Source organism: Dreissena polymorpha, unplaced genomic scaffold (assembly GCF_020536995.1).
Source record: "Dreissena polymorpha isolate Duluth1 unplaced genomic scaffold, UMN_Dpol_1.0 chrUn003, whole genome shotgun sequence".
NCBI lineage: Eukaryota > Metazoa > Mollusca > Bivalvia > Myida > Dreissenidae > Dreissena > Dreissena polymorpha.
This window is the reverse complement of record NW_026273317.1, coordinates 137,500-209,588: the sequence shown is the minus strand read 5'-3', so window position 1 is coordinate 209,588 and position 72,089 is coordinate 137,500. Positions and strand designations below refer to the sequence as shown.

General features: G+C 34.5%; 3 protein-coding genes and 1 non-coding gene across 5 annotated transcripts; all 4 read left to right on the top strand.

Annotated features, from left to right (window-relative positions):
- Positions 1 to 61: 61 nt before the first annotated feature.
- LOC127863258 (uncharacterized) lies at positions 62 to 3,334 on the top strand. The gene is made up of 3 exons (XM_052402657.1): positions 62 to 68; positions 2,416 to 2,595; positions 3,090 to 3,334. The coding sequence occupies exons 1-3, from the start codon at positions 62 to 64 to the stop codon at positions 3,332 to 3,334; spliced, it is 432 nt and encodes a 143-aa protein (XP_052258617.1).
- Positions 3,335 to 15,609: 12,275 nt separating this feature from the next.
- On the top strand, positions 15,610 to 24,254 carry LOC127863227 (uncharacterized). The gene is made up of 7 exons (XM_052402609.1): positions 15,610 to 15,741; positions 17,489 to 17,585; positions 19,162 to 19,277; positions 20,180 to 20,215; positions 20,633 to 20,812; positions 21,043 to 21,210; positions 23,086 to 24,254. Exons 1-7 carry the CDS (start codon positions 15,726 to 15,728, stop codon positions 23,388 to 23,390), a joined length of 918 nt encoding a protein of 305 aa, XP_052258569.1. The 5' UTR covers positions 15,610 to 15,725; the 3' UTR covers positions 23,391 to 24,254.
- A 15,643-nt stretch (positions 24,255 to 39,897) lies between these two features.
- Positions 39,898 to 47,204, top strand: LOC127863239 (uncharacterized). 2 transcript variants are annotated; one of them, XM_052402625.1, is made up of 8 exons: positions 39,898 to 39,939; positions 41,177 to 41,267; positions 41,850 to 41,965; positions 42,924 to 42,959; positions 45,378 to 45,557; positions 45,814 to 45,972; positions 46,195 to 46,518; positions 46,729 to 47,204. In XM_052402625.1, the coding sequence occupies exons 1-8, from the start codon at positions 39,918 to 39,920 to the stop codon at positions 46,764 to 46,766; spliced, it is 966 nt and encodes a 321-aa protein (XP_052258585.1). In that variant the 5' UTR covers positions 39,898 to 39,917; the 3' UTR covers positions 46,767 to 47,204. The 2 variants fall into 2 exon arrangements, with proteins under 2 accessions (XP_052258585.1, XP_052258584.1); XM_052402624.1 differs by having other exon boundaries at positions 45,808 to 45,972.
- On the top strand, positions 43,756 to 43,845 carry Trnaf-gaa (transfer RNA phenylalanine (anticodon GAA)). Its single transcript is given in 2 exon segments — positions 43,756 to 43,792; positions 43,810 to 43,845. It is a non-coding gene; the product is annotated as a tRNA-Phe (tRNA).
- Positions 47,205 to 72,089: the final 24,885 nt, after the last annotated feature.

Here is a 72,089-nt window from a genome sequence, read left to right as displayed (position 1 = left end):
ATATATCTCGATCATGAGTTTGGAAGTGTCTATTTAGAAACCGAGTCTGTTAAAAAAAAACATGGCAGGTAAGTTGATGTTGTTGTGTTTGGTTTGTTGATCTTATGCGTCGATTTAATGTCCCACATATTGTCATATGTCGTAAAACATCATTCATTTATTATAACATAAATGTACTTTAGGTTTGCGTACCACTTCTAAATTTTAATTTTATAAACAACGATGCATAGTTACATATTGTGTTATTTATCGATTTGCAATAGTGACGTTTCTATTTTAATAATTGCTTGCTCATGTTTTTTTAATCTAGATCATACGAAATTATTTCTGGCTGCCGTCTTCGAGGCCGTCTACCTCACTTCCTCTGAGCAATATACTTGTTACGGCGATATATGTAATGTGTAGGTTAAAAATGTATACTGTTTACAAGAAGTATATTCTTGATTTGAAAAAAAATACAATTTTGAACATTAAGAATTATATATTGACTTTCGACTGTGATATAAAACTAATAAACATGTGTATTATACGTAAAATTACGTGTTGAACTAGTATGTGTTGCAAGTAAACTGCTTTATATATACATGTCCTCGTGTTATTGATATACACACTATTCACTCGGAACATTATACCTTTAATTAATGTAATAATGCATTGTTCTTCGCTGTATTTGATTGCAGTTCTGGCAAATATCAGTTCTGTGACGTAATGTACAAACTCTGTCGCGATTGTGCTGACGTCCAGGATGACTGCTTTACAAGACTTCAATCTTACAACTGCACCAGCTATTGCTATGGTAGCTACATGTAACATTCTTCTATTTATATACCATTCTTAAGAGAAATCTTTATATATAAAATAATGTATATCATGTAGCATATGAAGTTATAAACTGAACGATATATGCGATGTTTTGTTCCATATTTTAGGTCCGGTATTTTCAAATTTGTAATTGTTTATCTATTGTAAGATGAAACACAACTCTATAAATATACAGCTATAAATGTAAACAGAAGGAAAAATAAAACACGACATGTTTACCTTGTGTATCGCATTTCTTAAATGGTAAACAATTCGTGCGTCTTTTCAATTTATGTATTTACAGAGCGACGTAGAAACCAAGACCTTGAAAGAACACGAGGTATGTCTACGCAGCTAGTTTCAGGCAGGCAGGCAGGCAGACAGACAGACAGACAGACAGACAGGCAGGCAGGCAGGCAGGCAGGCAGGCAGGCAGGCAGGCTGGCAGGAAGGCAGGCAGGCAGGAAGGCAGGCAAACAGACAGACAGACAGACACACAGACAGACACACGGACAGACAGACAGACACACAAACAGTACATACAAGTATATTGTCTTAATACTATAATACACAAGTTATTTTCGGTCACGTAATAAAGTATAAAAAACTAATGTTACATAACATAAAATGGTCATTTAAGCATACAAAATTGTTAAACACAAACAACTTCACGAATACGTAAATTCTATTGAAGCGGAAATGGAACTTGTAAACAGCATTATTTAGAATCGTATTTCTTATAACAGAAGTTTCTCACACATATTTACATACATTTGAAATTACTGCTTTGTCACGTTAAGCTTATAACATGTGGAATTTATATACAGATGGGTTAATATATAATATGCGCCAATTATATTTCTTATATCAGTGTAACAACGGCATATACATAAAAAGTGGTATTCGTCTTTTAAATCGAAGCCATTGCAACATAAACAATAACGCTCAATTCGTGGTATTTAATTCTGAGAGCATCTGTCAGCTTGGATGTGGGTGTGCGGAGACTCTTAATCTAAACAAAAACCCAACAGGTGTAAACGTCTAAGAAGCAAGTCTAAATATTCTTCATATTTCAGTGAGCTTTTTAAAACGTTATATATATCCAGTACAGAAGTGTTTTTGATTTTTCAGACAACTCTTGTTTAAAATTGTCAACATGAAAACGTTTGGATTTTCAAATACATTTAACATGTTCTTAACATGTGTTACACAATTTGTATAACCTTTATTACAATCAATTAAAGCTTGTTTGTAGACAATTTGCATTATAATATTTTCATTTTTTTTAGAATTTTATATCAATATTTCAGAATTTTAACAAATATGTTTACATAAAATAGATATTTACCTTACTGACCATAAACAGCAACGTTAAATGTATTTAGTTTGACCTGTAACAATCGTTTTCAAAATCTTAAATGTATACGTTCAATTTCATCACACAGTTATCAATTATTGAACATTTTGAAACACTTGAATATAAACGCGACAAAATGTTAAAAACACTATTTTGATATGATTCATTATAATGTATTATGTGGTCATTGAAGAATGATGTTTAATCCCATTAAAGACTAGTAATAAGATGCACATAATACATATATTTACTCACAGTTTCTGAATGTATGGTTCCCCACGTACCAGAGAATGGACGTTATGATGTCAAAGCATCCCAGGTGCCTTTTGGATTCAAGTTAAATGTCATTTGTGACGATGGTTACACATTAAGTGTATCTGAGCCTATGCGATGTTGCAATTTCTCGACGTGGTTCGGACTCAAGCCTCTCTGTCAAGGTACTGTACTCGAATTGTATAAATCGTGTGTCGTTGAGTTACGTACTTTATTTAAATAATATATTGAATGTTGTGGTTCACCTCTCATTATATGCTTCAGTCAGTAAAACTGTCCCTAGATTCAGGATAAAACTACTAATGTTCATATATAATTATTTTGAACTTACCTTTTCGAAGCAGCAATAACGCAAAAATATAAAAAATATTGTTTAATATATATATATATATATATATATATATATATATATATATATATATATATATATATATATACGTGTATATATTATAAACGTTTTCAATAAGCAATACTCATAAAAATAATTTTAAACGCCCGCATTACTGGTTCATAAATGCTTGCCGTAAGATACAAACCGTGTTTAGTATATTCTAAACTTGTTTTTTCATTTATCGTGCATTCATGACATATGAATTTGTTTTATAAGTGTAATCGAACTTATTATGACTAATAGCACCATTGTTTATTTTGAATGCAGGTGTGTCGCAGGACATGTCAACCGTTTGGAAAAGTACGTTGTTAGCGTTTGGCTTGTTGTTAGGCGTATCCGTGATGGTGAACATCATTGGTGGAGTTTGTTGCTTTCTCAAATGGCTTGACTCGGACCACCATTTAACGGTATCGGGTGACATTGACCAGCGTGGTCTGGTTTCAAACGACCAGGAACGTGACCGAGAGAGATGTAAAACTGTGCATATAACAGTCAACACGTCACTGTTGTAAGATAAAAAGCATACAATGTCAATAGGGCAAATTGAATATGGTCGCTTTTTACCCGATGAACCTCGTGCAAAAAAGTAGAGTGTTGTGAAAGATATATGAAGGAATATTGGATAATCATTTAACACTAAAAATGAGGAGGAGAAAGTTAGTTAATTGTGATGACCATTTTATTTCCACACGATGTCTGAGTAATGTTAACTTAAAGACCCAACTTGGAAATAAAAAAAGATGTCTAAGGATTTTGAGGTCAACAGTTCATAGGACCTTGTAAAATGATATTAAATAGGAACAAAAGTCATTTTAAATTTCGTAAAAAAACCCGTACACATATCAAAAGAAGACTTTTAAGTCTGATAAAACACCATAGGACCATTCTATACATCATTTATATATTATTCAATAGATAATGGTACTGACAGCACAACAAAATGAGTTCTAATATCTAAATGAAATTCTGTCAGACAGAGTACTTACAAACAAAACCTTACCGACTAGTTTATGTTAAATATATCGATTTTCAATGTGTAATATTTATAAATGTAGTTAATTTATGTCATTAAAATGTCATGCACTTTTATTTTATTTTGTAAATATATGTCTTGTCTTTGTTCGGTTAGGTGGTGCCATACATTATTTACAGATGTCAGTTTGTATGTGAATTGAGATTGCGTATTATGATAACTAACTAGTACATGTAATTGGAACTTTGCCATGTAGAAATAATCAAATCTATGGAAAGGGGCAAAGCCATTCTGTGAATTATTATGGTGAAACAAATCTCGTAAAAGCGAATATGCTATCTAAATATCTATTATTAAATGTGAATAGCTTCTAATGTGCATTTATAATAAGTGTATATGATTTTACATAACTATATGTTGTTATAGTGCATACAGTTATAGTTTGCTGCATGATGTGCGGACGTCTCAAGCCAGCCAATCAGGCCGGTATGCACAATCTCAAGCACGCGAACAGCATAAAAAATGTTATTTGCACTTTATTTAAAATTTTAATTACATTTGTTGGCTTCTACTTAGGTGAACGAACTGTAAACATCCGTTACAAATGCACAAACATCTATACCTTACGGAAATAATTATTGGCGTGTTAATAATTGTTTATTTAATTATGGAAATGTGTATTCATGTTATATACATGTTGAATGTTGTAAATCTATAACGTGCTTCATCTTTAGTGTCATTTGTCATGAACTGTTACTCATTAGTAATACATTACTTCAAGAAACAAGATATGCATTAAAACGGAATTAAATTGAAAAAGTACGCACATACAGTGATTTTATTCTGTTTTATTGAACTTTTACACTAGCAAAAACACTATTGACAACTTTCTTTTTATACACATAGTTTGAATAATTTAAATTATTTATGGTGCTTCCATGATTACCAAGAGACTTGAAATACTGTTTTCTTATTTTTGTAAAGTATTAATATCTAAGTAAAAAGCACATGATTATTGATTTATCCCTGCATTTGTATATTTATTTAAAAACATCTTTACTTATTTTATCGACATGAACATTAATAAAACAATGTTTATTTTTGTGTTTTAATATTCATTAATAAATCAGCCGTGTTCGCCTTAAATTGTGAAATATTGCATCTTTTATTTTTTATATGTTCAACATACATTAAGGTTTCTGAAAATGTCAAATAACTCAATTTCGTCCATGAACTCCATTGGGACTAAAAGTCTCCGAACAGGCCAAATATATTACAATATTAAAATTGTCAACACAAAATGCATTCACCGCATATATACATAGGATATTTGATACTTTCAGTATGGGACGATTGAAATTACCTAAATAGCAATGAAAAGCGTATAATGTTTGCGTTGCTAAGGCGCGTCGCGCATTTTTAGGCGCCTTTTGCGCCTTATATACAGAGTCGCGACGAAAATTATTTAATCGGATATATTAAAATGCAAACAATACCACATTTTTGTATCTCCGCAAAAAGTGGTTTTAAAAACTCCGTTTTATAACAAAGTTATTAACTTAAAACGATATCAAACCCAACCTGCTTGCTATCACATCCGTCTAATTAATGAAAATCCAGTTTGATCACGCTATTCCATCTGACTAATATGTGATCTCACGTGATCTCACGTAACTAAACAGTATAGTGATATGCAGAACGACGACACTACATACGTACACAAACAAAAAAAGAATTTTTTATTTTGTTGAGTAATGGCTTTCGTTTACCACGATTTAAGTAGCATATGCAGGGATTCAGACGATTTAAAGTTTGGTTAAGAAATGTATTTGGCGATTTTAGGGAACTTTGTTAGACGTGTATCTAGGTATAAGAGTATATCCGAGCACAGCCTCTTTGAATGGAAGAATTTCATCAGAGAAGTTTGTCTGTGCGTACCAGATAAATATAGCCAGCAAAAAGGTAGCCCAGAGTTTGTTTTTAGAAATAGACGAATCTTAATTTTGAAACAGGGGTACCACAAAGAAAAGAGGATATAGTGAGTTTGGGTATTTGGTGGAATAGAGAGACTCAAAATGGTGCTTTTTGAAATAGTGGAGGACAGGTCGGCTAAAACATTAATTCCTTTAACAAAGAAATTTATATCACCAGGTACGCATATTAGGGTTATTCTCATTTAACAGTTAACAACTCTTTAAAATTTAAGAACCAAGAAACCGGCGCCTGTACAAACTTTGAAATAACTCTTAGCCTGCATATATGCAGGCACATAATGGTGCTTCTTTCATTAAAATATTGTTCTAAACGATTATTTATCTTATTATACGTGTTACCTGATATGATTGACTGGACTTGAAAGAAGTTTGAGTACATTACATTACTACAAATATATTAAAATATATGTCTAAATATCATTTGGTCAATACCGGCCAATGAAAGCCGACCATCATATATGTCATCAGTTGCGTCTATTTGGAGCACACAATATTGTAGCCAACATATGATACGGTTAAGTTTTGTCTGTGTGCACAGCACAGTGCCAGTACACAGGATTACACTCCCAAGCTTTGGAAATGAGTTTTTAGTTGAAAAGGACTAGTCTGTTAAGAATAACACTTTTGTATTGAGTCAATCAAATAAAGATGTGTATGCATGTTTATTTTAGCATTATCAGTTTTGCAGTTGATCACTATTTAACGTGGGGCATCATTATTGTAGCAATTGTTTCGCTCAGTAGTGCGCGTTCCAATCAAAAGTTTCATTTTCTTTAGATTTAACTGAATACTGCTTATGTATCATGCATGTATACTTAGTCGAATAATGTCTGGTAACAAATAGTGGCATTGTTGAACCTTTTTGTGGTCTGGAAAACTCCAAACTATTAATTTTCTTTTAATTTTAAATAAAGTACACACCCGTGTAACTTTTCTTTCCAATTTATATAAAACTATAAATAATTTCATATAATAATAACATAAAAAAACACGGATCACAAAGTTAAAAGACTCCAACAACAACTCCATTGCAGCATACGCTGAACAATGGGTCTAGTAATGATGATGCCACATATAATAGTATGTGTTTTCACCATCACTACTTATATAAATTGGGCTATTTTCTTTCTTCCTCTTTCTTTTTAACACAAATAACATCAATAGAATAATAATGATACTATTAATAATTAAAATAACAATATAACACCTTTATGGTAGTTTAACAGTATAAAACAATCATTTTCCTATCATGAAATTCTACATTGTTTACGTTATAGATAGTGAACTTAATGGCAAGGCCTTTCATTATGCAAATTTTTCATCTCAAAACGGATTGACCTACTTGCTTTTGCAAGTTAAGGAATTCCGACCAATCAACGCCATGTTTTTAAAATGCAGTCAGCCAATAGGAAATCTTCTCTTTTAGCGTAGTTTTATATGCATAGATTCTTGAGTATCTCGTTATATTATATATTTCATTGTTAAAGTAAAGTTTATTTTAATTTATTAGATTTTTATGACCTCCTTCGAAGAAGAGGGGATATATTGTTTTGCTCATGTCGGTCCGTCGGTCCGTCCACCAGATGGTTTCTGGATGATAACTCAAGAACGCTTTGGCCTAGGATCATGAAACTTCATAGGTACATTGATCATGAATGGCAGATGACCCCTATTGATTTTCAGGTCACTAGGTCAAAGGTCAAGGTCACAGTGACTCAAAATATTAAAATGGTTTCCGGATGATAACTCAAGAATGCTTAGGCCTAGGATCATGAAATTTCATAGATACATTGATCATGACTGGCAAATGACCCCTATTGATTTTCAGGTCACTAGGTCAAAGGTCAAGGTCACAGTGACTCGAAATAGTAAAATGGTTTCCGGATGATTACTCAAGAATGCTTACGCCTAGGATCATGAAACTTCATAGGTACATTGATCATGACTGGCAAATGACCCCATCGATTTTCAGGTCACTAGGTCAAAGGTCAAGGTCACAGTGACTCGAAACAGTAAAATGGTTTCCTGATGATAACTCAAGAATAATAAGGCCTAGGATTATGAAACTTCATAGGTACATTGATCATGACTGGCAGATTACCCCTATTGATTTTCAGGTCACTAGGTCAAAGGTCAAGGTCACATTGCCAAAAACGTATTCACACAATGGCTGCCACTACAACTGACAGCCCATATGGGAGGCATGAATGTTTTACAAACACCCCTTGTTATTAAAGCACCGCATCAACACTGCAAAGTATCCTATTATGTTTATGGCTCAGCCCAGTTAAATCGGGCTGACCATATGGCCTGTTTTCGGCCTTTTTAACGCACAGTATATTATATATGTTAAGCAGTGTGCTTGGGCAATGGTTTTTAACCGAAGTCCCGAGGGTAAACAACCCAATTAGTTAGTTACATTAAGTGACAATTCTTAAGTTACAAAGAATGAAGCTAGAATTAAAAGGTCGACAATAGATCAATTGCCATAAATTTATTTCGGTCGCGTTCTTAAATAAGAATACAGAAATGTACATACACACAGTATACGTATAAATAAATAGAAAAACAACTAATAAAAAACGGAAGCAAAATACCACTTCCTCTTTATTATTAAACATTGCATTGACCCGTGTTATTTTGAAACTTACTTTTAAACTAACTCGCATACATTAAACAAATTTCATTAAACTTTGCTATCGTTTATTTTAAATAAAACAACATTTATTTCACTTTGCTAGTGTTTATTTTGTTTTTTCGTGTATAGTTTATTTAAAACAAAGCATGAAATGACACATAAAACGTTTTTAAAACAAATACAGTGGAGTTTATCGTAAACGTCTTATTATAAATAGAAGATAAATACTTGGTAAACCATGCCAAGCAATGACACTTCAAGTTGGAAGTTTTTTGCATGCAATGAAATAAACAAATATCAATAATGTTACAAACAGTCGATTTAATCACACGATGGTGGTGTCAAAGTTGTGCATACCCGTCGTTGTTATTAATATAAACACAAAACATTATGCATGCGAACTTGGATATACGTGACATAATTATGTAAGCAGAAATTAGCATTGAATCTTATTTCAAATTTGCACTTACAATATTAACTATATAAATAAATTATAATAAGATTTTTGAAAACAAACAACGCCATTGGTTATATTTCACATGTGTATGTAATTACGTTATGCATAGATTCCCAATGTGTCGCGCTTTACAATTCAAATTGATTCGTTCTTCAATATGTTTGTTTAGAATACCCATAATATACATAAATGCATTTCATGTAGAAGATAAAACTCGGTGATTAGAGTGCCCAATTTGCTGAAAGTCTCTGTTATCCGAAGTGCCCTATATCGGGAATCAAAGTATCCACAACTTCATGAATACCACCTATTAAAACATGCTCTATCTTCGTTTATATTCCATTTAATACTATCAAAATTTCAGTATTTGAAGCACAGTGATTACCCTACATGCTGGAATATCAAACAATTTCTTGAAGTATTTCTTAGTAGTTTTATTTTGTTGAAATGTTTACTGTTCATCCAGTTCATGCTGTTTTCCGACCGAATTTTCTATTTTTGGGAGAAAAATCTACCATTTGTCCGTGATTTTTTTCTTTCCAATATAAAATAGATACACCATTTATAAACTCGACCATGCGCCTTGTCTAAAAAACTAAAATTTATGATATAACTTAAAAAACCCTGAGGAACTTACTTCTTGCACGTGGCTTTTGTTGTTATCTGGTATCGAAGTGCCATCTGTTATCAAAGTATCCGCATACCCAGGATGATTGTTAGACGTTATAATTACTTTAGGGAGGCGATCGGATAGCACTGTCATTTTGCCGTTGACCACAACGTATGACGACCTGAAGAGGAAGGCAACCGAGCTGTTCCCTGTACTGAACGGGATTGCCTTCGACTTAGTAGAGGGGAAACGGGGCAATAAGTTGTTGCCTTTGGATGCCAGTACAACACTTGGTGCGATAAAAAGCAGCAACCGAGGAGCAGAGTTCGCCCGTCTATGGGTTTTGCCAGAGACATACATTATATCGGCAGAGGTAAGCATATATATCAACCATAACATACATAACGAGCTATGTATGAATTATATTGTGCGTATATACGGCCGTTTTATCAATATTAGGATGGACGTGCAATGCATATTGTCGAATTTTTTTTTTAAACAACAGAACGCGACCATGTGTCCAGGTGACAGAACTGAGCCGTCGATTGGCACCAGCCGCATTCCGGACATGGACACCTCGCCTTCGTTGGGCGCTTCGTCTTCGCCAGTGGCAACCACCCCGATTGAAGCCGAAGACCGAATAGAGGATGTAGTCAGTTTTTTCCTCCGGGTAGACGAACCTTCAGAGGTTAACCATGCTTAATACCAAATAATATCTTTTTTTTAAATAATAGTTTCATCCATTCCTATCAATCGTTCAATCTGCATAAATTCATAATTTAAATTAGATCTTTGTTGAAACATACGAATTTGAACAGAAATTTCAAATATATTGCTACATTGAACAGACATTTCAAATATATTGCTACCCACATGGTTAAAAAGTTGTTTTGAAGTATTATTGGTCAAGGAGTGAAATATTGCGAGTTGATGTAATATGAATTCTTTAATATATTGTTCAAATGTAAATATTGCCTTATTAAAGCGAAATACATAAAATTAAAACACATATAAAAGACTGAATATGGCATCTCAAATTTGAGATGTCCACGATAACAATTATTTAAAAATCATTATCTTGACGTTTGAGACGAACACGCATACAAACACACACACACACACGCACGCACACACACACACTTACGCACGCACGCACGCACGCACGCACGCACACAAACGCACACACACACACACACACACACACACGCACGCACACACGCACGCACGCACGCACACACACACACACACACAATATGCACATGGACATTATTTGATCTAAACGTGTATCTTCCAAGGGAAATTGATTAATTATTCATTGGTGAAAATGGGCGAACACGAGGAGTGTCTAGATACGTGTTAATCTAAAATTTAACCTCTTTGTAACTACGGAAAATGTACCTATTTTTCTTTAGACGACAGACGCAGCAGAACAGCAACAACCAACGGCTGTCACGCCGACGGCAACGTCAAGGCCGCTACAATCAAATGCAGCCGCTCAAATGCAGCAGGTAACTTATCCAACGGTCTAATCATACTTGATAGACATGTAAAAATGCATGAATCTTGAAATATACATACATGGTATGGTACATGTACGGGAACGCGGGGGGCGAAAAGCAGGACGACGTCATGACACTGTATTAACATGTCTACTGAGACTACCGTACTGCTGCTTATTAAATTAATATTTTCCGACTAACCCGATTCTATTCGATTTAGTTTGAACAATAAATTGATAATTTATTAGACATTGCCAAACATCATGATAGAAAAGGCTAATAGTTGGGAGTCAGACTCCAGATATTTAAATAATACTGATAAAATTAGTTATAAAACTGTTCTATTTTTGTTATGGTAGTATTCGTCTTTATGTTTGATATTTGAAATTCACTCAGTAATAAATATATATTAAATCTAATATCAATATTGTCCGTTGCATTTGTTCTGAGGTGATATTGAAATATAACATTTAAGAATATATACAAGATAAGTATTGATGCAAAGCATCAACGGGCGTCGGGAATTTCAGTGTAAAAGGCACTCAAAGAAGTTACATGGAACGATTTTTTTCTACTGTAAATATTAATATATTGGCCGATTATTTTAAACAAAATAGAAAAAGATACTGGCATAACCATTATCTATGATTTTGTGTTATAACCCCCAAATAACCATTATCTATGATGTTGTGTTATAACCCCCAAATAACCATTATCTATGATTTTGTGGTGTAACCTCCAAATATTTCATAGTTCATTTTATTTACATTGGTTTCCTTTTGTTTTACTGGCATCCGTGTGCAGTTTTCATTAATGGAACAGAACTGTGTAGGTTTTAAAAAATCTGCTTCATCTTGTAAGCGTAATTTCATATTTTTCTCAACCCCCCACCCTCTCACACATATATTTCATGGGCATAATACAAACAAAAAATTGTTACAATAAAACAGCATATTTATTTAAACTAAAATGTCTACGTCAAAACAAAAAGTTAACATAGAACACAAATAACATAATTTGATTCTACTGGGGCTCAGACCTTGGGCCTCTCACATGTGAAGCGAGTGTGTAACCACTACACTAAGGAACCTCTTGAAAAATCACCTTCTTACTAGGATATTAATAAGCTATTAATAGTCGGTTTAAATGTAATCCCGGAAGTTTAAACGCTGGATAGTGAGCGGGGTTAAAGGTCCATACCAAAGGGTCCATACCACTGGCAAGATACGGGTCAGGCCTGCGGCCTTCTATATGTGGTTCTTAAAAAAACCTGTAGGAGGACTTGATAGTAATGAGAACGGGGTGCTGTGATGTTGCTCCTCATTGATAAGCGGCTGCTTCCTTTATCAAGACTCATTATTACAATTAATAATACGTGTCGCGCTTCGCGCTCTATAGCGCCTTTATTAGTTACTAAGTGGTTGCTATGATAGTGGAACAAAAAAGTTTTGTTTTTATACAAAACCAGAAAGTTTCACCGGTTCGCGTATTTGCCCAGTCCCTGTGATCTTTTATTATTACCCAGTCCCTGTGATCAGTTATTAATTAAAAGAATTTGCTTTGCATTATTGGCAATAAATGTTGAAGTAAATGTAATAGGCACAAATGCAGTACTTATTTACAATAATTTACACAAAAAATCACCACTATGCAAGATATTCTGACAACAAAAATATATACATTGATCCGTAAAATAACTTCTCCCATAAGCGAAAAAAAACGTATTACATACTAGTCGCCGCACTTCAGTGCGACGCCAATAAATATATCGTTGACGTAAATTGATTTGTTTTCATATTCATAATGAGTATTGGGCAATATAAATGTTTCAAATACACTTAACGAACATTATATGTCCTTAACATGTGTTGGAGTTTGTATTGTTCAGACGACATTATTTTAATACTTAACTTGCAATTCAGAGAAATGTATATGAAAATAAAAAAAATCATTCTTTAAGCAAAACTGGTAACTCTTAATTTCATATAAAATTAACGTGAGTTTGCATGCATTTCAAATGGAATAATTTCCAAACAGGGTATGCGTGCACTCAAACTTTATTTATCAAAAATCAAATGTTTTACTATGGTGCTTTCGTGAATCCTTATTGTGGAAAAATCTCTTTGAATAGTCTATTGAGTCGCAGGGTGTACGTTGCCGTCACCACCAAGAAATGGAAGTTAATTATACTTACGTCCTCAGAGTGATTACATTGGTGCAAGACGATCCCATGCACTTCGACAATTGTTCTGTTATTCATTTATCTCATTTTCTTTAAGAATAATGTGCTTTCAATCAGCATCTGAATCTGCTTATTTTGATTGCTACATGCATGAAAACCATTTAAAATGAAACAAAGACCGTTTGTTAAACTATGTGTTCGTACTAATCATTCTATCTTTAAAACGTTCTTTTTCTTCAAGTGTTAGGCGTGTTTCCATTTTGTTATATGAAATACATTTGAATTTACATTTATCTATATGTGCCCCCTGTGCTTTGTTGTAGCACCAATACAACCAAGTTGAGCCCGTACTATTATCGTAGCACTTTTCCTGTTTGCTTCTTTTGTTATGAACGTATTTCTCGCGGTCAGAACTCACTGCAGGAAAGGGAAAACAACTAAAAATGAAGGAAGTTTCAGGTAAGCGTGCTTCACTATTTGTAGTCATTTGAGCTTTCCTGGAGTTAAAATATATCCAAATTGAAACTTGGTTAACGATGGTATTTGACATCCGGAGCATGATAAAATCATGAAAAGCATAAAGCAATACTTAACACATTTTCCATATATAAGAGCTATGTAATTATCTGTGTGTGAAATGTTGATAATTATTTAATAATTATACACATGTACAAGTGAAGTAACAAAACCAAGAAAAAAAAACTCTTGTATGTGTATCGAAACCTTGTCGATAGCGTGAGCTGATAGTTGTAGCAATTATTTAACGTAAACAGAAAATTATACCTCACGTTTACGTTCACGTTACATATGACATACTTCATTCAGTACACATCACCGCATGCATTATGAGGTTCTTTTAGGTGACGTGTCCTTCTAAAAACGATTATTTCCAAATATTCTGAGTAATGTATTATTGTACTGATTTTTAAAACAAAAAATAATTAAATAATTTTAATAAGTTTAAAATAAATATTGTCAAACATTATTTTTGCAAAACAATATGTAAAAAGCCATGCATAACATTTCATTAAAAACATTATATTTGTCGGCATGAACTGACGTGGTTTTCCAGAAAATGACTTCTTCGTGGACTTCATAAATTCACGGCAATCTGAGTTTGGTAAAAAAAAAGATTTTGCGTCGGCCATTTTACATTGATCGGTTAACCCACTAAATCTAAACAAGGAGCTTCAGTTTGATACTAAACTTGTCCTTTTCGGAGAAGTTGAGGAAAATAATAGTTCGTCTGCAGCGTGTAATTACGATAAAAAGCGCTTTAAATATTAACTGAGAAAATCATTGGTTCATTGTAAAACAATATATTCATATAACAGTTTTTTTTCTTAAAAACTTTAAATAGGGATGCCCCGTCAATCTCTTGGTTTGTAGAGTAATGGTAAATTAGGAAGAAGTACCTTTGCTATATTTTAAAATGACATAGTATCTAAAAATAAATCCCGATTGCATACGGAGTATGCATGATGGTAAGTTAAACGAGTTCGCGCAATTAAGGCCAGTACATGTTGTCATTTACATAATTACCTTAAAAATTCAATTTCAATCTTTATTGAAATTTGAAATAAATAATAAACGGAAAGTGTTAACGTATACTTCTTTAAACTGGCCCGTTTTAAACCTAAAGCTAACTCAATGCAAAGCTAACAAAAGTGAAAAAATATGTAGATAAATACGATATCAAAAACATTTCCAATACATTTCCTGGGTCATACTCTCCGAGGTGTGTGCAGAATTCACATAACGTTTCTTTGGTTTTTACAAACAATTTTAAAGAGATGTTTAACCATTGAGTGTATGCAATATTTTGGTCTAATTAGCATGTTTGATAGATTGTCTTGACATAACATTCAAACATGTTGCTTTAAGAAATGTAGCTTGCTGTTTTATGTATGGATTACATCGTATTCATATTTAAAATTGCTGCTAAAATGTAAATTATCATGTTTTGTCAATAACATTAATTTTATGTTATGCCAAATGATGAAAAAGTACAAATTTATAGCCTTTTCCATTTGTATGTTGATATTTTGTGATATATTATATTGTAACTCGAGTTTAAAAAAATTACAAGCGTTCTTTAACCAAACTTTCTCTCTTAAAAGTTCTGTTGGAGTTTCATTATTCTTTAAATTAAAACACGACCATAATTGCACTTCAATTCATGACTAATAAATCGCATAATTTTTGTTACCGACAATAAATGCAATGAATAACACTTTAAATCGCATACAGATCACTAAATTGATTTATTAGGACAAGAATGGCGACAGCTGTAATATAAATATGGGTTATTTATATCGACTTTGTCATAATTCTAACTAATCGTGGCTTAGCCCGCCCACCCTTGATAACAATCTTTGTAAGGATCCCTGGTATAGCGATTGCAGTGTCACGCTATATGCTACTCGCTTAAATAATTGAAATCACAAATAATGTAATATTTCCGGTAGTGTATGCTGATTACAAACGCATGTAAACAAACAAGCAAATAATAGTTGCGATAAACACCACTACGAGGCTATACTAGTAAGAATGATTGCGAAGAGTGGTATGTAATATATTAAATAATGTTAAAATCGTTTTACAACTGTACTTTATAATGAAATACATATGTAGATAGCGCTTTAATTGACTTAATATGTACACTGTTTTGGCAATAAATAAATCTAGATTATGGAAGTGTTTTGCTATCTGACAAGTAATTGCGATCTATAAACCGTGTTTGACACGACTGGTATTTGGAGGACTATATTTACCAGTGGTTTAATATTGGGATGATTGGATAATCGTTTTCTGATATACGATAACACCTCAGTTGTCATATAAATTTGTATTCATCGTTTTGTGTTGTACTTCTCAAATACATGCACCATGTCGTTGCTATCTCAAACACATAGTGTGTATAGGCTATACATTTTCAATATGCTGTTTAATGCCTAATAAATGTTATGTTATGTTATGAATAAAAAAACTAAAAGTGATACGAACTATCTACTTCTAGTTTCCCTTATTCAACATCAACTTTCGATTTCAAATGCCTAATTTACGCAAATAAGCTTGTTTATAGCTTTTACAAAATGATTGATTGACATTCTGTATTTTCGAAAAATGTAAACTAGTTCTATTTAAAAACCCTAATTTCAGTTTCCGGTATTCAACTTTTGTTTTCGATTTCATCATTTCCAAAATAAGCTTTCTTCCTGCGTAACGCCTCAACGGAATATTCATATATATAGTGTGTATATTTATAGTGTGTATATCGTTATGTCACCTTTTTTCGCGGTGTACTTTCGATTTCGCATTGCGAAATTTATTACCGAATATACTGAAAATATGAAAACTAAACAACTTGTTTCAAGTAATGTAATATACCAGTCGTTATACTTTATTCAATATAAACTAATAATTGTAAAAAAACACGGTATTTTAGAACTTTTCTTTTTTCGACAATCTGGTTGACGGTTCCACAGGCAGCAGTATCATAAATTTGCCCCGCCCCCCGGACCCTACCCCCCCCCCGGACACTACCCCCCCCCCACCCTACCCCCCCTCCCTCCCCCCCGAGTTTACCACAGGGGTTCCAGATTGTTAAATGTACATATTAAAGTTATTAGCCGAGCAGGAGATCGGTTAGTTGTGTAATCACGTTGCTTTTAATGTCTTTTAACGAATCCAGTTGCATTTTGTCGGCAACTGCATGGGAACATGTGTGTTTTCGATGAAAAAGGTCACGTCCAGTGTTCCAAAATCTTTCAGCAATAGGCACATAGTGCGTTGTATACCTTGTGTATATATAAGACCTATACGAGGGTTAATTTTTCAAACTGTGTATTTTTGTCAATATTCGTTGTTGAAGAGTCAAATCATACACAATAGGTGTACATTTAACAATCTGGAACCCCTGGGGTAAGCTCGGGGGGGGGGGGGTAGGGTCCCGGGGCGGAGGGGGGGGGGTAAATTTATGATACTGCTGCCTGTGGACGGTTCCTTTAAAATTGCAAATGTACTAAATAGCTTAAGATGTAAAATAAAGTACATGCAACAGACGTATAGTACAGCAATGATCATTTCGCATATTTCTGCAATAGCTTTCTCGCGTGAAAGACGCGCGATTATGCAAAGTGTGTATGGAATGGTAAATATATATTTCGTTATTGTGTCCATCTTTGCGCCTCTGATTAATCGTTCTGACGTGTTGAAGTGTTAGGGTAAAGGTCAATCGTAAAAAGCTTACTTGATTTATGTATTAATACACTTTCAAAAAGCGTTTTTAAGATATGTGTTCATTTTGTCAGGAACCATATTCTGTTCAATGGTCGCCTTATCGATGTCCATTTTGGAAGCATCGGAACACACGGATCCGTTCTCGTGCTTTGCTGACATTTGCAATGTGTGAGTAAAATGTAATTATGAATGTTGAGTAATTTGCCATGTTATTATTATGCCTCCCCACCCCCTTTAAAAACGGTTGGAGTCTAACTGCCTGTCTCTGTTCGTCTCTATTTTGTCCGCTGTTTATTAAGAATTATCCCCCACAATTACTTGTCCATAAATTGATGGAATCGAATATAGCTCTGCTCATATGGAGATCGTCATTATACGATAAATCGAGTGTAATACCTGCCTCTCTATCTCAAAGACCAAGATCACGTTTAGAAACAGCTTAAATATTTATCTAAAAGCTTCGCAATATATAAATGAATTTTGCACTTATTTTGCACGAATGCAAATCATCATCAACAATCATGTCGCGTGAAAAATACGTCTCCCATTTGTTGCGTCACTTTAAGATCTTATAACAGGGATTTGCACTGCAGAACAACTAATACTCTTGTCCATCTAGTGGTTTTTGTTTAAGACTATTGCCTTTTTTATGTTCTTACTTATTTTTGTCAGAACATATATTGAATACCAAAGGGGGTATACATTTAAAACGAATATTGCAATCTCATTCAAGGGAGCAACACTGCATAAAACTATAACTATTGCTTCGATATTTAATAGCAAATTCTATTTTTTCAATTAAATTCATAGTATGTAGCATATCTTGAAATATCAGTATTGGATTAAATAGGTTGCTAGTTCATGTTGCGTGGATTAGCCGTACACAAGTAATTTATAAATATTGTTTCGATATATTTAGAGTAGTTGTTTTAATGTTCCATTTTAATTTTGCTTAGAAAATATATTGAAAACTATGTTGGCCATTGTTGGGTATGAACATCAAACACATGTAGGTATATCTAATTAAAGGAGTGTTTTCCGCAAGGGTATTATAGTTTTGGCTTCCATATTTTGAGATTTATGTTTTTTTTCGTTAATGTAGTGTATTTTTATTTCGAATAGATGCAAACTATGCGAGGCATTGGTTTGAAACTTACGACTGAGGTTCACACGAACCAGAACTCTTGCTTTCATAATGTCACAGTAAAGCCTTTCTGAATAACAATGATGAATATTTGTCCATGGCATACATCGTCTACATTTGTATCAAGGCGGGACTTTAGAATGATACGCATTGTTAGGGAAAATATAACCCCCTCTGAAATGCGGATTTTTGCATTCACGTCAGAGACATTTCCAGTTAATGTACCGCCCCACCCCTACCTAACGATAATTCACATTGTGGCAATATGGTTTATTATGTTACACGCCTTGCTATTTTTGATGTTATATTGGATTACAATTACATATTTGGATGTTTCTCTGACTGATACGTATGCATATATGACACAACTTGAATTAAAATGTGAAGGCGTTGTTACAATTTATACATACGTAAACTAAACATACAGAAATTAAGTAACATCGACGAACAAATATTCCAGTAATTATAGGTTATTGGGTATTCCAATGAACACAAAAAACGCATACAAATTAAATAAATGTACATGGACAATCCATTTGACCGTTCGTCTCTATCTGTCTTATGTGTCCGTTTATATTTCTTTATTTCTGTATTTATTAGTAACGCCGAGGCGCAGTTTTGTGACGTTGTCGCCAGGAAATGTCGTCAGTGTAGCGATGTCAGAGACGACTGTTTTACTCGACTTCAGACAATAAACTGCACACAGTTCTGTTATGGTAATAGTATTTTTCATACCGTCGCATTGATATCTGCCTGATATAGCGTTGCCTGATATATTTATTTATATCATGGTCAACAGGAAGTTCTTATATCAGTCATGTGTGGAGGATGGTCATATTACTCGGAATCAACTATAAAGTAACAATTGTTAGTAAAATCGAATCAGATTCAACAAAACAAACAATTTGATACCAAGATGTTAAATATTTTAAACACAGAATGCAACACAAACAGCAAAAACATGTTTTACAAATGTTAAGCGCAAGAGCTCATGACGTCATTATTAACACGTCAAACGACAAAAATCATATTCTTTTCCGCTAAAAATGCAGCTTTATAGCGATTTTTTTTTCATTATTTCTTTTAAATCGGGGACGTAGGGGTATGATAAACAGAAACACAGGTTACTGCCTGATCTTTTTGTAATATATCAGGCTCGGCACGAATAAAATAACGACTCGGCAAGCCTCGCCGTTATATTATTCTAAGCCTTGCCTAATATTTCACAAAAAGTTATTCTCTATATCTCTAAACATGATGAATGAAGATTCGGAGGGGGCGAAATAGAATATGACTATTTTTACGCGTCCGGCTGTTTTGTCCAGTCATACAGCCGTGCTATCAGAGCAACACCGTGTAAAACTTTATATTAAACTATTAAGCATTATGGTAACGCCTAGGAAAAAACATAGATTTTCGTTATCGGTTTCAGTCTCGATAAGTCAATACACTGTTTTGAAATAAATACGACAATAATATTTTAATTTATATTATATCTAAAACGAAGCTAGTTATTAATTGAATGAACAGAACAGTGTATGCAAATGTTTACTGAACGGATTGAATAATATTACTTATGTCTTCCCAGCAATTCAGGGCTCTTACTTTTCAATTTCAGATGCTAGATTTAACTCTGACAGAGAGAAGATTCGTGGTAATATTTTATATTATTTATTATACATAGAATTATTATTTGGTACCCAATTTGCCGTACAATTAATATAATCATGCATATCATTCAGATATTTTTACTTCTGTTCTCAATGAAAAAATTGTATAACAGTATTTTTTGTATTTTAACGGGATTACATATTGAAATAAACACTTTTAAAAAAACTAGCAGAATGTTACGGTGAAAGTTATGAAATGCAATACAAGCAATGTGTATCAAAATAAGTACACGTGTATGTTGAAAAAGAACATAATTATCTTGATATCAGAAGTAAATAAACATCAGTATATTATTTATTGATTTCCTTTTCATTCATGAGTTATCAATCTCATATGTTTTCATTCATGTGTTTTCAATTTATATCCATTAATTTTGTACAAACAACGCATTGACATTCAGTTGCGGGATGTGATGTTCCATCGACACCAAAAAACGGTCACTATAAAGTCAACTCAACACGGGTAGCCTACAATGCCAATATGGATGTCACTTGCGACATTGGATATGCCCTTGTTCAAACTGAGGCTTTGAAATGCAGCAATTATTCAATGTGGAGTGGGTCAATACCTAAATGCGAAGGTAGAGCGGTTATCATTCCGTCAGTTTCTATGCAATTACGAGTAATTATTTTTTGTACAAGTGTGTTCCTTGCTTAAATGACTTGTTAATTCAGGCTTCTACATGTGTTACTGATATATAATATGTTATATTTCACTTTGTGTTTTCTAACAAACATTTAAATCTCATACTTAAATTAATTGATGCTTAAATGCTATTCATAATGTTTGTTTTTTTTCACAATGTTTCAGGTTCATTGAACACCTTCTTAACACTGACTTTAGTGATGGGTGTATTTTTAACTGTGTCTGTGTCTGGGAACATATTCATGTTTATAAAGATCAAACGATGTAAAGGAAAAACTCAAAACAACCACGGTGTAAACAAAAATGTTGAAGGAAACCCGTCAATAGAAACAAGTAAGTCGGTGAAGTATACGATAATACATTTTGTTTAAGTACACGAATGAAAAGTCAACATGCGGTCTTATGGTAGGGTACCCGTTAAAAACTGCCGCTTTTTTATGACGGTTGATGTCGGCATTTATTAAAGAATGTATTCGATTGTATACGGCTACATTCGGCACAGTTTGGGTACTTTATTGTTTTGTACAATTGTCGTTCTTTATTTAATATTATAATTTTTTAAAGATTGTTTAAGTAAGAAAAAATAAGAAAACCGAAAGTTATAATAAATAACATTTGAACTTCGTAACGTTCTATAGTAAAAACCAGTACCACATAATACTGCTAATAAGCGTATGAATGTGTACTTACGCAAAAAAGAATCGCATTTTCATTTCCGTGTACGATTGTTTACATTGTGATGGTTTATGGAGTATTGAGGATTCTTCATAGAGTAAACGGTAATGTATGTCGACTACGGCAGTAAATACATTCGAACGTGTCGCTTATGTTTAGGAATGTACTTTTATGTCAACAGATACTAATCATGAAATACCTAAGAAACGATTACAAGTAGAGTCTTTTTTACTTTCTTGCATTTCCATTGAGCGAATATTTGATGTTAATTGTTCCGACAATATATTAGTAATATGTTCCTAAATTATATTTAATTAAAAACAGTTAGGACAACCAACCTTTGTGTAATTGGTATTTTATTCTTATCAAAATAAACATTGACGTTGCGATGAGCTTTTCTAATATACCGGAATGAACGTTAAAATTCTGCATGTAATAGACGTTTGGTATTGTTCTTTTATTGTTATATTTTTTATAATTAATGTTTCAACTGCACTGAAACAAAAGTACACTTATGTGATATCGACTTACAATTTTAATAATTGAAAACCTAACTGCACTGTTTAAGTTTCATATAAATTCCACAAGGGAAATTTTGGAATACTTTTGTCAAAACTTTGTAAGATAAATGAACTGCAAATATTTAAATACCTCAATGCTATTTAAACAGTTATTTGCAAAAATGTAAGGGCACGTTGTTATTCCTTTTTATAGGTAATAATATGAAGCATCTAAAAATAAGTATTTTAATTGCTCTTGAGTATTTTTGCTTACCCAGTCTAAAATATATTAAGTTTTAAAACACCAACTTACGAAGATCTAAATTTGCAATATTGAGATATTGCCATTACATTTAATAACCCAGGGGTCTAATAGTTAATTACCAAAAAGCAAGCCTGTAAAAGGATTACTCAAAATTTAATAACTTTATTTGACGATAAACGTTCATTACATATATTTCAATAATTTAAATGTTTCAGACATTGTAAATTAAAACATAATTTAGGTGTTCTGTGGATATTTACCTTATGCTATGTTATGCTAAATATCATTGACTTTAAATGCACCATCATTATATTCATATTCTAATTGATGTCGGGTACACTGTAGCACCTTTTTAGACGCGACTACAAGATAAATCATACCTAGTAATCAACTGTCTAAGTTATACTGATCAATACAATCAAGGTGTATAACGGTGCTAGGTAGATTACTTTAGACAGTATCCTTTGTTAACCGGTCTTAAACAATGCGCTGTTGTTGTACGTATGAATCATTCAATGAGAGCGCTTTTGTTGCTCATTAGAACGTCAAAATGTGGTTTACAGACCGATATGATTCAGTTATACCAAATTATTTTAATTTTAACATGATTTACAATTAATTCGTAATGGCATACCGGGAAACTGTCTTGTTTTATGCGCTAAGGTTTGACACTTCCTTTTGCGTTGTTACATGGAATGATTAACGGTAAAATGATCAGTTTGCTTTGTATCTTACTTCATACTGTACAAATCGCTTATGAAATTTTAGATTCTTCGACAGAAATACTCAGTCCACTAGAGAACGGGAACACAGAACGTAAAATACCAGATCAGTTAAATGAACACGACGATAGCATCAACGATGTCTGTGAGTCCCTGATACCAGTCCATAACTCGAGTTCGCGATTGGAATCGAACTCTCCTTACCAATCTAAAAAGAACACACAAGCTCGATCGGACAGTCCGATTGTGACTCAACCTGAGCTAGGAGACACGGGGGAAGATGTTAAGATTGCTTACAATCATGGGGCATTTCACCCTTTGGACATTGAGTTGAATAAGCGGTTGTATTGAGTTGGCTGACATTGACACAAAACATGTATTTATCTGAAAGTAGCTGACGATGATCGTGAGGTACCTTTATAGTTTGAAACTGTATTTCAAATATGCATTTACATCACGCTAATGCAGTTTAACTAACGTATTTTCTCAAAATGAACTACTAAACAATACAAATATAAACTATTGACATAAGTTGCTTTCACGAGTTAATGCTTTAATTGCGTTCCAAAGGACATAACAGCTTTTGTTTAGTTGATTTCTAAATAAAGTAGCAAGCGACTAAAAACATAAAATATAAGCTATTAGTTATTAAAATTAGTTTGATACGTTCATCAAAGTTTTGTCAGTATTCAATAACAATGCACTATTTAACATACATCTCTAAAAAAGGGAAATACTATTTAACATACATTAAGTTCTAACTGCAAATAAGACAGATGCAGTATTCTTAAATTGAGTTATATCTTTTGTGGGTTTTATTTATTACAACAGATACGTTTAATAATCTATGTACAACATAATGTTTTTTGGTGAAAAACATGCGTAATGAATAGACGATTAAATAAATCTGTTATGCCTCAAGAACTTCACTAAATCTCATATTAATACAATTTTTTCAAACCATAACTGGTCATTACAAATTAAAATGCAACACCCAATGGCAATGGTAACGGAAATATTCATTTAATAATAACTTTACACTTAATTTTGAAGTCGGATAAGGCTCTGTCATATGACTACATGTACACGCATTGATTTATGAATAAGCAATTTGATGAAAACAAAATGTGATAGCAAGTGAATAGATATCCATGCCATTATGAATTTTGCTTTATTTTAATTTTACGTTATATTTTTATTAAACGTTGTAGCATATATATGACTTATAATTTGTGCGTACATTATCAATAGCAAGTATGCTATTTTCATGGGTTCTACAAATATCTACATATTAAGTTGCACAATGGTGTAAATCATTATATTATCATAGCCTAACATGTAAACACGACAGTGCTAACTCGTACTGTCTGGTTTACATAAGAACATACACTTTATGCGAACTCATTTATTGTATATATAATCGCGATAATTAGGATCAAACAAGTGTTTCGTTGAGATTCGTATGACCTACGATTTCTATAGAATTCTACAGTATGGACGTGGTAACTATATCACATATGAAAAAAGTGTTTGTATTCTCAAACGATGTTATGCAAAATATAACCCAATATTCACATGCACGAGAATTAAGATCATTTAGTCTTCTGATATCATGCAACATAATCCATAAATATATTGAAAACAAAACAACAACCTGCTTATCTCCGACTCAGTTTCAGTCTGAGGCAATATTTCGTTAGATTTGTAACCAATATCCAGTTGCTATATTGCATTTGCAGTTAACAGCAAAGCGATTTACATAAAAAGAATAAGAGGTGTTCTCAGAAAATCTTTAATTACCGAAATGCGGTTAACGGAGAATGTAACAATTTTAAACATCATAATGGTCAATAGAGCACATTCTGTTAAAATCAAAGTTTGACTGAATGCATTTTAAGACAAAACTATATGCTGACAGTTCACTAATAACGGTATGTTGCAAAGGAGAACTTCAGATGGTTGTCAAGGGCAGGTATCACGAACGGTCTTACGTCAAAATTCTGAATCTAACGTGATCTAATATTCTTAATATTAAATATGAGATTAAGTATCAAGCTCAACTTTATGTTCATAAATATTTTGCATTGTAAGGCTAAAGTCAGAATAAATCCTGCGTGTCAGCAAGAACATTTGAGTCTTCAAATAATTGAGATTGATGTGCATCGTGGAATTAGCAACATTCGCAGTGGCCAGCTGAGTAAAAAAAATCTCTTCTGAGTTGAGAAACAAAACAGAGTTATAATAGGCCAAAAATTAATACCCCTCGACATACGACGTTTTAAGTGTTGTACTCTGATTAATAAATAAACAATATCTGAATGAACATGAATACACCTTAATAAGTATATTTAATGGATTTGTAATTACTAAGGCCTAAAAAAATAAAAGTTGTGGTTCCGGTCACCCGACCCTACCTAGGAAAATGCGCCGACCCTAAACTTGTTTTTACCGTTTTTCAGTAAGATTAATATTAAAGCGATATCGACTTAGCCGAAAATTGTGAGAGCCGATTTATGATCCTCTGTCAATGACGTCATGTATCTCTTAACCCACCTAAATCCCGCCTTAAGGCGGATCGTCAGTGTAATTGACCAATGAGAGCGCACGCTTTGAATGAGCGACAACAGTAGTAAGCAGTCATACTTGTACCTGCAGTGACGTAATTTTCACAAGTGTGTGATTTTATGGCAGTTTGTTGGCTTTGTTATCTAACACACTCATCGGTCCCTACGGTGTACAATTCCACGATGAAATCTCGGCCACTTACTTAGAAGACAGATGATGGCAACCGGGTGAAATCCTCGTGGATATTGTGCATTTCATGCATAATATGGTCAAAACATTGATTCGACACGAAATGCGCTTTAACAAATTATCGTTTAATTAATTATCACAACTGTAAATGTTTCGTTAGATTCTCAAATGAGCATTATTCAATTTGTAATCCGAAACATGCTTCCAAATTTTAATGCTAACACGACATTGACACATTCTAGTGTCAAATAAACAGTGCTTTATCCTTTGTCTCAATAAAAAGTGCGCGAAAATTATTCAGACATGTAGAACGTCGCATGGAAAGTGTGGGTGTATTTTGTGTTGTATAAAACATGAACATCACGTCAGGCGATTTACGCATGTTCAGTGGAAAAAAACCGCCCCGATTGGACGTTATTTCACCACATTTTTAAATAGTAACAAATGCCAAAATGTATGTGATACTTGAAAAATGGCGAATGTTTGTGTTTCTGGAGCACTTTTATCGTATTTACCAGAATTTGCTTTACAACTGTAATATACGGGATTATCTGGTAATGAGTAGCGACGGGAAAAGAAGTAAGTATATGCAGTAATAGATAGAAAGTATGGTTGATACGGATGTATTAAGGAATCGATCAAAACGGGATTATGCGTATCTATGCGAAACGGATAAAACAATTTTTTTAAATGTCGTTTTCAATGACGTCATTGCTGTTTTTTTTCTTGAAGAGTCATAACGCACCAACTAAATTCATTTCACTCTAATGTAATACAAATAACGTATGGCGGGTGCAGCCCATACCCTACCCCCCCCCCCCTCTAACGGCCCCGGCGAGTCTGAAAAAATACTGTAGAAAGCACTGGGTAAGTTTCATGCGATCGTGAGTGGGTGGGGTAAAACAGTGATTTTTTCAACTTTCAGTTATGTGATTTAATAACATTGATATATTCTTTGATCATTCATTTCGTTCATACACCCGTATTAAACTTAGTTTTTTGGCGTAAACAGGAATCATGGTGGTTGTTCTGTTGGTTTTTATCATAGGTTGAATCTCACCTGGCTGGAAAAAAGAGTTGTTAAAATGATAAATATACAAAGAAGATCACTACACAATAATGGGAACACTTTTCAATGGTGTACATGTGAAAACCATCAGCATAAAATGCCTTTTAAAAACAGGCATCTTGTCTGGAGAAAATAAAAAAATAAAATAAAAAAATAAAAAATCGACCTACCCTACCTAGAAATTTTGGCAATGTTACCAGAACCACAACATTATTTTTTTAGGCCTAGTTGATGATTTTAATGTTAAATGTGTTTTTAGTTTTGTAATGTCTATTGAACAACGAATGCATACACATACTACAATTTTATGAACTGTATAAATTAATAGTATAATAACTATTTCCGTTTTATTAAACAAGCAAGTGCAATACATAAATACTTATTAATTGTTATGATCTTCACGATAGTTTAACTGCCCTTGAACAAAAATGAATATCCAAAATATTTAACCGAGATGTCTGAGTATTGTTATAATTCACTCAAGAATCCTGCTAAAATAGGACCGAATCATATAGAAACCGAAACCGAAACTGTAATAAGCACGTCTATATTTAGAAATGAAACACATTATAATAGTAATAAATCGTTTTGATTACAATTCTGAAAATGCTTAACTTGATCACCTGCCGTATAATATAACCATTAAAAAAATACGAATACAGTCGGAATCCCACTTGAGTAACCGAGATTACTGGGTATTAGATTACTATATACTATATTTAGCTATGTAGTCCATCTAAAGATTGGACCGAAACAAATAGAAACCGAAAGTATGACAAATGTCTATTTTTTTACTTTTTCATGAATACGCATGCTAACAAGATGAACAAAAAAAGTGGTACATGATTTGGCAATGATAGCCAAGATGAACTAGTTTCAAATTCTTAATAATTAGGGAAAAACAGAATCTCAATGTTTGCGTACAACCGATAAACTCATAAAGTGTCATGCTCTGCAAATACAAACTGAAAAGTTTGGGTTAACTTCTAACTGCGTGGGTAAACATGAGTCAGAAATACTGTTACCTCGACATTAAAATGTTTGATTATGACTCCCGGACTGGGTAAAGATATACATTTTAAGAATAACTTGATGGTTTGATAAGAATATTTGTTTTGCATTGCACAAAATGCTCCACCAGCAATTAGTATCATTCTGATGAATGATTTATTATGTGAATTTTCATTTTTTTGTATTTTTGGTTGGACAATTTGTAAAGGATCTTACAAGGCGTAGCCCTCGCAGAAACATGACTAAGTAAAATCACTTTTGGTCAATAGTAGTAATATTATCTTTCTTAAAAATGATGTTTTATGTGATCAATAAAAACATTAACAAGAGTGAGCGAATTACTTCTTTGTGACGCACGAAGAAAGTTACAAGTAAATTGCTCCTTGTTGAAATAATTTCAGAACTTAGCGCAGTTAAGTAATCAATCCAGATCGTCGTAAATCATCTCAGGAAGAACCCGCAAATAAAGGTGAAAAATACTTTGGATGTTTATGTTTATTAATCAAAAACATTATATGTAATAAAAAGAAATGACAATAACGCACGTAATTTGATCATCCATGTATGCTATTTGTGCAAATAGAAAATGTTATTAGTTCCCACGAACATTGCAAAAAAGATAGGGTGTCAGGTCTACAAGTATGTTTTCCGTTTACTTTTTTACGATTCCGTACTTAAAAGAGAATGCAATTACATGCAGAAATATTTCCTATCTTTATTTAACATTCGGGTTCATTTATTTTTCGTTAATGTAAATTTTATATACTAATATATACATGTATATATATATATAGAGAGAGAGAGAGAGAGAAAGATATGCGTGAACAACCAGATACACAGACATACATATTCATATTGGAGACTTCGACGTGTGCGCCTAGCTACGATGCAGAATGAAGCAGACATACTGTGAAATCCCCATCCCCAATAAAAAAGGATGGTTCATTCAAAGTTATATACCCCACACTTTCACCGCAACTCATCTTCCAATGTCGGAACAGTTTTACATACACAGAAGGGACAGTTACATGAACATTTATTTACAAACATGAAACCATAGTTGTATTTGGGCAGGATCCGATCAGGATTCATAACTACCCTAACACTATGTTAGAGACACAGCGGAAATACGTTGAATCTAGAAGATTGAGTGAAATTATGAGTATTTTTGTGTTTCAAGGGAGATAATTATATTTCACAACAACGTAATTTTTCCGTTTTCCGGGATCTATTAATAGATACTCGTTCACAGTCGATTATTATATATATGGAGAAAGATATGCGTGAACAACCAGATACACAGACATACAAACAGACATACATATTCCTATTGGAGACTTCGACGTGTGCGCCTAGCTACGATGCAGAATGAAGCAGACATACTGTGAAATACCTATCCCCAATAAAAAAGGATGGTTCATTCAAAGTTATATACCCCACACTTTCACCGCAACACATCTTCCAATGTTGGAACAGTTTTACATACACAGAAGGGGCAGTTACATGAACATTTATTTACAAACATGAAACCATAGTTATATTTTATTTACATATAATACAACAATTAACACACACCACTGGTGTACGCGTTACATGTACTAGCATTATCATTAATATTCTTCTTGAACAATTCAAGTGTTGGAGTGTTAAAACGTAATTCTATTTTACTAAAGCTGTTTTCGTAGATAAAAAATAATTTGTTTGAAAATCTGACCATTTTATTAGTTAATGCTTTTGTAAAAAAAGGAAATATAGTAGAAAATCAATTTGATTCGTCCAAATAATATACCTTTCTATTGCTCTCATTCGTAAAGGTTATATTACACTAAATTAATTCCGATTCCCATAGGGTCCAATTATAAAACTGACAACTTTCAAAGCATGTTTCGTGCCTTTCCGACGTATCAATTTTTCCGAACCTGGTATCATTTCAAGGATGGATCTGTCCTCTTCCAATAATTGCAATAAAAAACATACCGTATCGAAACTGCTAAGAAAAATTAAATCGCTGTCGATTGCACCCAACGTAGAAAACAATGTTTCGAAAGCCTTATTTCGACAAAAGTCCCATACAATAGAAAACACAGACCCAAAAGTTCATCTTTCAAGCTAGCTTCCAGTCCAAGGCGTCAAAGTACTCCAGACACGTACAGTTTATTAGAATTAAGCACAAACAACATGTCTCCCATTGTTAAATTGCTTTTGTTTAAGAAGAGAAAAGGAACTCTTTAGAAATAGGCACTAATTTCAAATGGATCACGGAGAAATACACAATGATTTAATGTAATGTAACCTAAAGGAAATTGTAGTATTATTAAGGGCTTAGAACATGTCTCTCGTGCAAATGTTTTTTATAATAAGCGTAGCACGCTTATATTTTATTTGGATGTGCGAGAGCGTGATGTATATAAAGAAAAAAAACTAGGAAAACAATGCACACTATAGAAAATGGTGCAATAATCCAAGACAATTTATCAAATTCCAAAATAAAATGTCTTTTTTTTAAGTTATGAGTTAAAACTTGCACATCTATTTATAACATCCAATGTTCTAAATACTTTTTTTCAATTTAATTAATTTCATGATATTCATTTTTATGCTTAACATGAAAGTTAAAGATCATTTCTAAACGTGAATTATTAGAATGATTAAGAACACCGTCCAGGATTGCAAGAACAACCAACTACTGAATGGCCGCACCGTTTGATTTGTTAGAAGAAGCTGTCCGAACATGGAGAGGCTGTACTTAATATCACACACTCCGGACCCGACGAGTAACGGACAGAAGGAAAAGAAGAATAACAACAGGAAAAGGAAAGGCATTCAGTATAATTGAATGTATTTTAATTCTAAGTGATGAAATATTGAAAAAATTTTAGATATAATTCTCAATAATTCTATCACTAGACTAACGAGGGGCCATTTTGTTTATATTTTGATGTCATTATAATTGTCTATAATTGTATAGTCAGCTTTTAGCGTAGCAAATCATCAAAAAAGTGAAGATAGATGGCAATATATTAAATTAGTACCGTTAATGCAAAAAAATAACTATATCTGAGTTTAATTGCATCTTAGTCGTATGCAGCCAAAGTGAAATGTTAACAATGTAAATTCAGGCCAACTTCACGTTCTTGCCCATGGATCGTCTTGACAAAGGTAAGTATCAATGTAGCGTTTAGATTTCTATAATAAGAAGTATTTCTTAAAAAAGCGCGCATTCTAATGGGCCTCGGTGTCCAATAGACTTATCTTGATTTCTTCCCTTTAAGAGACATTGTTTGGTTTCTACCAGTTGTACCGACGGGGAATATAGGCTTGACGTCCTTATGTCATGTCTGTCCGTCAGTTTGTCCGTCAAATCGTTCAAAAACTAGATCTGCGGCTTTTTAAGTAACGACTGAAAATACATGGATAAAAAAGTACACAGAGGTAGGATTTATCGTCTTAGATTAGAGGTCAAATGTCATGTCAGTTAATTCATGAATTTAAGTAGAAGTAACCTAGAAAGTACACATGATGATAAAATTGGCTTTGCTCACAATGGGAGATTTTTTCCATTTGTTTGTCTTTCAATTTCTTCCTCCTTTCATTTTTCCGTCTGTATGTGTGTCGGTTACAAAAAAAACAACAGATTGTACATGATTTCGTTATCACAAAACTTAGTAAACATATAAAGAGTGATGACAGGATTATACAATAACCTTAATTTGTAACGATTCGGATGTCAAGTGATTGAACAAATAATTGCTCTTATTACTTAAATTATTTTTATAAAGTGCATAATAATGACAATCAAGACAAACAGAATGTCATGCTTATCATTTATAGTTTATTTGAAATCTGATTATGTACCAATCCTCTTGAAATTGACTCATTAGGGATGCGATTTTATGTTTTAAATTGAAGACAATTATTATTTCCATTTTTACTATAAAGCCGGAGTAAGACGATACCAATTTCTATCTAAAAAATAAAATTATCAAACTATTTATATTTAAACAGATGACCCTACTGTGCTTATAAATTACCTCAGCGTTAAAGATACAACTTTAGTTGAAAAAGACATAGGCATTATATTTATTTTTGGGCCTTTAATAACATGTCAAATATATCCGAGAAAAATTAAATGTATGGTTTTATCAAATTCTAATTTATCTCAAATACGAATATCTCACTCTAAATGTCAAAAGCATTGTTATTGAAGTAGTAGACGATTACACATTATTATAATTAGCTAGATATGTTAAATCAGACGGCGAAAACAATTCTTTTAACATCAAAAGAAGCGGAGAGATGGTTTAACAATATTGAAAAAATGCAACAACTAAATATGAAATTAATAATAATAATTGTTGAAAAGTATCTCCATTTTCAGTCGAATATAAATACTGTCTGCTGTAAACTCAATCCTAAACTATCCTTATTTTACATAATTAAGGGCTTTCTTATCTTTGAAACGAATAAATTATTAAATATTTCGTTCATATTCAGATATATGGATTATTGTTGTGCGATATAGTGTTTATCAACACAATCATACTTGAAAAAAGTTTCAATACAGAAACAGGCCGCAAAAAGTAAGGAATAAACGGTTTTTAAATCTATCTTTATACACTGAATTGAATCGGGTAGGTACACTATGATTAGATTGGTAAGATGGTGTTTTGTGTTATATGTCGGTTGGTGGTAATACAACGACAGTCAAGTTTTCTTAGTACATTTAATAAGCATCAATATAATTAGAAATGTGGCACAGACCCTGATGCCCTTTCAACTCATGTAAAAACACTAAATATTCTATAGAAGACAAAATGACAAAAGCATTACTTATTATTATTATAATTATAAATATTATTATTATTATTATTATTATTATTATTATTATGCTACATATTATTGTTATTATTATTATTATTATTATTATTATTATTATTATTATTATTATTGTTATTATTATTTTTTTTATTATATTTATTATAATTATTATACTTATTATTATTATTTTTATATTATGATTATTATAATTATTATGCTTATTTTACTACTACTAATAGTAGTAGTAGTAGTAGTTGTTGTTGTTCTTGTTGTTGTTGTTGTATTTATTATAATTGAAGCGTAATTCGATGGAATAATGACACTTCAAAAAACTGTTCTTTGTAATTTATTGAGTCATAAATACAACGAGTTCAAGTCCACATTTTTTTTAAATAAACAAAGATGCGTATAAGATTACCATACGGGAAATCCCGTAAGAAACAACGACACTATCTAATTCTCTCTCTGATGTGACAGCTTCAACTGACTTCCGCTTGATTTTTGGTCATCATGTATAAAAAAAAAACCTGAACAAATTTTGATCATGAATGTCTAGTTAATTGAGCCAAAACCGTGTTTAAGTACATTGACGTCGGTTGGTTTGACGTTTGACATATGCTGTACACTTGTACACCCACTGTTACCTCGGCGTAAGCGGGATACTGGCTAATTTATGTCATTCAACATGAAAATAAATATTGTTTTAATAGTATGAGTGAACGACGTCACGAACTGCGGTCAAACAAACATTACCGATATGGAAGAGATTGGCGGTATGGGCAAATTGAACTGAATGTAAAATAAAGGTGACTTATCAATGTCATTAACAACCTATTTGGTGTATTGTGGCATTACTTTTTATCATTAGAATAGTTATAACAACACAACAATAATTCTCTTTTCTGTAACTTGATCGTGTATTTAAAGTTTTGTTTTGTTCTAATTCAAGGTTAAGACACTGAAAATAAAAAGTTAAATACAGCAATGATTTTATATACTTTATTTCTGTGTCAAACCATTGAAGTAGTATTCACTTTTAGAGATAGTTCTAATTCAAACCTCTGGTGAATATTAAAAAGCAACAAATCTTTGGCAAATCAACATCAAAGTTAATTATGACACATATCTCGTGTACTGATACAGGGCGATATGAAGTTATGCACAATCTCCAGGGCCGTACCCAGGATTTTTTTACTGGAAGGGCCCAACCGGGGAGGGTTTGTGAGGGGTCCCCCCTCCCTATATTTATACTTTTTTTAATTTGGCACTTTGCAAGGTGAATTTTAATGCTTATAAAAAACGTATTTTGTGATATGAATTAATGAAATATAACAAGTAAATCAGCATATTTCGGAAGCCTTAAGCTTTAAACATTGGTGTGAATTCACAACAATATTAAAAGCTTTAGATTTCCGAAACTTACAGGTTTAAACTGACGATTATCCACATCAACTCTCGTATTGCTTCCACCATTGTTTTCACAAATCAATAACGTCACAGGTTTTTTTAATCTGATTTTTTGGGAAAGACCTTGCCATTTTTGAGGAAAAATATTGCGCGAAATGCCTAATTTTGGGAGGAAATAATGAAAGTCTTAAATAAGCAATTTTACATATTTTACTGTTTTCAAACAAATTCATTCAAGGAAAGAGATAATTTAATTATACAATATTTTTCTACACTGGATCAGGTTAATTTATATAATGAGATCGATTTGTTGTTTCAATTGTTTTACCAATGAGCCATTAATAGGTTGATATTACTCAATTCTCGGTACCTAATTATTTTAAATACTGATTTCTGCCAAATTCTTATCTGTTGCTCGGCAAATTTATGAATCTGTTTTTCTTTTAAACAAACATGTTAACTATCTCATCGTAGTCTTTTTCAGTGATTTCCTTTCCAAAACTATAAATACTCAATTTTAATACCTTTGTCAGTGTTTTTGTTCCGGTTCAAATTCAGAGCCCTATTCTCAATGCAAAAAGTATATATTGGGACCTAAAATTCCCAATAAAAGGTTTAAAAAAATAATTAATCTTTTAGAAGGGAAAAATACGTATAGGGCCTTCTCAAAGAAGGAAAAAAAACTTGAGTCGGCAATTATCAGACCATAGTCTACGACCTCCTGTAGCAGTTGCTTCCATTCGCTGCACTTATCAAAATACATGTTACATCAACCATCGATAGATGAAGCATTCATGATTACAATGGGGGACTGATCGGGGATGTGTGTACAAGGCGATAAGAAAACATTGCCTAAAGGCTTATCTCGATTGGCGAGCGTTAATCCCCTTGTTTATCAGGGGACAATAAAACATAGCTGCTCTTTTGTTTTGAGGGAAAGTGTACTGTGGGCCCTTGCACGAGAGAAAAAATTGCAGTGGGCCTATTTAAAAAAAAATCATAGTTCGACAGCCAGCTGGGGGGGCCCGGGCCCCTGGGCCCATGGCCTGGGTACGGGCCTGAATTGTATAGTATGTATTGATTAAGCCCACCAGAAAACTGATAAAGTCTTTTTGGTACACAATATAAATATAAAGAAGTGAAACTCCAGCTGCTGGAGCAGTATTGCAATCTCATTATATACAATTAGTTGGTCCTTTATTTAAGGCAAGTCATTTTAAAGCATTTTAAATCCGAATAAGTGCTTACCCGAGTCCGACATTGTGTTTAGATTCCACCTCTCTGATTCAGTTATGTTGACATTTTCAAATAGTATCAACCAGCATCAACACGCAAGGAACAATGATATATCACATTTCCACAGACTGCAAAAATTAGCGTTACCTGCCTTCAATGGAGATATTTCAAAGTGGCAAAGGTTTGGGATACCTTTGAATCGACAATACATCAAAACAGAAGTCTCACGGATGTCAAGAAATTCACGTATCTCAAGTCCCAACTACATGGTTCAGCCGTACTATAGACGGGTTTGCATTAACGCATGCTAATTATTTGAGAGCGCTGCATCTACTTTGAGAATGTTTCGGCAGACTGCATAAAATCACGCGTGCTACAATGCAATCCTTTTTACAGCTGCAAACCCCCTGTAAAACACTTGCAAGTTTGCAGAATTTTCACGATGAAATGGAAACGTACATCCGAGGTTTGGATTCAATGGGACAGAGTCAGGACAACTACGGAAGCCTGTTAGTACCAGTTATTCTCGACAAGCTGCCGGTGGAAATTAGATAGAATATAGCTCGAGAACATGGTGATGGTGACTGGCAGCTGGACGATTTAAGGATGGCATTGAGGAAAGAAGTTAATATTTTAGAAGAAGGAAGTAAAAGCTTCTTATCGGATGAAAACGAGAACATGTCAACAGCGTCGTTCTACACTGAAACATTTCCAAAGAATCGACGTTTACAGAAAGGAGAAAACCCGACGACAGAATTTAATGGAAGAAGAAAAAATAAATGTGCATTCTGTGACGAGTCTCACAAATCGGTCGAGTGCATGAAATTTCAAGATACGTCGTCCAGATTACAAAAAAAATGTTTTAAAGGTCATATCGTAGCTAAGTGTATGTCGCAGAAGAGATGCCTCTTATGCAAAAGGAAGCACGACACGAGCATTTGCAACACTAGTGGCAGTGACGATTTAACACTTAGAAGAACACCGGAAGCGTCCACATTGAGACCGGGAGCCGCGATATTCCACTCGTCATTGAAACCTGCTCATTCTGGTGTACTTCTGAAGACGGCTATTGCTGTAGTTGGTACCAAGTAGACTGAAATCGGTGCTTCTATTCTATTTGACGAGGGTTCACAGAGGTCATTTGTCACACAACAGCTTGCTGACCAACTACAACTTTCGATTGATGGTACAGAAACACTAACCATTGCATCGTTTGGTGGAAAAACTTCTAGGAATCAACATTTTGATCGCGCTTCTATCCACATTAGAACGGTCAATAACGAGAAGATCCCGTTAAGTGTTTTGATTGTGCCGAAAATAGCAAAATCTATCGACACAGGGCTCACCTCGGTTGCAGCAACACTCCCCTACCTACGAAGATTGAAGTAAGCATAGCCAGTAACAAACGAGTCCATGCTGGACATCTCCATTTTGATTGGCGCAGATCACTACTGGGATTTTATTGAAGACACTGTCATTCGCGGAGACGGTCCCACCGCGGTGAATTCAAAGGTAGGCTATATACTGTCGGGTCCTGCCAAAATCTTGAACACCACGACCGAGAGTCACATTATTAACGTCAATACTCTTGTCCATCGGAAGATTCTATACTTGAGCGGTTCTGGAATCTCGAGAGCATGGGTATCACATCCGATGTACACAATCGAATCGAAGTAGACTACATTAACGAATACCAAGACAAGTGCATTGAGTTTAGTGATGGACAGTACCAGGCTTAATTACCGTGGAAACAAGACCATGAACCTCTACCTTCCAATTTTGAGATTACAATGAAGCGGACCATGAATACAGTTCAGAGACTACGGCGTGAACCGGAAATACTTCACAAGTACGATGCGATCATCAAGGAACAGGAAAAACGCGGACTTATTGAAATGATTTCAGCTGACAGCACATCTCCGTCTACCGCAGTACACTACATTCCACACCATCTGGTTCGTTAAGAATCATCTACCACCCTATTTGTATCGTCTACGACTGTAGCTGCCGGAAGTCTGCAAGTCACCCAAGTCTGAACGACTGCTTGGAGTCTTCACCACCGGAACTCAACGAGTTGACAACGCTACTGGTACGATATCGAATGCACAGGTATGCCGTCACTACCGACATAGAAAAGGCTTTTCTTCACGTCGGCCTCCACAAGACTGACCGAGACGTGACGAGATTTCTCGGGCGTGCATATATCAACTTGGAGTTGTTGCAGACAATCGTTACCGAAATCGAGGCCGTCATAAACGATCGTCCATTTACATTCACTTCATCTGATATACATGATCCCGCGCCGTTGACACCTTCACATCTGCTGTACGGTTGCCGTATTACGTCACTTCCGCATGGGGACGCTGCTGAGGACATCGAGAGATTGTCAAAACTTGCGAGCCATGACACAATGCAAGCGCTGGCTAAGAGGAAAACGTTACTTATCCAACATTTTTGGGGTCGATGGAAGGACCTTATAGCCCTTCGTGAGCGACATCGAGTATCCGAATCCAACGACCAGACTATAAGGATCGGTGATGTCGTTCAAATACATGACGAGTTGTCAAGATGCAACTGGAAGATCGCAGTCGTTCTTGATGTCATTACTGGAGGCGACGGACTTATTCGAGCTGCACGAGTGGGCACCAGCAATGGCCAGTGTACTAATGGGCCAATTACCAAATTGCATCCAATAGAAATAAACAATGATATACTGTGTATTTTTTACGCAAGCAGTTTGATAACATTGAGACTTAATTATAATATATTGTTATAGCATATTTTTTATTTTGTTATCGGTCTTTAGTTAATATTACTAAATATGTGTTTTCTATTTTTCGCGGCAGGGGGAATGTTTTTTTTGCGCAACGTCGTAAGGCGTCGCCGACGGCGCGAACGTTCAGGTTCTGAAGACGTCATCATTATTGTAATTGTTGTTTATTATTGTCAGTTGAACATTTAAAACGGTAATGAAAGCTCGAACCTGGGTTGCGCTTCTCGTATTATTTCACAACAGAAATACAACTATTATACGATCGCCGACAAGTATCTTTTCTAAACAAGTTATTTTGTTTCAAATGTGACATATAAATTACGTTTAAACGTCATGTCTTTATTTTGTGCTTAACCCATTCTCCAAGTTATTCGGGTTATTGTTTAACGCGATTAAGCATACTTTTATGCGGAAATTGGACAAATAAATAACTCTTATTCGAAGAAAATGAATATGTATTGCTTCAAACACTAAAAGCTAACAATTTTTCTTTCAATTGTAGCAAGAACGTGCCAACATGCCAAAATGAGACGAACAATGGTGATTATTTTGAGAATCATATTGCAGAAGAAAAGGAAAAAAAACGTTTAACTATTAAACAGATTTGTTTACGCAATAATTATTGTAAATTGGTTAATAAACAATTTTATCATTGGGGCACGACTGATCTGATTCGATCAGGATCACGTTAACAAAATGCAATTTAAAATTCGAATGTTAGAAGAATGTTTGGTGAAACGGATAAGTTTACAATGATCCACATTTAATTTAATCGGTCACGTAACAAATAATTTTATTCTTATTCAATTGAGGTGTCGGGTTTATATTTTTAATTCATTTATTTTTAATTTATTTTTTCTTCAACGATAATCGAACTGTTTTATGTGTCAAAGTTGTTTACATTTTATTACTGCCAATTATTAAAGGATTGCAATTTGAGTGCCTTTACCTGTCGATGCCAAATAAGTAATGACATTGATATTGCCGCAATAAATTGTTTTAATCTATTCGACTCGTCAAGTGCTGAGTTAAAAATGATATATGTTAAGAAACAATACACTATACATATATATTACGTTTATCAATATGTGTTTGTTATACACTTATGTCTAACGATGTTACAAATAAAGACGCGTTTTTAATACTATCCGTTGAATTTAACCCATACTGTTCATTCTCTGGTCAAAATGTTCAAATTTGAAATATGCTATATTAATAATGATAATTTAATTTTGCAGTAGTTTATTTTTTTAATAATAATAATTTAATTTTGCAGTAGTTATATTTAATTTTAAAACAACGCATTGTACGCTTCTATTTTCATCCTGACGCGATTTGAGTTGTCGATTATGGTTACTATCGTTTTAACTGTTTTTACAAAACATAACAAAATGTGGAGCTGAAGACTTCCTCATTTACCGTTTTATTTTTTGTGTTACACGTACAGCTTGATTTAACAATTATAATGATATCATATGTTCATAAAATTTTCAAAAACTGCTTTACTTAACTAATGCTCAAAAATATATAAAGAACGTACCGAATCCAACATTTGCATTTTCGAATTACTATAAAACTATCCAGTTCAGACAAAACGGTAATGTCATGTCAATGTTCAAAGTTATACCTAAAACTCAACCTAACTCAACCATGAATATAATATCATGTTACTAATATACATGTATTCCTTGTTATTTTCTAGACCAATGCTTCCAAGTAAAATATGCTATTTATAGGGGAATTCTCATTTTACGAAAAGTACAGTTTCGTTTTTAAATAAATACCTTAGCAGTTGCGCATAACAGTTGGAATGAGGAGGTCATATGAATCAGGTAACGATTTCTAAAATCTTACAAAATAAATTCATAATATAATTAAACTTAATGTGTTCACTATAAAATGTTAAAAAAATAAGATATTCATGTTCCCAAACGTATAAATGCATTTTAAATTATTATAATTTTACTATTAAAAAGTATTTATTATATGACGGCATAATTCATTGAAATTAAAGAACATGAGGTGGTAGTAAAATATAGAAAAAAATGTCGTAATCTTAAGTATAAATAAGCCGTATAAATTAAAAAAGATACCAAGAATATCAACTTTTCTTGGCTCCTTAATTGACATTTAAAGCAATACGGTTTACATGTATTTATCAGATAAATATGTGGTAGATGACCTTATGGTTTGGAGTCTATTTCTTTTCTGAACTAACTGCATCGACAACGTTAAATGGCGTCACATGGGTATATAACAGCATTGCGTCCAACATATTTGTTCTTTTACTATCCGAGTTAAAATGAATATGTTCGTAGATTTCCGGTCCATTACAAACGTAACCTTAATACAAAATCGACTTGATAGTGCATCTTGTTTAAACTATACCTATTGCAGATCATTGAAAACGCAATCAAATAAAACCAAGTGAGCAATTAAAACAGAGGTAAACAAAATCTCTTTGGATTTTTTGCTCAAGATCAACAACTTATGTCTCATAAAGTCATCAAATGACGTGAGAGCTTTCGCTCCTTCGTGTATTTGACTTTGTTGTGCAATTTTAACGCGTATTATTATTTTTATTTTTTTTTGGAACAGCGGCTCGATGACAAAGCTTCTGCATAATTACTGGGTATGATACCTGGGGAAATCACAGGTGAAACCAATTAAAACGAAACAAACCCACCTCAAATGTCCAGAATATTGGGCATTCGTGCGTCCAATATATTCGCATTCTAATGTTCGAGTTTAAGCGATCCATTTTAAGTCACCTCGAACGCAACCTTCGCAAACACTCAATAATATTATTACCTTACTTGAACTTAGACCTTTCGCAGATCTACAAGAAAGTGCTGAATTATAACGTGTCACATGTAAATGGTAAATGTTTACCTTTCTGGATAATTATCTAATGGCTTTGGAAACACAACGTACATTATTTAATTAAAATAGTGTGAATTATACTCTCAGGACTTTGAAACGTTTGTAAGCTGCTTGCCAAAATAATCACTGATGCGCTTAATAAATGTATAACATAATGATATTATTTATTCTTGCTCTTTGTTACAGAATTGGTCATTTTCGCGATCATTGTGTTTGAATACTGTTTTCGCTATCTATATGCAGTGCCATACAGTTGCTACGCTGATGTATGTAACGTGTGAGTATACTTATACGATGTTGATTGTGTTCCAGCGTACTTAACATGTAATCAATTTTTCCATTAAAATGTATCAAAGCATGTTAATAATGTTATTTATGCAAAATGGCAAAAGGAAACAGCAACGTCATTAAACCCAGCGTCGTAGCCACGCTGAGGCATGCCGAGGCTGTTGCCTCAGCTAAAATTTGCAGAGCAATGTTGAGATTACAAGGAAAAAAAGGAAAATTTATGTCAAAGAATAAAATCTATGGTATTAAACAGAATCAAAAATTGACAATAAACTTGTAGTAGATTTGTTTGTTAACTTTATTGATACTAAACGGTCATATGTAGCGTCCACGATTCCGATAATTTAGGTATAAAATGTGGTTTAAATGGCCTTTAAAACGCACCAGAGACGTTCTAGGTTAACAAAAAATTAAGGGGGGCATGCCCCCGGACCTCCCTAGAATGACCTATGATACTGCCTAGGCTAAAGTTTGGGTCTGGCTACGCCACCGAAACAACACTTTCATTTATTGTATAACCCTATTTGAATGTTTGTACAAACATGGGAAACAAACTACAGTGCATTTTTAGGGATACATCAGCGCAATTCTGTGACGTAGTATACAGACGATGTCGACGTTGTGAAGATGTACGGACTGATTGTTTTAGCAGAATGATGACGTACAACTGCACGAGCTATTGTTACGGTAATTATATTTTATCCAAATTTCAAAATCCACAAGTTTGTTTTAAACCTTTAGTTCAGTACTTTTTAATACTCCTTAAAAGTATTACTCGAACATTTATGTTCGTGTTGAGGAATAAGGTGTTTTTTTATCAAGGGTTTACAATACATTAAATCACATTCTCAATATATAAAAAAGCAGTTACCTGACAATTCCAACGAAGTGTGCGAACTGTGCATGTGATTGATTAAATATATTTTGAAAAAGTCCGAAATCAAAATTATAAAACTTTTTAGGGAATGTACAGAGTTGAGAATGCGATAGAATGGTGGTATATACCAATAACATCCGCTTTAGGGTTTTCCAAAAACGATTGCAGTGTGCGCACGAGTGCGACCGATAATGTGTTTATATTTACTGTTTGATAATAAGCTGTGGCTGTTTAATCTATCTATGCTGCCTTAGAATAAGTTTCTGCACATTCAATTGTTTACATGCAGCGGTTTTGACTTTCCAAATGTGATTTAAGAAGTATTGACTAAAACTTTCAATTAACATCCGAGTACTTTAATTCTATTGTTAATAAATAAAAAAACAAGCAAATGTTAATAAAATAGCAAACTAATCCTTTCTTACCCGGTCAGTATTGTTACCACAAATACAACACCCCATTTAGTCGCAAATACATGTGGCGTAAACGTAAGTTGACAAAACTTGTATACATGTAACTCGTAATTTCAGTGATTACGTCATCGTCGCAAAAAAATGATAGTTGAGATTTGAATAAGAAATTATTTATATTATGTGAATGGATAAGAAATAAAATAACATGTTGAAGGTTGAATTTAAAGAAAGTGCGTGACCCTCTGAAAATTCTTTGTGTTAAATTTACTGGAACATACTTTCAACGCGTGATCAATTTAGTGAAAGAATTACAAAAAAAATAATTGGATAAGCACGACATGCTTTTTGATTTCAGATATGAAACACAGACATGATATGGAGCAACTTCGTGGTATTTTTTTATAATCGTTTGCATAAAATATAGCTTACCCTATTTTTTTCTGGTATATAGTACAGTTTGCTGTTAAAGGTGCCATTTGCTTTAAATAAAATGTAGCATAGTACATAGTATTGCATAAGATGGATACTCTGGAAAATACGTTACCTATAAATTAAAAACTGATAAACTGAAATGAATAACTATTTATTTTACGTAAACATATTAACTATTCATTGTATGTTGACTTCAGCTTTTGCCTGTAACTCTAAAAAAACAACTCCGGGTGGTATCATTGGCGTCGCTCTGGAGAGCGGCGACTAGTATGTTATGCTTTTTTTTCGCTTATGGGAGGAGAAGTTATTTTACGGATCAATGTATATATTTTTGTTTTAAGAATATCTTGCATAGTGGTGATTTTTGTGTAAATTAGTGTCAATAAGTACTGCATTTGTGCCTATTACATTTATTACAACATTTATTGCCAATAATGCAAAGCTAATTGTTTTAATTAATAACTGATCCACAACTGATCACATGGGAAAGGTCACAGGGACTGGGCAAATACGCGAAACTTTCTGGTTTTGTATAAAAACAAAACATAATCAAAATATATTTATTTTGTTGTTTTTTCTAATTTGCTTATTTAGTGGAGAATCAATGTAGTACGATATTTGACGACCTATCGCGCAAGCAAGTTTATTGGAAGGCGTAGTGGTACGAAAACGTACAATGTATTAGTTTATTAATAGACATATATTAACGATCGCTATACACAACTTCACCAAATAGCAGTACATAAATAATGTCAGCCGGAATAGCTCAGTTGGGAGAGCGTTAGACTGAAGTTGTTTACGCAACAATCATCTAAAGGCCCCCGGTTCAATCCCGGGTTCCGGCACGAACGGAACAGTCGGCGGCTGACAATTTTTTTAAGTCAGGTTAATAAATATAATAAAGCTTTATTTTATGTAGACATTTTAAAATCCATTTTACTACAATTGGACATTTTTATTAAAATTAATGGATGCCGCGTGGTGACAACGTTAATTAAAATTTCTTACATCACTTAAATATCATATAAAAAATAAACGTGTTTTTATATTAACAAATAAATGCAAACAACACATCTATTATCCATGTATTTTATGGCTGTCTATCATAGGCCCTAAGTACTATCCCTACCACATATAGAGCGCGGCACGTATTATTGATTGTAACAATGAGTTGCGATAAAGGAAGCAGCCGCTTATCAAGGAGGAGCTGTGTCCCAGCAACCCGTTTCCCTAGAGTCAAGCACTCCTCGGAGTTTTTTTAAGAACTACATATAGAGCGCGAAGCGCGACACATATTACTATCCAGGTGGTATGGGCCCTTTAGCATTATCCGACCATAACGTCCATAGTTATCTTCCTTAGAATTTGAGAAATTTTGAAATCGTTGTTCGAAGTCCAAAATTTTCATCCAATTGTTCCCAAACTTGCACAGGTTTCTTTTATCAATGAGGACCCAACCCAAACTTTATGTGAGCAATATCGGACCATAAGTCCAGAATTATGTCTCTTTGAATTTAAAAATAAAAGTGAAAAACTGCTTGGTTAGGTGATTATGTCAACATTTTTCATCAGATTCCTTCCAAACTTACAGTGTCTTCATATCATTGAGCATTTTTACATCATTTAAAATGAGAAACATCGGGACAATAAGTCCAGAATTTGTTTCTATTAAATTTAACAAAATAAACAATTTCCACTTGTTTAAAAGATTTCACAACTTTCTTCTGAATCTTTCCAAACTTGTTAAGTGTTTTTATATCAGTATTACTCGAACCCTATTGAAAATGATGAATATCGGAGCAATAAATCTATTATGATCTTTTACTGAATTTCAAAGTATTGTGAAATGCAGCTTCTTTATGCAATTTACAGTTTTCATTCAATGTTTTTTCAAACTTTTACAGTGTTTTCATATCAATGAGTACTCAACCCCTATCGTAAACGAGCAACGTAAGAATAGGTTCAGAATCATCTCCCCTTGAAGTTGAGAAAAATATGAAATTATGCTTACAAGATGAAGCAGATTTTTTAAAACATACACAGTTCTGTTCCATTAATGAAAACTGCACACGGATGCCAGTAAAAAAGGAAACCAATGTAAATAAAATGAACTATAAAATTTTTTGGGGGTTACAACACAACATCATAAATAATGGTTATTTGGGAGTTATTACACAAAATTATAGATAATGGTTATACCAGTATCTTTTTATATTTTGTTTAAAATAATCGGCCAATATATTAATATTTACAGTAGAAAAAAAAATCGTTCCATGTAACTTCATTGAGTGCCTTTTACACTGAAATTCCCGACGCCTTTTGATGCTTTGCATCAATACTTATCTTGTACAGTTGTTAAGATTCATTTCTTCTTTAGTATCTGGTTGCAATACTCCTTCGCCTCCAGAACACGTACGTTATCACGTCAACACCACTCGCGTATCGTTTAATACCACGTTAGTGGCATCATGTGACACAGGATACAGCCTGTTAGATGGCGATCAGTATATATGCAATAACTTCTCAGTGTGGACTGGTACAAGACCTATTTGTGAAGGTAAGAAGCAAAACTATTTTTTAATCGGGTTATTTTTTCTTATTTATATTTAAAGACTATGTAAAACAATATTTGTATCATGCGATGAAAAACTCTTTTGCAATATTGCAAATGAACCGTATGAAAGTCGTTCAAAAATGCATTGTTTAATAAGTGTTTTGTTTCACATCAAAATAGCAATCACTGCACAATTCAAGACATGCTATTGTGTATGGAACAATTGAAACAAAATCTAAGTACTTTTTTTGAGTTTCAGAAACTGGAAGTTCTGTTCCGACAGTCGTCATTATGACGGTGATTGCAATTACAATACTGATTGCCAATTTGATTGGTCTATTCTTCGGATATAAACGTTGTCAGAAAAACATGTATTTACAACACACGTGTAAACAAAACAACATTTGTGAAACAAACAGTAAGTCATGTTGTTGGTTAAGAATGAAATAGTCAAACTATGTATTCCCTCGTAAAAAGACAATTCATCCAAACACGTTTAAATATAATAGTCATACATAGACGGAATTCCATTACTATATAAGTTTAATTGAGTATTTCAATAACCTTGACACTTCATATTTTTGGGTGACATTATTATAATGTTGTATATAATTGTATTGGCAACATTGTTGTTTTTTAGATTCCAATTGTGACCAGAACCTTATAAGCACTTATCAACCCCATCAGACGGGAGACATCGCAACCAACTTACCTCAGAGCACAGAACAAACAACGTTCATAAGAAATTCACAAAATACATTTGGGTTGGAACATGAATTAGATCGCCGTCTGCCTCTTTTGCATGATGACATTGATGGTAACGAACGTGAGGGTGAACCAGACACGAGTGATTCGAACATACCAGTATCACTCCAAATATCTTTCACGAGTGAGATTCTGAATCCGTTACCAACAAGCGATTGTTTGTCGAGAGCCAACTATCCCTCCTACCCAAAGGCGATTAGTATGTGATTTCTTGTCATTTAAATAAACATTTATATAAATGAAAATACGTGTGTAATTAGAATTTATTATGTTAGTAAATATTAGGTAAATGTAGGCTGACATAGAAAATATAAACGATACTGATTGTGTGTTTCGATTTACCGTTAATGTTGATGTACCTGATATAAAGAAATATTACATATAATTTATCTTCATTTATATTCAATAGAGACAAAAATTACTACATATTCAACGCAACCGGAATAGATACCAAATGTATATTGGCGTTGAGATTGTCGTACCTTTGACGTCATTCGATCCTAGATCGTCAGTCAAAACCCATTCTTCGTATGGGCGGTATGGCCGTAATAATATTCCTCGCAACGAAAGATACTGTGTTTGTTGCAATAGTAGAGATATTGAAGATGAGTTTCACTTTGTTTGTATTTGTCCATGTTATAGTGTTTTACGACAAAAGTACCTTAAAAGGACTTTATATGTTAATCCATCTGTGTTTAAGTATCACCAATTACTGACTTCATCCGATAAAAACGAACTTGTCAAGTTGTGTAAATATATAAAAAGAAGCATTTGTAATTCGCAATTTATTTATCAATAATACCATATAACCGGTATCACTTACAAATCTTTCTTTCATAATATGTTTAGAAAATTTACTATATGCATTTTCTTCATTTGTATTTGTGTATGTGTGTATTTTATATATATATATATTTGTTTTCAATTTTAATGTAATGAAAACGTGACATATTTATTTTATACTGTATGTATTAAGACGATGTACTTATGTATAAGTCTAAATAAAATGCCTGTTCTGTTCTGTTCTGTTCGTATCATCATTAGAGAGAACCTAATATACTAGTATTAGCAGACAATTCGAAAAGAGGTACAGCTTCCATTCGATCGCTACATGTATACAGTGCTCGTCATTCTGAGTTTCATCAAGAAAGTAACAGCCCAAAGGAAATGAAGCAATAAAAAGGAATATTTAAAACAGTGTTTGCAAATGTTATATGATATTGAATGAGTCTGAGAATTAGATTTGCATATGCAGACGTCGTAGATTGGAAAGTTCGAAACAAAAAAACCCATGGCTAAATCAAATATATTTCAAGCTTTATAAATTCATAAAATGAGGTTTGACATCCTTTACATCATTAACAGTAACATGACCTTACTTTTTGTTTGTGTTATTCTTCCCTTCTCAATATTCCTCCAATCAATATTCCACTTATTGCGGAGCGGGGCACGATAGCTTTTCCTCGTCCAATTATCGATTTCAGTCGGGCATTTCATTATGTACACTGACAAAGGTGTGCAAAGGATGAGGATAGGTTTGTTCTTCTCCCTAACTATGAAAATTAAAAGGCTCAACAATTGAATATGTTCGAAATAGTTTGCTGGCTGGCAATTATTTTTCTTAGAGGAGGCGATGTCCATCGAAATCTGGTCAGGTCTTTTGATATGTCTTTCTCATCTCTGGGTACATCTTTTTCATCTTCCATAACTGATGAATTTGAACATAATCTAAAATCTAAAAATTGTCCATTACAGTGTTCGGAGCACCCTCACCAAAAAAGATATTCTATATGGTGGCCTTAAATTTAATGTTGATATTATAGTCTTTACTGAACCATGGTTTAGTTTTTTAAAAAAGCTGATGACAACCAATTGTTTCTGCAATTCACAAACAAATTTGATCCTCAAGATGTTGAAAACTTAAAACCAATTTCCCTGTTTAGCGTTTTACGTAAATGTCTAGAAATAATTCTTCGCAAATATATATTTAACTATTTAAGGGATACCGACTGTATAACCCCTTTCCAATCAGGCTATATACCAAAATATTCCACTGCCAACCAATTAGTCTCGGTATATCACTGATTTTTTAAGCCCTTGACGAAGGTATTTTGCAAAATTTCTAAGACATTGATAGAGTATGGCACGAAGTACTTATTCACAAGCTCCAACTAAATTGTATCTCGGAAAATCTTGGTACAAGACTACCTACATGAGAGGAGCCAGGGTTTTGTTATATCCGGCTTCCAATCTGACCCATTAACCATAAATGCTATTGTCTCACAGGGGTCTATCTTAAATTCCCTCCTTTTTCTTTATATTATTTATAAATAAAATTGTACGTGATATTCACCATCCAAATCGCCTGTGTGTAGACAATATATATAATCTTCGAAAACCCGGTTGATGCAGCTTATCATCTAAACTCTGATCTTGCAAACAAACATTCTGGGCTGATAAGTTGTTGGTTACTATCAATCCATTTAAAACAGAATCCTTAGTTATATCTATGAAATTAAAAGCCCAATCCAAAACCCACTGCCAACGACTGCAAAAACAAGGAGGTTTCGTTTCATAAACATCTATGCTGAAATTAATCGGATTCATGTTCCTGGAGCTACCATATTGAATCAATCAAGAAGAAAGAATGGCACAGAATTCATCAATGTTCGCTATTTGGTGTTCCATGCACACGTTTGTACGACATATAAATCACATATGCGATACGTTAGCGAAATATCATTTTCGGTCCTTTATCTCATATATTTATCAGCAAACCAATTACAAACTTCATTCAGGTGTACTTTTATCATTTAAGGTGAAGGTAAAAACATATATGAAACTAATCATTTAAAGGGTAACTATATTTACCGAAAGCTCGCGCTTTCGGTATCGGTACCGAAAGCGCAATAGAATTACCGAAAGCGCATTGGATATACGCTTTACGTATACAATATTAGGAGAATTAGTTAGATACTGTTAGTACAAATGTTCCAAGCCACGTATTAAAATGTTTTTGTTGATATTTTGAGATACATTTGTTACGTTGTTGAAATTTATTGAAATGCAAACTCGTTATTTGATTTATAAATCTTGTTCCATCATGTCATGGTATTCATTATTTAATTCAGTTGAACATATGTAACAGTATAGTTTCTTTTTACTACTTAGTTGTTTATCTATGAAAGCCTTCAGAAGAAAAATAGCATCCACTGTGTTATAATTAGATTTGAATCCGTGTGCGTATGTCAGTTATCAATTGAATGAGATTTATTTATTCCCAATAATGGTATTGCCTTTCGAATTTCTTCCTTTGTAAATCAACTATCCAACTCTTCAAATGTCCCTGACTTCATGTTAATTGTAGTCTGACGCGTATCATCTTCTTCGTCACTTATATTTAAAGAAGATAACATTCAAAGAGGCATCTATATCAATATTATCACCCGTGTAATTAAATGACTTCTTTTTAAAAAGTATCCAAAATTATTTATTTATAAAAAAATCGCATTTCATTCATTTTAAAATATTTTTTCTTGTTAAAATTACGCTTAGATTGTCTGCACTGATAGACGTTTAATCTTTTTTCGCTATAAGCATCGCATGTCTACTATGACTAACTTTATACAAGTTGTACTTGTTTAACTTCTCAATACATAGATTTCGTTTTTGTTTACATTCATTATCAAACCATGTGTTACTTGTGTTTGAAAACTGTGAGAATTCATGCTGTTTTTGAGCCTTTGTATTTAATTCCAGATTTATTTAAAAACAATGTAAATCGGTCGACCATTTCTTCCGTATATGGATTATTTTCTTTGCATTGACATAGGTCCCGGTATAAGCGGTTTACTCCTGTAGCTATATCCGTTAAAACACTATAATTATTATCTCATTAAACGTAATGGCTTTCAGCGTTTATCACATGAACATATATTTTTGTATTGGTTTTTAAATCAAATGTTAGTGGCGATTTGAGAATTCGGTAAAATCTTGAACGCAGAAATTCCTTATGTAGTCAAAATGACTGTATCTGCCTAACAAATAATCATCCAGGCTTTCGCCATTACAATGTATTCGTCAAACATGTGAATTTACCAACACTCGCATCGCTCCCTATTAGACCGTTACATATTCGTAAATCACGAGCTTTGCATAACTCCAGAAATCTGTCGCCAATTGCCTAAGTTCGATTATCATTAGAACCCGAGAAATTAGATACCCGAAGAATTGAAAAATCGATTTCTTCATCTGCTGATTGAGAAACAGATCGATCATCGTGCACAGTCTGATTTCTGCCCTACCCTCACACTAAAATCACCACCAGCTAATATTATTCCTTTGTTTTGAAAATTACATCGTTTTCTAATTGGAAAAATGCATCTGTATTGACCATATGATGAAAAGGTAATTTTCTAGTGCAATAAAGGGTATTAGTAAATAAATATCTTTCTGGAAAAACGTTCTAATTTAATCCATAGTATTTAATCGTGATCATTTTTAACTAGCTTAGCGCCCTTAACAATATTATTTTTTATGTATACTAAAATCCCCCACTGTTACGTTTTGCACGCCTATATATGTATATCACTAACTGGAATGGGAAGATGACAATTACAACGAGCGAGGCATGGTATAGGTGAGATAACCCTGGGTTATGATTAGGTTAGGGTTAGGATTAGGGGTCGGGTTAGGGTAAAGGTATGGGTTAAGGCTTACCCTAACCCGAACCCGACCCCTAACCCTCTAACCCCCCCCCCCCCCCCATGCTCATTACAATACCATGCCTCGCTCGTTGTCGTTGTCCGCTTCCCAACTGGAATATAAGTGTCACATCATCTAGTTCAATTATGAATCGCCTTTCACTAACATAGTGACTTTCACCACCAGGGGATTAGGACGGAGTGACGAAGAAAACCAACCAATCTGAGTGAATTGGACATTTATTTCAGAATGTCGTAAACTTTAACAAAAACAATTAAGTTTTCCTTCTACCCTGCTGGGCAAGCAAGAAAAACCGCCTTATTACATCTTAACGCAAAAAACATACATGAAGGTACATAATACAAGGCATACATACAATCATACATGAGAAGGAAAGACAAATTCATAGGCAAAATAAACAGAATTATAACTGCATAAATCTGCATGACAATGTTAAAGGCCTAAGTAAAAAGCACACATACAAGGCAACATGAATGAAAAGAAAAATATATGTGTATATATAAATATATAGCGGAGGCGGCATGGAGATATGATATTTTCCAAGCAACTTTCTCTAAGACTGCGAGAAGAGCGCTTTCCCTGTCTGCGAAAGGACGGTTGACGCTAACTGTCACGTGTCTCCGATCCCAGAGCCCGATTGGCTGCCCAGCCCGACTGGCTGACCAGTTATGCAAAATTAAGCAACCTATTGGCACAATTCCCATGCGCCTCGCGTTATTACATAACTTAGAACTAAGTTCGATTCATAAAACCTTTTATGTGTGCATAAAATTTCATTTATTTTATATAAGGAATTTAAACCAGCATTCGAAAGATCGGCTTATCTTGATATTGTTGAAAATAAAAAACATAGAACATTATAGCTAAATTACGTTTGTCATCTCACAAATTATTTATTGAAACGGGAAGACACCATAACATTGTTAGAGATCAACGTAAATGTGTTTTATGCAACCTTAATGATATCGATGATGAATATCACTTTGTTCTTACATGTCCTTACTATGCCGATGTTAGGAAAACATTAATTCCAAAGTATTATAGATGTCGCCCAAATATGTTTAAGTTAATCGAACTACTTAATAGTTAAAAGAAAAAAGTGCTAAAAAAACTAGCCATGTTCTGTTTAAAAGGCTTTGAAATGCGAGATAATGTCTGATATATGTAGTTTACATTATCTATCTTTCATAAAGCCAATAAGCGTATAATAATGTAATGCGTATAATAATGCAATACTTGTTGCAAAAATTAAACAACGTTTTTACATTTTGTGGTCACTCAGTATTAACCTCTTCCATGTGACACTCACTTAAACATAATGTATTTCATTCCTTTTTAAATCGATCTTCCTTCGAAATGATGCATGTTTTGTATTTAATTTTAACGCATGCTGTTATTGTATATGAATGTTAATGACGATGCGCTGTATATATGCTTAAGTCAAACAAACTATTCTGTTCTGTTCTGTATTTTCTATACGAGTAAAATAATGTATTACCTTATAATTCAATGAATAACAATATATTTGTCAGCGTGACGATATCTCATATAGATCTCGACATCTTCCCGTTCACTAAAAACATCAAAATTAAGCACGGCGTTATTAATCGCACGAATACGCTACAATACCCTAAAAAAGAAAATAATGCCAATCTCTAGCAGTAAGTCATTGTAAGTATCGTTGTTTAAAAAAGGAAAATATACACCGCACAATTTGTTTTATAAGAAAGCAATCAGGCCCGACATTTATCAGTTCATATTGCTCACCTAACGAATAACAGTGGGAGTCACATTGTGTATTAGCAACGTGCTGTGATGATGACGATATACAGCACTGACTACTACACACAACTGACTACTACATACAAAACTGACTACTACACACAACTGACTACTACACAAAACTGACTACTACACACAACTGACTACTACATACAAAACTGACTACTACACACAACTGACTAATACACAAAACTGACTACTACACACAACTGACTACTACATACAAAACTGACTACTACACACAACTGACTAATACACACAAAACTGACTACTACACACAACTGACTACTACACACAAAACTGACTCCTACACGCAACTGACTACTACATAAAAAACTGACTACTTGCAACTGACTACTACACACATCTGTCTATTGCATACAACTGACTACTACATAAAAATCTGACAACTTAAACAACTGATTACTACATACAACACTGGCTACTACACACAGCTGACTACTCCAAACAACTGACTATTACACACAGCTGACTACTACATACAACTGGCTACTACATACAACACTGACCGCTTCATACAACACTGACCATTACATATAACACTGACAACTATATACAACAATGACTACTACCAAAAACACTGACTACTACATACAACACTGACTACTACATACAAAACTGACAAATGCAAACACATGACTACTACATACAACTGACTACTACATAAAATTGACTACTACACACAACTGACTACTACGTACAGCTGACTACTACTTATAACTGACTACTATTTACAACTGACTACTACACACAACTGACTGCTGCAAAGAACTGACTACTACATACACCACTGACTACTTAAAACAACTGACTACTACATACAACACTGACTACTACAAACAACTGACTACTACACACTGCTGACTACTACAAACAACTGACTACTACACACAACACTGAATACTTCGTACAACACTGAATACTTCGTACAACACTGACTACTACATACTACACTGAATACTACATACAACACTGACTACTACATACAACTGCCTACTACATACAACACTGACTACATAACACAACTGACTACTACATACAACACGGACAAATACAAACACATGACTACTACATAAAAACTGACTACTACATACAGCTGACTACTACTTACACTGACTACTACACACAACTGACTACTGCAAAGAACTGACTACTTCATACAACACTGACTACTTAAAACAACTGACTACTATGCACTGCTGACTACTATTAACAACTGACTACTACACACAAAACTGAATATTACGTACAACACTGACTACCACATTCAACACTGACAACTACAAAAAATGGCTACAACATACAACTGACTACTACATACGACACTGACTATTACATACAACTGACTACTACATACAACGCTGACTACTAAACACAGCTGACCACTACAAACAATTGACCACTACATATATCAGTGACAAATACAAACACATGACTACCGCAGACAGATGACTACTACGATGAACTGACTTCTACACACAACTGACAACTGCATTCAACACTGACTTCTACAATCAACTGACTACTACATACAATACTGACGCTCGATTGGTCATTGTCGGCTCGGGTTCTACTAACATGTACTCCGGGTACTATTAAGTATACTTACATGTACCCCGGGATCGGTAAATATACTAAAATGTACCCTGGAATTTTTCAGGCTAAATCGGTCGTTGTCGGCTTTTTTTATATTTATTATGTTCACATTTATATGGCCTCTATATTATCGAAACTCATACTCAAAAAGCATGTTGATGAAGTTAAAAAAAAGAAGTTTGTTTAAGATCAACAATATCGTTTTAAGGTAATTGGTCGCGCGTTTTACGACATTGGATTGTGGGCGGGAATAGAACTCGGGTACAGTCTAATGTCGACCGGGTATATGTAAGTATATTTACCGTACCCGGGGTACATGTAAGTAGTACCCGAGCCGACAATGACCAATCGAGCAATACTGACAAATACAAACACATGACTACTACATACAAGTGACTACTACATACAACAGACTTCTACTTACAACTGACTACTACACACAACTGACTACTGCATACAACTGACTACTACATACACCACCGAATATTTAAAACAACTGACTACTACATACAACACTGACTACTACACACAGCTGACTACTACAATGAACTGACTTCTACACACAACTGACGTCTACATACAACATTGACTACTACATACAACTGACTATTACACACAACTGACTACTACACACAACACTGACTACTACATACAACACTGACTACTACAATGAACTGACTTCTACACACAACTGCCTACTGCATACAACACTGACTACTACAAGCAACTGACTACTACATACAACACTGTCAAATACAAACAAATGACTACTACAAACAACTGACTACTACACACAACTGACTTCTACATGAAACACTGACTACTTCATACAACGGATTACTACATACAACACTGCTTACTACATACAACTGACTATTTCATACAACACTGCCTACTACATACAACACTGACTACTACAATCAACTGACTACTACATACAACAATGACAAATACAAACACATGACTACTACATACAAGTGACTACTACATTCAACTGACTACTACATACAACTGACTACTGCATACAACTGACAACTACATACAACTGACTACTACATATAACTGACTACTGCATACAACTGACTACTGCATACAACTGACGACTTCTTACAACTGACTACTGCAAACAACTGACTACTACATACAACACTGACTACTTAAAACAACTTACTTCTTTATACAACACTGACTACTACTCACAGCTGACTACTACAAACAACTGACTACTACACACAAATGACTACTACATACACACTGACTACTACAAACAAATGACTACTACATACACCTGACTACAACACACAACTGACTTCTACATACAACAGTGACTTCAACATACAACACTGACTACAACATACAACTTACAACTACCAAAAACACTGACTTCTACATAAACACTGACTAATACAAACAACAGACTACTACACACAACTGACTACTACACAAAATTGACTACTACACACAACTGACTACAACACGCAAGTGACTAATACATACAACTAACTACTTCATACAACTGAAGACTACATACAACTGATTACTTCATACAACTGACTACTACATACAATTGACCACTACAAACAACATACGACTACATACAACTTACTACTACAAACAACTGACTAGTACACACAACTGAATAGTTCACACAACTGACTACTAAGAACAACTGACAACTACACCCAACTGCCTTCTACATACAACACTGACTACTATATACAACTAACTACTGCATACAACTGACCACTGCATACAACAGACTACTACAAACAACTGACTACTGCATACAACTGACTACTGCATACAACTGACTACTGCAAACAACTGACTATTGCAAACAATTGACTACTTAATACAACTGACTACTATATACAACTGACTACTGCATACAACTGACTACTTCTTATAACTGACTACTACATACAACTGACTACTGCAAACAACTGAATACTACCTACAACATTGACTACTTAAAACAACTTACTACTTTATACAACACTGACTACAATACACAGCTTACTACTACAAACAACTGACTACTACACACAAATGACTACTACATACACACTGACTACTACAAACAAATGACTACTACTACTGACTACTACATACAACTAACAACTACCAAAAACACTGAATACTACATAAACACTGACTACTACAAACAACAGACTACTACACACAACTGACTACTACACAAAATTGACTACTACACACAACTGACTACAACAAGCAAGTGACTAATACATACAACTAACTACTTCATACAACTGACGACCATATACTACTGATTACTTCATACAACTGACGACTACATACAACTGACCACTACAAACAACAGGCGACTACATACAACTGACTACTACAAACAACTGACTAGTACACACAACTGACAACTAAATAAAACAATGACTACTACATACAACTGTCCACTTTATACAGCACTGACAACTACACACAACTGACTACTACATACAACTGACAACTACACACAACTGCCTTCTACATACAACACTGACTACTATAACAACTGACTACTGCATACAACTGACTACTGCATACAACTGACTACTACAAACAACTGACTACTGCATACAACTGACTACTGCATACAACTGACTACTGCATGCAACTGACTTCTACATACAACTGACTACTGCATACAACTGACTACTGCATACAACTGACTACTGCATACAACTGACTACTGCATACAACTGACTACTGCATACAACTGACTACTACATACACCAATGACTACTTAAAACAACTAACTACTTTATACAACACTTACTACTACACACAACTGACTTCTGCAAACAACTGACTACTAGTACTACACACAACACCGACTGCTACCATCAACTGACTACTACGTACAACACTGACAAATACAAACACACGACAACTATATACAAGTATATACTACATTCAACTGACTACTGCATACAACTGACTACTGCATACAACTGACTACTGCATACAACTGACTACTGCATACAACTGACTACTGCATACAACTGAATACTACTTACAACTTACAACTACACACAACGGACTACTGCAAACAACTAACTACTGCATACAACACTGACTACTACAATCAACTAACTACTACATACAATACTGACAAATACAAACACATGACTACTACAAACACGTGACTACTACATTCAACTGACTACTGCATACAACTGACCACTACGTACAATACTGACAAATACAAACACATGACTACTACATACACGTGACTACTACATACAACTGACTTCTACTTACAACTGACTACTGCACACAACTGACTACTGCATACAACTGACTACTACATACTTCACTGACTACATAAAACAAGTGACTACTACATACAACACTGACTACTACACACAGCTGACTATTACAATGGACTGACTACTACAAACAACTGCCTACGACATACATCTGACTGCTACATAGAACACCGACTGCTAAAAGCAACTGACTACTACATACAACATTGACAAATACAAACACATTACTACTACATACTATGCACAGCTGACTACTATTAACAACTGACTACTACACACAACTGACTAATACACACAACTGACCACTGCATACAACACTGACTACTACAATCAACTGACTACTACATACAATACTGACAAATACAAACACATGACTACTACATACACGTGACTATTACATACAACTGACTTCTACTTACAACTGACTACTACATACAACTGATTACTTCATACAACTGACTACTACATACAACACTGACTACTGAAAACAACTGACTACTACATACAACACTGACTACTACACACAGCTGACTACTACAATGAACTGACTACTACAAACAACTGCTCACTACATACAACTGACTGCTACATACAACACCGACTGCTACATACAACACCGACTACTACAAGCAACTTACTACTACATACAATATTGACAAATACAAACACATGACTACTACATTCAAGTGACTACTACATACAACTTACTACTGCATACAACTGACTACTGCATACAACTGACTTCTACACACAACTGACTACTGCATACAACTGACTACTGCATACAACTGACTATTACTTACAACTGACTGATACACACAACTGACTACTGCAAACAACTGACTACTGCAAACAACTGACTACTACATAAAACACTGACTACTACATACAACTTACAACTACATACAACACTGACAACTACCAAAAGCACTGACTACTACAGAAATACTGACTACTACATAAACACCGACTACTACATACAACTGACTACTCCATACAACTGACTACTACAAAAAACTAACTACATACAACACTGACTACTACATACAACTGACAACTACATACAACATCGAATGTTACATACAACGCCGACTACTGCATACAACTGACTACTACAAACAACTGACCACTACACACAACGGACTACAATACACAACTGACTACTACATACAACAATGACTACTACATACAACTGACTATTACATACAACACTGACTACTACACACAACTGACAACTACAATGAACTGACTTCTACACACAACTGACTACTGCATACAACACTGACTACTACATACAACTGACTATTACACACAACTGACTACTACACACAACACTGACTACTGCACACAACTGACTATTACATACAACACTGACTACTACATACAACACTGACAACTACACACTACTGATTACTACATATAACTGACTATTACATACAACACTGACTACTACACACAACTGACTATTACATACAATACTGACTACTACACACAACTGACAACTACAATGAACTGACTTCTACACACAACTGACGTCTACATACAACATTGACTACTACATACAACTGACTACTACATACAACACTGACTACTACACACAACTGACAACTACAATGAACTGACTTCTACACACAACTGACTACTGCATACAACATTGACTACTACATACAACTGACTATTACACACAACTGACTACTACACACAACACTGACTACTACACACAAATGACTATTACATACAATACTGACTACTACATACAAGAAACCGTCGGAGACGGGTGATGCTCCCCAAAGGTTTATTTTGTCACAATATTGCACTATATATTCAGAGAAATGGAAACGTCTTGAGGGGCATAACTTTGGACAAAATAATACGATGGATGGTTTAGCAACTTAAAAATTTCAAAGGGCCATAACTCTCTAAATAAATCATCTAACCAGAACCCACAAATAACATGCGCATCTCCTTAAGGCAGTTAAGCTTCCCATAAAGCTTCATTGACTTCCATTCAGTAGTTGGGGAGAAATAGCCCGGACAAGAATTGCACTATATGTACAGTTTAGAGAAAATTGCAAAGGGCGATAACTCTGTGAAAAATCATCCGACGAGAACCGGCTGATAATATGCACATCTCCTGGTGGTAGTGAAGCTTCCCATAAAGTTTCATTGAATTCCGGTCATTAGTTGCTGAGAAATAGCCCGGACAAGAATTGCACTATATGTACAATGGAAAATTTCAAAGGGCCATAACTCTGTGAAAAATCATCCGACCAGAGCCCGCTGATAATATGCACATCTCCTCTTGGTAATGAAGCTTCCCATAAAGTTTCATTGAATTCCGGTCATTAGTTGCTGAGAAATAGCCCTGACAAGAATTGCACTATATGTACAGTTAATGGAAAATTTCAAAGGGCCATAACTCTGTAAAAAATCATCCGACGAGAACCCGCTGATAATATGCGCATCTCCTCTTGGTAGTGAAGCTTCCCATAAAGTTTCATTGAATTCCGGTCATTAGTTGCTGAGAAATAGCCCAGAGAAAAATTGCACTATATGTACAATGGAAAATTTCAAAGGGCCATAACTCTGTGAAAAATCATCCAACCAGAACCCGCTGATAATATTCGTATCTCCTTTTGGTAGTGAAGCTTCCCATAAAGTTTCATTGAATTCCGGTCATTAGTTGCTGAGAAAAAGCCCGGACAAGAATTGCACTATATGTACAGTTAATGGAAAATTTCAAAGGGCCATAACTCTGTGAAAAATCATCCGACCAGAACCCGCTGATAATATGCATATCTCCTATTGGTAGTGAAGCTTCCCATAAAGTTTTATTGAATTCCGGTCCTTAGTTGCTGAGAAATAGCCCCGAAAAAAATTGTGCACGGACGGACGGACAGACACACGGAAACACGGACAGACGAAGCGGCGACTATTTGCTCCTCCCAAAAAAAAATTTGAGGGAGCATAACAACACTGACTACTACACACTACTGACTACTACATACAACTGACTATTACATACAACACTGACTACTACACACAACTGACTATTACATACAACACTGACTACTACACACATCTGACTATTACATACACCTGACTACTACACACAACTGACCACTACAGACAACAATGACTACTACAGACAACACTGACTACTACAGACAACACTGACTACTACACACAACTGACTACTACATACAATGAGAGAACTTAAAACTAAGAGAACCTAAGTGTGATCCCCTAGAGAACTTAAGAGGTGATTATTGAGAAAACTTAACACAGGATCACTGATAGAACTTAACACTAAAAGAACATAAAGAACTTATACGCGATTACTGAGAAAAAATAAGACGCAATCACTTTGAGAAATTAAAACGCCACCATTGAGAGAACTTACAGAACTTATACATAATAACTGAGAGAAATTAAGATGCGATCATTGAGAGAACTTAACACCGAGAGAATTTAGAGTACTTATGAGCGATCACAGAGAGAACTTAACACTGAGACATATAAACGCGATCACTGAGAGAAATTTGGATGCGATCACTGAGAGAACTTAACAATGAAAGAACATAGAGAACTTATACGTGATTACTGAGAGAAAATAAGACGCGATCACTGCAAAAATTAAGACGCGATCATTTAAGAGATCTTAACAATTAGAGAACAACGAGAACGTTTACGCGGTCACTGAGAGATATTTAGACGCGATCACTGAGAGAACTTAACAATGAAGAGAACATAGAGAACCTATACGTGATTACTGACAGAAATTAAGATGCGATCACTGAGAGAACTTTACACGCAATCACAGAGAGAAAGTAACATGCGGTCAATGAGAGAACTTAACACTGAGATAACTTGAAGAACTTATACGTGATCACTGAGAAAACTTAAGACGTGATCATTGAGAGAAATTAACACGCGATCACTGAGAGAACTTAACACTGACAGAACAGAGAGAACTTATTTGTGATTACTGAGAGAAAATAAGACGCAATCACTAAAAGGAATTAAGATGCCACATTCAGAAAACTTAAAACTGAGAGAGCTAAGAGCATTTATACGCGATAATTGAGAGATCTTAAGACACGATCACTGAGAGAATTAAATACTAAGATAACAAAGAAGTCATATATGGGATCACTGAGAGAAATTTAGACGCGATCACTGAGCGAACTTAATACTGAGATAACATAAAGCACTTATTCGCGATAACTGAGAAAACATAGGACGCGTTCACTGAGAGAACTAAACACTGAGAGAATATAAAGAACTTATACACGATTACTGAGAGAAAATAAGACGCGACCACTGAGAGAACTAACGATGCGATCATTGAGAGAACTTATTCTGAGAGAACAAAGAGAACTTATACGCGGTCACTGAGAAAATTACGACGCGATCACTGACATAACTTAACAATGAGAGAACAAAGACGCCTAAATGTGATTACTGAGAGAAATTACGACGCGATCACTGAGAGAACATAACATGCAATCACAGAGAGAAATTAACATGCGGTCAATGAGAAAACTTAACACTAAGTGAACTTAAAGAACTTATAGGCAATTACTGAGAGAACTTAAGACGCAATCATTGAGAGAACTAAAAACTGAGAGAACTTAGAGAACTTATATGCGATCACTGAGATAACTTAACACTGAGAGAACAAAGAAAACTTATACGCGACCTCTGAGCGAACTGAATAATAAGAGAACGTAGAGAACTTATACGTGATTATTGAGAGAAATTAAGACGCGATCATTGAGAGAACTTAATACTGAGAGAACTTAGCGCACTTATACGCGATAACTGAGAGAACTTAAGACGCGATCATTGACAGAACTGAACAATTAGAGAACATAGAGAACTAATACGCGATTATTGAGAGAAATTAGGAAGCGATCACTGAGAGAACTTAACACGCGATCACAGAGACAAATAAACACGCAGTTACTGAGAGAACTTAACACTAAGAGAACTTAGCGCACTTATACGCGATAACTGAGAGAACTTAAGAAGCGATCATTGAGAGAACTAAACACTGAGAGAACTTAGAGAATTTATACGCGATCACTGAGAGAACTTCATCCTGAGAGAACAAAGAAAACTTATACGCGACCACTGAGGAAATTGAACAATGTGACAACATAGAGAACTTAAACGCGATGATTGAGAGAAATTAGGTAAGAACTTAGTTAGAACTTAACACGCGATCACAGAGACAAATTAACACGCGGTCAATGAGAGAACTTAATACTGAGAGAACTTAGCGCACTTATACGCAATAACTGAGAGAACTTAAGACGCGATCATTGAGAGAACTAAATACTGAGAGAACTTATACGCGATCACTGAGATAACTTAAGAAGCGATCATTGAGAGAACTAAACACTGAGAGAACTTAGAGAATTTATACGCGATCACTGAGAGAACTTAACACTGAGAGAACAAAGAAATCTTATACGCGACCACTGAGAGAACTGAACAATGAGAGAACATAGAGAACTTATACGCGATGATTGAGAGAACTTAGGTTAGAACTTAGTTAGAACTTAACACGCGATCACAGAGAAAAATTAACACGCGGTCAATGTGATAACTTAATACTGAAAGAACTTAGCGTACTAATACGCGATAACTGAGAGAACTTAAGACGCAATCATTGAGAGAACTAAATACTGAGAGAACTTAGAGAACTTATACGCGATCACTGAGAGAACTCAACACTGAGAGAACAAAGAAAACTTATACGCGACCACTGAGGAAATTGAACAATGAGAGAACATAGAGAACTAATACGCGATGATTGAGAGAAATTATGACGCGATCATTGAGAAACATGAACAATGAGAGAACATAGAGAATTTTTACGCGATTGTTGAGAGAAATTAGGACGCTATCACTGAGAGAACTTAACACTCGATCAAAGAGACAAATTAACATGCGGTCAATGAGAAAACTTAACACTGAGAGAACTTAGCGCACTTATATGCGATAACTGAGAAAACGACGCGATCATTACGAGAACTAAACACTGAAAGAACTTAGAGAACTTATAAGCGATCATTGAGAGAACTTAACACTGAGAGAACAAAGAAAACTTATACGCGACCCCTGAGAGAACTGAACAATGAGAGAACATAAAGAACTTAAATGCGATTATTGAGAGAAATTAGGTTAGAATTTAGAACTTCACACGCACTCACAGAGACAAATTAACACTGACATAACTTAACAATGAGAGAACATAGAGAACCTATATGTGATTACTGACAGAAATTTCGACGCGATCACTGAGAGAACTTAACATGCAACCAAAGAGAGAAATTAACATGGGGTCAATGAGAAAACTTAACACTAAGAGAACTTAAAGAACTTATAGGCAATCACTGAGAGGACTTAAGATGCAATCATTGAGAGAACTTAACTCTGAGAGAACTTAGAGAACTTACAAGCCATCACTGAGATAACTTAACACTGAGAAAACAAAGAAAAATTATACGCGACCACTGAGAGAACTGAATAATGAGAGAACATAGAGAACTTATACGTGATTATTGAGAGAAATTAAGACGCGATCATTGATAGAACTTAATACTGAGAGAACTTAGCTTACTTATACGCGATAACTGAGAGAACTTAAGACGCGATCATTGACAGAACTGAACAATTAGAGAACATAGAGAACTAATACGCGATTATTGTGAGAAATTAGGAAGCGATCACTGAGAGAACTTAACACGCGATCACAGAAACAAATTAACACGCAGTTACTGAGAGAACTCAACACTGAGAGAACTTAGCGCACTTATACGCGATAACTGAGAGAACTAAAGAAGCGATCAATGAGAGAACTAAACACTGAGAGAACTTAGAGAATTTATACGCGATCACTGAGAGATCTTAACACTGAGAGAACAAAGAAAACTTATACGCGACCACTGAGGAAATTGAACAATGTGACAACATAGAGAACTTATACGCAATGATTGAGAGAAATTAGGTAAGAACTTAGTTAGAACTTAACACGCGATCACAGAGACGAATTAACACGCGGTCAATGAGAGAACTTAATACTGAGAGAACTTAGCGCACTTATACGCGATAACTGAAAAAACTTAAAAGGCGATCATTGAGAGAACTAAATACTGAGAGAACTTAGAGAACTTATACGCGATCACTGAGAGAACTTAACACAGAGAGAACAAAGAAAACTTATACGCGACCACTGAGGAAATTGAACAATGAGAGAACATAGAGAACTTATACGCGATGATTGAGAGAAATTAAGAAGCGATCATTGAGAAAACTGAACAATGAGAGAACATAGAGAACTTATAGGCGATTGTTGAGAGAAATTAGGACGCTATCACTGAGAGAACTTAACACACGATCACAGAGAAAAATTAACACGCGGTCAATGAGAAAACTTAACACTGAGAGAACTAAGCGCACTTATACGCGATAACTGAGAGAACTTAAGACGCGATCATTGAGAGAACAAAACACTGAGATAACTTTTAGAACTTATACGCGATCACTGAGACAACTTAACACTGAGAGAACAAAGACAACTTATACGCGATAACTGAGAAAACTTTATAATCAGAGAACATATAGACTTTATTTGCGATTATTGATAGAAATTAGGACGCGATCACTGAGAAAACTTAACACACGATCACAGAGACAAGTTAACACGCGGTCAATGAGAGAACTTAACACTGGGAGAACTTAGCGCACTTATACGCGATAACTGAGAGAACTTAAGAAGCGATCATTGAGAGAACTAAACATTGAGAGAACTTAGAGAATTTATACGTGATCACTGACAGAACTTAACACTGGGAGAACAAAGAAAACTTATACGCGACCACTGAGAGAACAGAACAATGAGAGAACATAGAGAACTTATACGCGATTATTGAGAGAAATTAAAACGCGATCATTGAGAGAACTGAACAATAAGAGAACTTAGAGAACTGATACGCGATTATTGAGAGAAATTAGGACGTGATCACTGAGAGAACTAAATTCGCAATTACAGAGACAGATAAACATGCTGTCAATGAGAGAACTTAACACTGGGAGAACACTTATACGTGATAACTGAGAGAACTTAAGACGCGATCATTACGAGAACTAAACACTGAGAGAACAAAGAAAACGTATACGCGACCACTGAGAGAACTGAACAATGAGAGATCATAGAGAACTTAAACGCGATTATTGAGAGAAATTAGGTTAGAATTTAGAACTTTACACGCGATCACAGCGACAAATGTACACGCGGTCAATGAGAGAACTTAATACTGAGAGAACTTGGCGCACTTATACGCGATAACTGAAAGAACTTAAGACGCGATTATTGAGAGAACTAAACACTGAGAGAACTTAGAGAACTTATACGCGATCACTGATAGAACTTAACACAAAGAGAACTAAGCACACTTATACGCGCTACCTGAGAGAACTAAACACTGAGATAACTTAGAGAACTTATACGCGATCACTGAGAGAACTTAACACTGAGAGAACAAAGAAATCTTATACGCGACCACTGAGAGAACTGAATAATGAGAGAACATAGAGAACTTATACGCGATTATTGAGAGAAATTTAGACGCGATCATTGAGAGAACTGAACAATGAGAGAACATAGAGAACTAATACGCGATTATTGAAAGAAATTAGGACTCGATCACTGAGAGAACTTAACTCGCGATCACAGAGACAAATTAACACGCGGTCAATGAGAGAACTTAACACTGAGAGAACTTAGCGCACTTATACGCGATAACTGAGAGAACTTAAGACGCGATCATTACGAGAACTAAACACTGAGAGAACTAAGAGTATTTATACGCGACCACTGAGAGAACTAAACAATCAGAGAACATAGAGCACTTATACGAGCTTATTGAGAGAAATTAGGTTAGAATTTAGAACTTTAAACGCGATCACAGAGACATATTAACAAGCGGTCAATGAGAGAACTTAACACTGAAAGAACTTTACGCGATAACTAAGAACTCTTAAGACGCGATCATTGAGAGAACTAAACACTGAGAGAACAAAGAAAAAATATACGCGACCACTGAGAGAACTGAACAATGAGAGAACATAGAGTACTTATACGAGATTATTGAGAGAAATTAGGACGCGATCACTGAGAAAACTTAACACGCGATGACAGAGACAAATTAACATGCGGTCAATGAGAAAACTTAACACCAAGAGAACTGAGCACATTTATACGCGATAACTGAGAGAACTTAAGACTCGATCATTGAGAGAACTAAACACTGAGAGAACTTATACGCGATTACTGAGAGAACTTAACACTGAGAGAACAAAGAAAATTTATATGCGACCACTGAGATAACTTAACAATGAGAGAACATAGAGAACTTATACGCGATTATTGAGAGAAATTAGTTTAGAACTTAGTTAGAACTTAACACGCGATCACAGAGACAAATTAACACGCGGTCAATGAAATAACTTAAAACTGAGAGAACTTAGCGCACTTATACACGATAACTGAGAGAACTTAAGACGCGATCATTGAGAGAACTAAACACTGAGAGAAATTAGAGAACTTATACGCGATCACTGAGATAACACTGAGAGAGCAAAGAAAACTTATACGCGACCACTGAGAGAACTGAATAATGAGAGAACATAGAGAATTTATACGCGATTATTGAGAGAAATTAAGACGCGATCATTGAGAGAACTTAATACTGAGAGAACTTAGCACACTTATACGCGATAACTGAGAGAACTTATGAAGCGATCATTGACAGAACTGAACAATGAGAGTGCATAGAGAACTCATACGCGAATATTGAGAGAAATTAAGACGCGATCATTGAGAGAACTAAACACTGAGAGAAATTAGAGAACTTATACGCGATCACTGAGATAACACTGAGAGAGCAAAGAAAACTTATACGCGACCACTGAGAGAACTGAATAATGAGAGAACATAGAGAATGTATACGTGATTATTGAGACAAATTTACACGCGGTCAATGAGAGAACTTAACACTGAGAAAACTTAGCGCACTTATACGCGATAACTGAGAGAACTTAAGACGCGATCATTACGAGAACTTAACACTGAGAGAACTTAGTGAACTCATAAGCGATCATTGAAAGAACTTTACACTGAGAGAATAAAGAAAACTTATACCCACCCCCTGAGAGAACTGAACAATGAGAGAACATAGAGAACTTAAACTCGATTATTGAGAGAAATTAGGTTAGAATTTAGAATTTTACACGCGATCACAGAGACAAATTAACACGCGGTACATGAGAGAACTTAACACTGAGAGAACTTAGCACACTTATATGCGATAACTGAGAGAACTTATAACGCGATCATTGAGAGAACTAAACACTAAGACAATTTAGAGAACTTATACGCGACCACTGAGAGAACTTAACAATGAGAGATCATAGAGAACTTATACGCAAATATTGAGAGAAATTAGGTTAGAACTTAGTTAGAACTTAACACGCGATCACAGAGACAAATTAACACGCGGTCAATGAAATAACTTAATACTGAGAGAACTTTGCGCACTTATACCCGATAACTGAGAGAACTTAAGACGCGATCATTGAGAGAACACAACACTGAGAGAAATTAGAGAACTTATACGCGATCACTGAGATAACTTAACACTGAGAGAACAAACAAAACTTATACGCGACCACTGAGAGAACTTAACAATGAGAGAACATAGAGAACTTATACGTGATTATTGAGAGAAATTAGGTTAGAACTTAGTTAGAACTTAACAGGCGATCACAGAGACAAATTAACACGCGGTCAATGACAGAACTTTAAACTTAGAGAACTTGGCTCACTTATACGCGATAACTGAGAGAACTTCAGACACGATCATTGAGAGAACTAAACACTGAGAGAACTTAAGAGAACTTATACGCGATCACTGAGAGAACTTAACACTGAGAGAGCAAAGAAAATTTATAAGCGACCACTGAGAGAACTGAACAATGAGAGAACATAGAGAACTTATACGCAATTTGTTAGAGAAATTTAGACGCAATCATTGAGAGAACTTAATACTGAGATAACTTAGAGAACTATTAAGCGATCACTGAGAGAACTTAACACTGAGAGAACAAAGAAAACTTATACGCGACCGCTGAGAGAACTGAACAATGAGAGAACATAGAGAACTTAAACGCGATTATTGAGAGAAATTAGGTTAGAATTTAGAACTTTACACACGATCACAGAGACAGATTAACACGCGGTCAATGAGATAACTTAACACTGAGAGAAATTGGCGCACTGATATGCGATAACTGAGAGAACTTAAGACGCGACCACTGAGAGAACTGAACAATGAGAGAACATAGAGAACTAATACGCGATTATTGAGAGAAATTAGTTTATAATTTAGAACTTAACACGCGATCACAGAGACAAATTAACACGCGGTCAATGAGAGAACTTAATTCTGAGAGAAATTGGCGCACTTGTATGCGATAACTGAGAGAACTTAAGACGCGACCACAAAGAGAACTGAACAATGACAGAACATAGAGAACTTATACGCGATTATTGGGAGAAATTAGGACGCAATCACTGAGAAAACTTAACACGCGATCACAGAGACAAATTAACACGCGGTCAATGAGAGAATTTAACACTGAGAGAACTTAGCACATTTATATGCGATAACTGAGAGAACTTAAAACGCGATCATTGAGAGAACCAAACACTGAGAGAACTTAGAGAACTTATACGTGACCACTGAGATAATTTAACACTGAGAGAATAAAGAAAACTTATATGCGACCACTGAGAGAACTGAATAATGAGAGAACATAGAGAACTTATACGCGATTATTGAGAGAAATTTAGTCACGATCATTGAGAGAACTTAACACGCGATTACAGAGAGGAATTAACACACTGTCAATTAGAGAACTTAACATTGAGAGAAATTAAAGAACTTATACGCGATAACTGAGAGAAATTAAGGCGCGATCACTGAGAGAACTTATCACACAATCACTGAGAAAACTAAACACTGAGAGAACATAAAGAACTTATACGCGATTACTGAGAGAAAATTAGATGCGATCAGTGAGAAAAATTAAGACGCTATTATTGAGAGAACTTAACACTGAGAGAACTTAGAGCACTTATACGCCATTATTGAGAGAAATTAGGTTAGAACTTAGTTAGAACTTAACAAGCATTCACAGAGACAAATTAACACGCGGTCAATGAGAGAACTTAACACTGAGAGAACATGGCGCATTTATACGCGATAACTGAGAGAACTTAAGACACGATCATTGAGAGACCTAAACACTGAGAGAACTTAGAGAACTTATACGCGATCACTGAGAGAACTTAACACTGAGAGAACAAAGAAAACTTATAGGCGACCACTGAGAGAACTGAACAATGAGAGAACATAGAGAACTTAAACGTGAATATTGAGAGAAATTAGGTTAGAATTTAGAACTTTACACGCGATCACAGAGACAAATTAACACTCGGTCAATGAGAGAAATTAACACTGAGAGAACTTGGCGCACTTATACGCGATATCTGAGAGAACTTAAGACGCGACCACTGAGAGAACTGAACAATGAGAGAACATAAAGAACTTATACGCGATTATTGAGAGAAATTAGGACGCGATCACTGAGAAAACTTAACACGCGATCACAGAGACAAATTAACACACGGTCAATGGGAGAACTTAATACTGAGAGAACTTAGCACACTTATACGCGATAACTGAGAGAACTTAAAACGTGATCATTGAGAGAACTAAACGCTGAGAGAACTTAGAGAACTTAAACGCGATCACTGAGATAACTTAACACTGAGAGAACAAAGAAAACTTATAGGCGACCACTGAGAGAACTGAACAATGAGAGAACATAGAGAACTTAAACGTGAATATTGAGAGAAATTAGGTTAGAATTTAGAACTTTACACGCGATCACAGAGACAAATTAACACTCGGTCAATGAGAGAAATTAACACTGAGAGAACTTGGCGCACCGATACGCGATATCTGAGAGAACTTAAGACGCGACCACTGAGAGAACTGAACAATGAGAGAACATAAAGAACTTATACGCGATTATTGAGAGAAATTAGGACGCGATCACTGAGAAAACTTAACACGCGATCACAGATACAAATTAACACACGGTCAATGGGAGAACTTAATACTGAGAGAACTTAGCACACTTATACGCGATAACTGAGATAACTTAAAACGTGATCATTGAGAGAACTAAACGCTGAGAGAACTTAGAGAACTTAAACGCGATCACTGAGATAACTTAACACTGAGAGAATAAAGAAAACTTATGTGCGACCACTGGGAGAACTGAAAAATGAGAGATTATACGCGATTATTGAGAGAATTTAAGACGCGATCATTGAGAGAACTTAACAATGAGAGAATAAAGAAATCTTATACGCGACCACTGAGAGAACTGAATAATGAGAGAACATAGAGATCTTATACGCGATTATTGAGATAAATTAAGACGCCATCATTGAGAGAACTTAACACGCGATCACAGAGAGGAATTAACACACTGTCAATTAGAGAACTTAAACTTGAGAGAAATTAAAGAACTTATACGCGATAACTGAGAGAAATTAAGGAGCGATCATTGAGAGAACTTATCACACAATCACTGAGAAAACTAAGCACTGAGAGAACATAGAGAACTTATACGCGATTACTGAGAAAAAATAAGAAGCGATCACTGAGAAAAATTAAGATGCCATCATTGACAGAACTAAACACTGAGAGAACAGAGAGAACTTATACGCGATTACTGAGAGAAAATTAGATGCGATCAGTGAGAAAAATTAAGACGCTATTATTGAGAGAACTTAACACTGAGAGAACTTAGAGCACTTATACGCAATAACTGAGAGAACCTAAGACCCCCCCCAAATACCCCTAAATACGCTCAAAATACCCAATATACGCTCAAAATACCCTAACCTAACCCTAACCCTAACCCTAACCTAACCCTAACTCTAACCCTAACCTGCCAAAATTAAGAGTATTTGGGTATTTTCAGCGAATTTGGGTGTATTTGAGTGCATTTCAGGGTGTATTTCGGGGTGTATTTTGGGTAAATCGTGTTGCTCACTTAACACTGAGAGAAAAAAGAGAACATATACGCGATCACTAAGAGAAATTTAGAGGCGATCACTGAGAGAACACTGATAGATCATAGAGCACTTATACGCGGTAACTGAGAGAACTTAAGACGCGATCATTGAGAGAACTTAACACTGACAGAACAA

Excerpts from the sequence above, each read along its gene's own strand:
- LOC127863258 (XM_052402657.1), top strand. Across the intron at positions 2,596-3,089 it reads ACTCAAGCCTCTCTGTCAAG|GTGTGTCGCAGGACATGTCA; the intron begins GTACTGTACTCG and ends TTTTGAATGCAG.
- LOC127863227 (XM_052402609.1), top strand. Across the intron at positions 20,216-20,632 it reads TGACAGAGAGAAGATTCGTG|TTGCGGGATGTGATGTTCCA; the intron begins GTAATATTTTAT and ends ATTGACATTCAG. Across the intron at positions 20,813-21,042 it reads GTCAATACCTAAATGCGAAG|GTTCATTGAACACCTTCTTA; the intron begins GTAGAGCGGTTA and ends ACAATGTTTCAG.
- LOC127863239 (XM_052402624.1), top strand. The coding sequence starts at position 39,918 with ATGAGGAGGTCATATGAATCAG. Across the intron at positions 39,940-41,176 it reads GAGGAGGTCATATGAATCAG|AATTGGTCATTTTCGCGATC; the intron begins GTAACGATTTCT and ends TCTTTGTTACAG. Across the intron at positions 45,558-45,807 it reads TACAAGACCTATTTGTGAAG|TTTCAGAAACTGGAAGTTCT; the intron begins GTAAGAAGCAAA and ends ACTTTTTTTGAG.